Below are 72089 nucleotides of genomic sequence, written 5' to 3' on the forward strand. Positions count from 1 at the left end.
TTGCAAGGCGAAAACGTATTCACGGCGCAATCGAGAAGGTAGTTATAAATATGTGATACATAAAAAATATCAAATAAATTCCCTTATATGTATTAAATACTAATGTATTTTTACATGTTTAGTAATTTACTTTTATATTTAATAACATTATAAATATTAATCATATAGGCTCTTTCTTCTCAGTTGCTTGGTAGAAAATTTGAAAAGTTTCATGCACATACATAATATATATGTATAGTTTGTGTATGTCTGTGTAGACCACAATCTTCTTGCCCCCCCCCCAAAAAAAAAAATCAATCTTCAATAATTTCGCGCCCTGGTAGGGTATGTAGCTGCCTGGCAAAATCCTCATTCCGTAAATTCACGAACTGCATGAAATCAGAAAAATACATATATTCCCCCCTCGTTTTCAGAAAACCTGTTTCACAACCCACCCCTGTCCTTTCTGTGGTGAAGGACACTCCAGTGGGACAATGAATCTCCCCCCCCCCCACCTATTTACTGCGAGCAGCAAAAGAAGACGGCCGCGCCATCTACTGGCCACCGATGGAAATGCAATTTCAAAGCGCAGCGAGGTTTAAATGTGGGGTAATCTTCTATACCCTAACTATTCTATGGTAATATGAATATGTTATCGGATGCTTGCATAAAATTTACACTAACAAACTGCTTTGGTAGACACGACCGTAATATTTTAAACGTTGACTAAATCTTGAAACAAATAATTTTGCAGTCATAAGCAACAACGTATCTTAACGTTAACCAATGTATGTAATTCAGGGCAAATTATTTATTTCTAAAAAAAGATTGTTGACAAAAGATAAAACATGACTTATGTTAGATGCCTATTCCGTACACATGAAATCTTTACATCATGAACTATTTCTTTTATTTATTTATGACTATAAAACCTTTGTTACTTAACTTGTATCTTTTCGCAGGGACCGAATCACATGGAATTTCCCTAAACATTTCTCATTTTCAGCAACACCTTGAAGAAATGTGAACGTTACTCTTACCTTTTTCATCATAATTTCCTTTGAAATTGAGCACACAACACGCATACACCATCCCTCTTGCACATTTAAGCATATTTACACGTCATGTACACTCGATTACAGTTCTTAAATTTGCATAACAATTCCATATTCACTAAAAAGTCCAACATTGATTCCGAAGAAGCAAATCAAACATGGCGGCTATCTCGCCTCCAGTTGATGACGCTTAGTTACGTGACCGGAGCAAGCCATTAGGCTTTCAAATAGAGAAGGTAATGCTTGAACCCGGTAGTATCAAAGAATGCCGTGTCTCCTGACGTCATGTGTTTCCGCTATTTCTGGAATGTTACCTTGTGTTGTAAATTGTCGCTTGACCGAGAGATTTTACCTTTTTTTACATAGTCTCCCTTGAATCGTTCCACTATATGTACGAATCGAAATCTAACCCTTCATGTTCAATTGTATGTTGGATTATATTGTAGGTGGTGTTATCGTATATTAGAGTGCTCTTTTGATAATTAACTTATAAATACAGCGCCTTGAATAACGTAGTGTGGAAAACGACCAATGAAACTGGTTCCCGAGTCGGATGGCAATGCGATCAGCATAGCTGCTAATTTTCTTATGAAATTAATGCAACTTAATTAGTTTTTGGAATGTATTTTGTAGATTTGTTTGTCTTAAAAGGCGGTACGTGAAGTGATGGAGACAGTTATATTTGTGGAGTGATTTGCAGTCACGAAATGACATTAATTTGGAAAGAAAAGTGAAATAAAATTAATAAATAAATAGCATGTGTAACACAAGACGAAACATCGCAATGTGATTCCGGACGTCAGCAGATGTCACCTAGAGCACCGTTCCATCTGAGGACTCAGCCAACCTCCGTTGTCCGAATTGGATTGTGTACTAGAGTTTATATTTCTATGTTATTAGAATATAAATAGTATCCTGAGAGATATTTCATACCGAGGCGTCAAACCAGAAATGTCGCTTGGAAGCGAGCAGTTGGTAATTAATGCAGCCTTTCGAACTGTAGGGACACAAGCCCTGACTGCACCGTTTCCTTAAGGAGATTTTAGATCAAAGCGACACGCGACAAACGATACGAGGATTTCACACCAAAGCGACACGGATCCTTCTGTCCAAGGCAACTTTCATACAGAAGCGACACGCGACACATGTCACTTCGAAACGAGTCAATCAAGAGGAACATTTCACATCGTAGCGGCATTACGGGCAGCACAGGCTAGCGTTCCGTTCGTGAAATCCTCAAGCGATAAGTGTCGCGTGCTGCTTGTCGGTTTGGTGTGCAATCTCCCTAAAGCAAGACACTCATTGCATCGCGCATGCGCGAACAACAAACCACATCAATACGTTTCCTCAACACTATTGAGGAAAAGAGCCCAATATGAGCGACAAGCAAGCGACAATGCGACACGTGTGGCTTATCGTGTCGTTTAGATCTGTTGTAACATGCGGTCGCCTAGATCTGCTGTTCGCACAATTAGCAGCAAGCGCTTGCTAATACACTGAAGACACCATGTCGCCTTGCCGCTTGTCACTTAGTTGGGTACTCCCACGTGGCGCGTCGCTTCGGTCTGATCACCCTTCCAAGGAGCTTTCAGACCAAACCGAAGTAACATACGGCATATGAACGTGTTGTTTGCTGTTTGGACCTTCATGCGCAATGAATGCTATTTTACAGTCTGGAACGGAAGTGTCTGCGTCGCTAGTCACATCAATGTCAACATTACGTGTCGCTTGTTCTATTAGTCTGAAAGTTTCCTTACACTCATGTCGATGGCACTAAAGAAGTTTTGTGGCTTTCCCCTTGTTGTTTTATGCAATCATCATTATCATCATCGCCGCAATTAGTTTAAAGCGGAAGAAAAGAGACAGTAAATATCAAAAATACAAATGCTTCAGTGTGTATATCTTTAAAACAAATTATGATAATAATAATAATAATGAACCTAATTCATACACAAGAATTTATTTACTAAAAGCATTCAACGTGTATTTTTTCTCCCGTATTATTAATGAAAGTATAACGTTAACAGGATGTGGTCGATTGCCTAGAATGTTCGTTAATATCTTCGTGACCACTGTACCAAATATCAGAGCAATTATCACATTCATAGAAATGCTTCATGTAAAAGAATCAGACGTTGCAGCGAAAACTCCATTTACTTCTATTATAAGCAGACGAATGCCATGCAGCTGTACCGATACCAGCGCCTCTAGCGGTATCATATTCGAGTGGAACCAGCCGGAGAGCCCAGAACAGTGCCGTTCTCCACACTACGTTATTCAAGGCGATATACTATAACCTCATAAAGGCAGCCGTAATTTAACATAAAATATCCTGATCATGTTTCTTCTAGCATTCGGGTGGGATTATGGGGTGAATTGCGATTCTCCCATGAAGTCACCTAGCTGAGCTTACTAACATATGCGATACGAAGGACAGGCGTGCATGTGGCTTCTAGGATTAGGCTCACAGTAATGACGTCCTAGTAAGCTGAAACAGTGTCGGGGTATTTTGCAAAAAAAAATCCATGTTAATTTTTTTTCGCCCATAACTTCCGAACGGATGACAGTAGAGACCTCGGGATTGGTGCGTTGTACTCGGTACAATATCCTTTTTAGCCCCATAAGAAAATTAACATTTGTTGTCATAGAACCAATTCCCCCCCCCCCCCCCGAAAACTGACCAAGTTCGCAATAAAAATAAAATGAAACTTAAACTATAGTTTTTGCTCATATCTTCCGAACGGGTGGACGTGGAAACAGGATTTGAAATGTTTTTTCCAAGTTTTGGTGTTCTTTGTCCTTTCTGACTTGAAACAAGTTTCAGATTTCCAAAATGGCGAAAGGAAGTGGGTCTACAGCCTAAGCGGTAAGACTTAGCCAAAATCTGTTTGCGTATTTATAATGTACACCTATATGTGGGTAAAAGTCTCAATACAACCTATGCTCGAAAATCCAAAATGACGACAGGAAGTGGTTGTATCTCGGAAACCGATGGTCGTAGAGAGTTCGGGTTTTCTATATTAGTATTGCCTTGGTGTCCAAGTTTGGTATTTCTTAGTTCAAAAAGGAGGGCTTTGGTCCAAATGTCGAAATTATGGACAATGCAGTTTGACTCAAGGTTTCCATGATAGCCTACTTCCTGAACCCGAACACATTCCTAGGCATGGCTATTTTTAATGCGCGCGAGTTGATATACCACGACAATTAGTTGCCAATGTTGTAAATTGGGATTTTCGCCAAATGGTATATCCGAGAAACTAGCCACATCACAGTAAGGTGTCATCCATTTAGGTTAGATTAGGTCGAAATAGAGTACGATGTTAGTTTAGATTAGGGTGTGAAAGATTAACATGAGTCGGTAACACTGCGAGCCTCACCGAGTCCCTTTTCGAAACAGCGTAAAAGGCTACAATAAGCTGGCAATACTGTACATCGTAAAAGGCTATGATTGGCTACACTGTAAATTATACATCTTAAAAAGCTACAAGTTACCAACACTGCGAGAACCTCTGAGCCCCATTTTCGGCTTGTGAATCGGGACACTCCCCTACTACTGCGAGCAAAGAACTTGACCACGCGTTACGCTGTACTGATAAATGTAAATCAAATATTGGCCCTCACTTTCAACGGTCATAATGGTAGCGCCACAATTGCAATTTTCCAAAGATTGTTTTAAGTCAAGATTATACACAGATAGACTAATCTGGACTGGGCCTACAGTTTATGTCAGATAAGAACCACCACGTGCGTCCAGCAGTGAACCAACCTGTGTCCTCTTCATTACAACAGCAGTAAACCCTAAATTGTAACTTGAATCACGAATAGAACTAATGTCCTATTAAATACCACATTCTCAGCTGCCAACACTGTTGTTCATTGTTGATAAAACTATAATGTCGTCTATCGTTTCCGATTATTAAAAAAAATATGTGCATGTATCTGAGAGCAAGCTCTTAACGTATGTTGTTAATATTCAGTGTGCTTAACAGTTGGTGTTTTTCCCAAGAAGAATATGAGTAAAAAGATACATTAAAGAAAACAGTTTTACGTACTCCTGATTTATATTCTTACTACAACATCATAATATTTTAAACTCTACATTACTTTAACTACTGGTTATAATATTATATAACTCTAATTTTGCACAAACTGTGACATATTTAATCTACAACAACTCAGTGAAATAACATTGCTCTTTAATTTCAGAAACCTTATATACAATGGTGGCATTACCTAAAGGTAATTGTAAGGAAAGTCTTGCTTCTGCAGTCTTGTGATGTTCTAAAGTAATCTAACATCGGCGCTTTCATCTTCAACAACTTTCACAGGGTGTAAATCCTTCCTTCCGAACTCTCTATGTTTCTTGAAACCATTATTCTACACAAAGTCCTCATAGGGTAGAATGAGCTCAGCAACCTTTCATATTTTTTCGTCCGTCATTGCAGATTAGATGTTTTCTGTATTTTCCTGACTTAGGTGTTGTGTAGAAGGTACAAGGAATGGAGACAATTGCAAATATACAGAATGCTGAGGGACCTAAAGTCTGGAGAAGTTTCCGACGGAATCAATTATTTCCTCCAACATTTTATGTGTCGAATAAATGCAAGTCCTCCTCGGGAGTGGTTGCATGGGAGCAATGCAATGTTCTCAAGACATTGACTCGACCATAGATACATAGCGATAATTGGTTTGGCCAACTTTCATCCTTGTTTTGTTGTAGGAATGATTCCATCTCACCTGTCTTGTCAATGGAAGCCTGCAAAGTCAATGGAGAACATGCCGAAGAATCCTTTCTTTCCTACGCGGACGTTATTAACCAACAATAGTAGAAGCAACCACAAGCACACAAATTATATTTGAATTGAATAAGAATTTTGAACTAGGAGAATCGGCAGACAGTAGGAGCAATGCTCATACGCTCTAAGCTGCTGTATGATATTATTGTTGTCTGGAGAAAATGGCTCTCAATCGTGTGCGCACTCTCGATAACCACCCTGTCCTTGTTACCTGCTGTTGTGTTTCCTGCCCTACGCTGTAAAGAGGAATAACTTTCTTTGAGCATAGAATGGCACTTGTTCCATATTGATTTAAATTCAACATTTTCTCTCTCCCTGCCAGTGACATTGGGTGACATTTACATATGAACGTGAGCCATGGAATGAACTTTTACTACTACTACTACTTCAAATAATAATAATAATAATAATAATTATTATTATTATTATATTCTTTAGAAGAAGGGGAAATGGGCGACGAAGGATAGTTATGCACTTTGCAAAGATAAATCGTGCCCTCAGTGAGTGGCAACACTGCTCTCTACTTGTTTATCAATAAAACTATCAACTAATGCCAAGGGTAGCGTGATAGACGTTTCATTATTTGTATTTATCTCCAGATGCCATACCATGTGGTTGATACAAGCGAATGAGCTTCTTCGCTTCTGTGTTAGATAATTTTTTTAATATTGTTTGTTATTTAGCGTCGCTTTTCTTCCACTTTTGGCTAATCTCCACTATAAGGATGAGAGATGATGTGATGAAATTGATGAAGGGACACTCACTAAGAACACTCATTCCCCGAGATTTGAACCCGGGACCCCTGGGGTCTTAGCCCGCTTAGCTAACCATTCCAGCGCGGATGTCGGCGTGTGCGTATTAGAGATGAAACACCCGATGAAGGTATCCATCAAAGGCCGAATTGTATTGAACGTATACGCATCAAAATGGAATCACATTGTATTTGAGACTAAATTGCTGAAGACCATGGGCGTAGTTCTGTAGGAGCTAGGGGGGCTAAGCCACCCCACAACCTGACATTAGGCTCCTAAAAGTGAATGCGGAATATGCACAAAAATAGTAAGGAAAGAGGAACTGCTCAAAAGAAAGAAAATAAATTTCATCATGAAACTTTAAAGTGTTGCTCTTGTGGTGTGACAGTCACACTTAAGGAAAGAAGTTACCTTATGTTTTGATGCAGGCAGTATACAACACAAGGTAGGTGCAGGGTGCGATTTATTATCTGTAAAAGTTGAAGTTCATCTGCATTTTATGGAAAATAATGTAGGATAAGATTTCAATGAAAATATATCATCGTTATTTCTATTGATATTCCAGCTTGGAGCGGATGGTAAACAATTATGCTGCTTTCAAACTATAGCGGCTTGGCATACAGTGTTAATGTAAATGGAGTCTTTCAGCAATGACTTCCTACAATTGAGTTTTCATGAACATGAAAAAGGGCCGTCATTGTAGAAACGCGACCTTGTAATCAAGGGGTCTCTGGTTCGAAACCTGGTGGAGGCACATTGCACAGTGGTTCGGATCCCACTTTAAATTGTAGGTCCAGTCCCGATTAGCCTTACTGTGTATAAAGTGGACTTAAAACACCAACTCAAACCACACCAACTTTAAACTGTAGGTCCAGTCCCGATTAGCTTTACTGTGCATAAAGTTGACTTAAAACACCAAATCAACCAATACATCTCCTTTCAGAGTGGGCCTTGTACGATGCTGTAGTCGGCCAACATCCGAAAATACAGTTCTGCTTCGCGTACACCAGAGTGTAATTTCATATAATATTGTGACTAATTTTACTTTAAAACCACAGATTAAAGCGATAATAGTGTCCAGAAAAAGAACCTCAAAGTAGTCTTCACACAAAGTATTTTAATCCATTGCCAAACATTTCAGTTAAGAATGATACGTATTATGCTTTTCCATTGACCGTATTTTCGATTCATAGTGAATTTGCTAAAAGGACCATGTCAAGAAATCTAAATATGTCAGTTTTACTAGTAAATGCATTTAAAATGCACGAAAAAACAGGGGAGGAGAAAAATAAACCTCAAAAATAAGTAAAATATGCAACAAAAACTGTTAAGAATACTGACAAATAAACTAAAAGCCGAAAAAGGAAAAAAATGCAAAAGATATGTAAAATAGAAAGTGTTTTCAGGCTCTAACTGAAGGGAAACGGACATGATATCAGTTTTGGCATTGTTTTTAAGGGTGAGAAAAGAAGTTGATTTTTCCTCAACTTCCGGACCCTAATTACTAATTATGACCATTGAAAAAGTTGGAGGGAAGGAGTCGGTTTACTTAAATTTTTCTTGCTGAGGGATCGTATCGTCCCATATCTCCACTTTCTAATACAGAAAAAAATCAAGTTCATATTTCGAAAATGACTTGCAGTTTTCCACACGAAAATATGTTTTCATAGTTTGAAGTTCGTTAGTATTATCTTTCAAGGTTTCCATTGTTTTATTTTCACACATATTTTATATTTCATACGTTGAATATCCCTTTCCTCCTTCTTTTCATACAGTCTTTGGAAAAAAGCTGAAGTTTCTTGGCAACCGGGTTCTAGTTCAAATTACTCCTTTTCGCTCTCCTGTTCCTACCTTAAACAAATAACATAATACTTCAAAACACGGAATTTTTACATAATTTACAAAATATGACAAAGCACCAATAGACATGTTCATCATTTTTCCCTTTCATCGTTTCTCGATTTTTTCTGAATTCCTTTTCTCATGAAAATTGCCATGAATTGTGAATTGGTTTCTTCAAACTGGTAGTTAATCATAACATGACCTACCTGGAGGAAAGGTAGCGTAGCTTGCTTGATTCTCACGAGAGAGGTCGTAGGTTCGATTCTTCACCTGGGCAGGATTTTTATCAGGAGTTTATCGTTGGATGTATAGTTTATCCACCATGCTAAGAAGTTAACATAGGTCTCTGTATTTCACGAGGTGAAAGGAAATACCTAGGTAGTAAGATAAAGTTGTTTCGATGATAGGAGGAAGTCACATGCCACGTGGAATGCGCAGAATCAAGTTACGTAGAGCTAAGTCTGTAATGGTGGTTTCGAATATTGCAAAGTTAGTGGGGACAGTTTGTTATATCTGATACTCGTACTTTCTGTTCAAAGAAGACAAACATTTCAGATACAAAGGCAGTGACGAATTAACGATCATTATGAGGTTTTGAATTTTTTGTTTGTCACTCACTATATAAATACTTATTAGTAGTTTCTTATCGAATAGGCCTCCGTCGCAATAACCATTTACTTATGTTAATTGGCGATGTACTATTATTTTTAGACGCATGGTAAGATGATGGTGAGGGGATTTACAACAGTCATTACGAAGGAACGGACATGAAATTACCAATCTCAGCAATTTGAACTCATTAAACGCTCTCCTTCGTTACAGTAATGCACTACATCACTACTTAACATAACTTTATGCGTTTGTTTTAGTATAGGGTAAATTAGGGGAATATGGGCAGTCAGATAATATGGGCAGAATTAAGCTTTGCCCGTATTACACAAAACGTAATGCGAATGTGGTGACACCCAAACGTTGGTACGACTAGTGCTTTCATGGCAGAAAGGTGTTGGGAGTGTCGAAAGAGCTCGTCCAAAATCAGCTGTGAAATTGTTGAATAAAAGGTAAACCTACTGTTTGTTTCACTATATTATTGCAGCTGTGTTAATTCTTGTTCTACAACAATAGCATTTAAAGCACATACAAACAATTACACAGAGTAAGTCAAGTGTTGTAATCGTACCTTGAACATGTTGTGAGAGAATGAAACAGTTATCCATCCCCTCTCTCGTCCTTGGGTTGCCCAGTGGTGCCAACTATAAAATGTTGACGTTATGGGGAAAATGAGCAGTTGTGTTTCGGATAAAATGAGCAAATCTGTTTACGCTCTTATAAATTTGTAGAAGCTACTGTTGTATATTTTATGCTATAAACTATGTTACGGTTTATCGTTGTAAAGTCAAACAGTAAGCGTACGAAGTCAAACAGTAAGCGTACGAGACTATTTATCCATATTGTTGGACAAGGATACAATGAAACATACAGTTTAGGTCTGAAACTACATTTTTCATATTGGTTTTCCAGTCGAGTTTGCAATATTTAGCACTATTTTATTTACTGCTATAGCCTGTTTTAATTTGCGTTTTCGTGTTTTACATATGGCTCACACGTACGTACAACCATACGTCAAATTGTCAGGCGTGGGATCCAAATCACATGGAATTGGCAATAAATGCAATCAGGAATGTGACTGTTTACAAGTAAACAGTCACAAGCTACATCATCGTAAGGAGTGTTTTGCCAAACCTTGCAGCGCTACTTAAAAAAGGGAGAAGAGTTTTTCACAAATTCATCTCTGGGAAGGAAACCCGAAATGGGTAAGGAGGCTTAAAAGATGAGTTTGCAGAACATGTTAGTATTTTGCAAGAACGTGGATTCGGTGTAACCAGGCAGCGTCCATTTGAATTCATGAAAAAGCTGAGCGTCGACCACAACTTTAACAAACAAGAAAGGATGGCAGGGTGGGAATGGTTGTACGGGTTCCTCAAAAGACATCCTGGTTTGCCCATTCGTAAAGAAGAAAATCTCTCTATCAATAGACTATTGGGAATAAATCGAACAGACGTGCATGACTTTTTCATCTGTTGCAAAATAAAATGACAAAACTACAACTGCTTCAAAAATCAGACGAATCCGGACTTCAAATTAATATGAGATCATCTAAGGACGTTGCTAAAGGACTACAAACTCCATCGACACAGGTTCCAGCTAGGGCTATGTCGAAGAAAACACCCGTCCCTGCACCTGCATGCAAAGGTGACTATTACGCTGAAAATCACGGAGAAGAGTGGATTGCGTGTCACGAGCTGTGTGTCAATTTGAAGTCAGGTGATCAATTTTACTGCCCGCAATGTCGGTGCAGGTGATAATTTGCATTCAAAGCAAATGTACGTGTTGCCCATTTTACACACATGCATTGCCCATTTTCCACATAGTGTTTGGTGAATATGAGCATTTGTGATGGTTAGTTCAATAATAGTTTTTCATAACAACAATAAAAATTTGTTTCATAATGGTTACTGTGATACACTTGTGAGATCTTGTAGTTGATATATTAGTGCGAAATTTGCATTTTCAATAAACGTTTTGCATGCAATTCCGGTTTTTCCGTTAAGGTGCCCATATTCCCCTAATTTACCCTATCGAAATCAAATAATCAATATTTTAGGTGTCAGTAAAGAATAAACAATACATAACTTAAATAACATTACATTTCGCACCCTGAATACATATATGTGATTTGTGAATTAATCATGATGTGTGTGTTAACACAACATATGAACAATAACTAAAAAAAAGTTTTAACTTTAAAAACTAGAAATCTGCAACTTCTAAGGGGAAATATGCGCAGAAGGGACTTCCCTCAAGTGTGCATCAGATTCATTTTTTTAAAATATTCTAATATCAACGATCTCTGTTCAGCAAAAAAAAAAAGATGAGGAGAGGGTGGGATTTGAATCCGCGACCTTTCACGCTTGACGAAAAATAAGGAAAACAGGGTGTAACCAACTGCTCTCCGTTAACGTCCTGACGTAATACCCTTAAAACATGTTGACGTTTATGAAGACTACCACCTTCCTGTATTCCAAGCACATTTTCTCGACAAGTCGTGAAAAATATTATTTTTTGAGAACTGTTCGATATTATGCAAGCTATTGTAATTAAAATGTCGCATAAACTCAACACAAATTTGATTCTTTCTGCACAAACTTGATGGCGATATCCTCCAGGTGGAGATAAACTGTATTCAGTGTTTCAAACCTCTCAAATTTCAAGTCGAGCAAGCAGAATCGTAAAAATTCCTCAAGGTTCTTTTTCCAATGTATTATTTCTGTTTGATTGTGTATTATAATAGCGGTTTATAGTTTCTAAGTTCATGGAAAGTGCGAAATTGAAAACCTTTCACCGCAGCGTTTTTCGTCTAGTGGAGGGACCAACTCAAAGTTGGCTACTCTCACTTGAAGCCGAAGTGCAATGTTGCTAAGTTTACGGGGCGGTCAAGTAAGATGTTGCGAAGTGTACATTATTTGACCCAATAAGAGCTTCAAGAATTAAAAGGATATTCAAAACAAGCTGTTGAAAACTTCTGCATAAGCATACATAAAAATCCATTGCTTAAAATCTCATAGGACGTAAGAGAGAAATTAATGGAAATAGTCATAGACAATTTGTACAGTAATACTCATGGATTCCACTGTACATTTCTCGGACTACATTGTGTAAGTGATTGCATTAAACGACGTGGATAATTGTGTTGTAGCTTCTTCTTCAAATTCGCCATGCTTCACGACATGCAATTCGTGATACAAACATCTTCAAACGCTTCTCTTGTTAACGCAGTACACTTGGAAGAATGGCGAATTGCGCAGGTAATAAAATACTCACGCCTGAATGTCCTCCGCTCATTGCTAAGGTGGCTCCAACTGTCGGTGAGTGCGAGCAATTAAAAGCTCAGAGCAAGCTAGGTACAGGACGTGGAGGAAAAAGAATTATCTTTTAATTACGCGTGGAACAAAGCAATTTCTTGCAGGAGTTAATCGTGTTCATAATATCCAATTTCTTATTTTACATCTAGTTAAAATACAGTAAATGAATTAAAACCTAAATTATGCAGTGGTTTGCAAATCTAATGAGATCTTCAGACACGTTGCGAAGAAAAGGATCGTTACTTTGCAAAACCGCATCAAGAAATAGTAATTGCTGCGATTGTGTCGGCAAAGCAATAAGAAAATTTCGGTGAGTTTTGAAAGCAGTAAAATGCGAAGATTTTGTTTTGTGTGCAAGGGCAGTGAGGCCTGTAACCAGAGAAATAGTAATTGCTGCGATTGTGTCGGCAAAGCAATAAGAAAATTTCGGTGAGTTTTGAAAGCAGTAAAATGCGAAGATTTTGTTTTGTGTGCAAGGGCAGTGAGGCCTGTAACCAGAGTGAGGGCAGTGAGGCCTGTAACCAGAGTGAGGGCAGTGAGGCCTGTAACCAGAGTGAGGGCATAGGAGAAATATGCCTAGTTATTGTTGAATTAGCTTCTGAACAGGAAATTGCTTTTTATTTCTTCTGCAATGTAATTTTCGCATGTTACCAATTTTAAGATTGCATCCGAGTGCTGTAATTCGTTGCATTAGTCCATGAGCTTGGGTTCAAAATTTCACTTATTGGTACCACCTGAGGTGGCAAGTTCTAGTAATGATTTTTGTAATGCTCCATGTATGAGGGAAATTTTCTGATATGATAACCGAAGGAGATGGTAGCTTAATGGGAGCTATAACAATTTTTTCCCCATACCGTGAAAGGCTTTTCAGACTGAGAAAAACAGCTACTTTTTAGAAAGTACTTAATTCAAAGCATAATAAGCTACAAAATTATTCTACATCACCTTCTTTTAGCAAAAGATGATTGCACATTGTAATGTGGAATGCAATAGTAGCAACTAATCTCCCACAATCATTAGTTTTAGGCTTGGTGGACTATATTAAACAGGTTGGAGTTCGCCTGTTCAGTAAGTAAATAATGATTAAGATGAAAGGTACAAAAAATTTATTATTCATTGTTAACGTCGACAGTATTGTAAGTTCAGAACATTATTATTATAAACCAAAACATGACATGAATTACATATAGAAACAAGACAATACTTCACATATTACGACACAAAACGAACTCAACAGAAAACATAAATCGATCAGATGGCAGCTACCAGTTCCTGGAGGATCCGAAGTCTGGCATCTGAGTCGTCTGTGCGGCGGATGGCTTGGAGTCCTTCCACCAACACGCATAGTGGTTGTAGTAGCTCTGGGTTGAGCAATATATCTAGCAGTCGCCGGAAAATTTCCAGATTGTCGGCTCTCTGAAGTGGAGGTCTCGAAGAGGAGGCTGTTGATTGGCTGGGAGAAGGCGCAGCCATATCTGATTGGTTTTCTGGCTTCCTTGGTTGAGTGACGCTCTGCTTGTCTCGAGGAGGTGGTGGAATGGCGCTCTGCGGTGAAGTCGACGCTGGTTGAATGGGTACCGGCTTTTGTAGAGGCTTCTTCTCCTGGGTTGACTTCTTTGTGTTCGAACCTCGGGAAGCTTCCAATAAACGTTTGCACACAGGACAGCCTTTGTAGCTGGCTGTATGTGCACCATGACAATTCGCGCACTTCGGTGGGATGTCCGGAGTGCTCTGTGGACAATCGGCTATCAAATGTTGTTGGGAGCATTTGACACATCGTGGGAGTAGTCGACAAAACCGCTGTCCGTGGCCGTAGCGTTGGCAGCGGTGGCATTGAAGTAGTTTTTGTGGTCGAAGTTTTTCTACAATGACTTTAAAGCAATTAATAGAGTCGAGTTGAAAAATTCCCGATGAAGGCAGAGCCGTCTCGGAGTAGAGTTCTGCACGTCGTATAGTAACGACGACTAAGGATTGTCTGTTGTCCCGTGTTTTGCGACCGGGACTCGACGAAGCTTCCATGGAAGATGGAGATTGTCTCGAAAGACGTCTGACGTTCTCCACATGACAACCTAAATCATTCAGGCAGTCGAAGATTTCTTCTTCCGTGAACTCCGGGGGAATGTGTCGAATCACCACCTTTCGGTAGTTTTTAGCTGCTGATCCTGCTGCAGCGTATTTGTTTTTCCATCAGGTCCATGCAAATAGAGCCAGACCTTCTTGAAGTCGGATGCTGTGGCACATATAACCTTAAGTTGGTCATATAGCATGACGAAAGTAGGACACGTATCTACAACACGTCGGATATTGTCAGCGACATAAGCGCACCGTCGTGTTCGAATGAAGATAGGTCGGACATATTTGTCCGTACAAAATGGGATCTCGTCGCATCGTTGAAAACCATACGGCGTTGACGAACATATGATACTGGTGATGCTTGCAGTATCATTTCCTGACGTACTCTCCCGGCGACGACGCTTCGCCCCTGGATCGGGCGTCGAGGAGATCGACGTGCTAGACATCCTGTCTCAGCAGGTCCCAGGCTGGGAGTGGGATTTGAGTTTGAGAGCCTTCGCTCTCTTTCTTGATGGTCACCCATCCGAGTGTTGTCTAAGCTTGACGCTGCTTGACTTTTGCTTCGTGACGGTCACCCATCCAAGTGTTGTCCCAGCGTAGCGCTGCTTTACATTTTGAGATTGCAAGATGGCGGCTTGGTTTGTGATGGTCACCCATCCAGTTACTGTCTCGGCGTGACGCTGCTTGACTTTCAATGTCACCGACTAAGTGTTGTTTCTCACTGTAGACGGGGCATTTTGTGGGTTCTTCTGGCCGGTTGGACATGTCCCAGCAGTTGTATGGTTGGGTTGTGGTGATGTTGCTGCTTGTCCCAGAATTTGATCTTCTCGCGCATCATCCGGTTTACTAGTAGCCTCTCGAACACTTTTGAGATATGGCTAAGGAGACTGATTGGCCTGTAAATGGCTGGGAATAAGGCATTTTTTCCACTTTTGAGGATGGGACAGATTATTGCCATCTTCCATTGCTGAGGGAAGTATGCATTTATTAGCATTGCATTGAAAATGCGCGTCATGTATATTAACATCTTCCTAGTGCCTTTCCTCAAGTCTTCTGGTTGAATTTTGTCAATTCCTGGGGCACGGTGAGGGTTAATATGTGATATGATCTGCGAAACTTGTCGTGGGTTGAATTTCGCGAATGCAACTTTTCTTTTATACCGTCTAAGTCGAGACCAAGGCTGAGAGGGACAGTGTAAAGTTCCAGCGTCTGGGTCGGAACACTTCCTTCATCAACTTGTTCGTCGTCTTCTTGCATAAGTTCGGTTTGGTTTCGTTTGCATCCAGTTTCCCGCTGAGGACAGCATGCATCAGGTCCTGTTTCCACTCTGCAGGCAGGAAGAAGATTAAGGCAAGGAAGATGTATATTACGAAGATTATCCGCGTGGACAACAAAGGAGGAGAACGAAGCCCATGGCGAGGATGATGTAGGTTGGGAACATGACGGACATTCTTTTGATCATGGCGGTGAATACGAAGCCGAAGTACCGTTGACAGGGGAACCGGCCTAAGAGAAAGAACATCTCGACCCAGGCTAGGAGGATCGCACAACCCGAGATATGGGCTGCCCAACCCTTCGTGTCGTTTATGAAGTCCTGGTTGATGGCGACGATGGACAGCACCACGCAGGCTAGACACATCCAAGATTCAATTTCGCTCACGACGATGTTGAAGAAGACTGCGAGAAGCAAGATGAAGTACGCGATAATAAAGATGCAGCCGAACACGACGATGACTTTACATCTGTACGCAAAGTTCTTCAGTGGCTGATGCTTTTCCATCGTTATTTCCCGCTTCCTGTTCGTGGTGATCCTGTCGCCTTTGAACTGGTAATGGAGGAACGTCGTAAACGACAGCAGGTAGATTGTGTATATTAATAAGAATAATATAAATAAGCACCTGAGTCGTTTCCACTTGAGATGCACGAATGCGCTCACCAGAGGATGCCCGAAGACGTTCATCGCCTCTTCGTCACCTCGGCATCTCACAATGGACTGCAACACGGCCATCTGGTTATGCTGACTTGAAGGCGCAATCACATCGAAATTCACAGCGATGTATGAGTTTCTGATGTCTTCACCTTCACGTAGAAAACCCGGCTGCATGCTTGCATCGAACACTTCCTTAAGATACCTGCTTGCAGAAACTCGCGGCACTGCAGCAAGCGTCATACGCTCTAAGCTTATTGTCTGGAGAAAATGGCTCTCAAGCGTGTGCGCACTCTCGAGAACCAGCCTGGCCTTGTGACCTGCTGTTGTGTTTCCTGGCCCACGCTGTAAAGAGGAATAACTTTCTTTGAGCATAGAATGGCACTTGTTCCATATTGATTTAAATTCAACATTTTCTCTCTCCCTGCCAGTGACATTGGGTGACATTTACATATGAACGTGAGCCATGGAATGAACTTTTACTACTACTACTACTTCAAATAATAATAATAATAATAATTATTATTATTATTATTATTATATTCTTTAGAAGAAGGGGAAATGGGTGACGAAGGATAGTTATGCACTTTGCAAAGATAAATCGTGCCCTCAGTGAGTGGCAACACTGCTCTCTAGTTGTTTATCAATAAAACTATCAACTAATGCCAAGGGTAGCGAGATAGACGTTTCATTATTTGTATTTATCTCCAGATGCCATACCATGTGGTTGATACAAGCGAATGAGCTTCTTCGCTTCTGTGTTGGATATTTTTTTTAATATTCATTGTTATTTAGCCTCGCTAGCGATATGAGCAGTTTTGTGATCGAGTGGCCTCCATCTCTGATGACGTCATATCGGGAAAATGCACCAGATTGCGGATGTCAACCCAAGTCAAAAATACTTCTTAAGACACCTACTAAGCATTAGTGAAATAAGAAATCTATGTACTCAAACGTTCCTACAGAACGATAGCCAGGTCCTTTCTGTGTTATGGATGAGACAAAATCCTAGAATCTAGCAGCTAATTCTAGAATCCTTTCATAGGAGAACGTAGGACCTCTGTGTTCCTGGCCACATCAAACGTTGGATCTGTACCAAGAGCTATTCGATTTCTTGCAGCTTCATCGTTAGACTTAATTTCTTCCGGAGGCCAACAGCATTTTCAAATTTTCTTATATCATTTCGTACTATTTTTTAACAAGCAATGAATAAGGCTGTTTTGAACTCATTGGAAAAATAGTACTCTTCACTGTGTCTGTATTAAGTAGGACTGTCAATCGAACAAAAATAAGAGAAGTGTCTAAATTGCAGGTCGGAAGTACGTCGAAACAATATATGTAATTAAAATCTACATTTGGAAACACTACAACGTGGTACAATGCAGGCCCAATGGCCTATTTACACCACCGCCACCAGGGATCCCTACTTCGAATCCAGGCCTGGGCATGGATGTTTGTGAATGTCCAGTCATCAATTTCACCATATCATCACTCATCCTCATCCTCGCAAATTAGCCACAAGCCACAAGCTAAGTAACAGGGGCGTATCCACAAATACAATTTGGGGGGTCCAGCCAGGGGTGACCATCCTCCAAGGCCGATGGCGTGTCCCCCTCTATAAAAATAATAATATGATGATTGTTATCTCCTTTATTCCTATTATTATTATTATTATTATTAATGTGTTTTGTTATTCTTTGAATCGTAATTTCAGAATTTAAAGACTGTTGACGATTTTCAGAAGCACTATGAAATATTTCACTGAACTCTTCATTTGAAATTTCACGAAGTCTCTGTAGCAATTCCGTGACGTCTCTTGGGTTAAGAAAGAGCAGAGGCTCAATTGTGATGAGGGCTCTAAATACTTTGACAACTGTACAGTGAAACTGAAAAACCTTCCTCAGATAAGAAAGTCCCCTTTCAAGTGCGGCTAGAAGATCACTTGCTTGGGATGGTTCACTCAGGCAGCTACACTAACTGACAACGTTGAAGACATTTAACAAAAGCTTGAAGTGAATCGTGTTTTTCTAGAAATCGAGTTCCACAGACTAAGAATAGTTTGTTCTTACTGTCTGGTACATAATGCAATATATTTGTGTTTAGTAATTCACCTCTGCATGTATTATTTCTAAATAAAAAAAACACAAACTTCACTTACTGTAGCAAAACAGTTTCTCACTATAGTAAGATTTTCACCTGATATATCACTACCCAGTATATAAAACTAAAAAAAAAAAAAACTTTTACTGGATGTTATTTTCGGAATCCGCAAACAGTGCACACAGAGAATTTTCTATACCTGCCACATCAAGTGTCTCATCGGAAAGTATGCTGAATATACCATATTATTTTCAAATTGAAGAAGGTATTTTTTTTTTGGGGGGGGGGGGGGGTCCGGACCACCTGGACCCACCCCCTGGATACGCCCTTGCGAAGTAAAATGAAACAAATCCGTCAATCCATCATTGAATCTCTCAACTCGGATTGGCTTTGTGCTTTGTTCGCGATTGTCCCGAATGTTTCAACGTTGGAAACTTAGAAGTGTAGAAATCCCCCTAATGTTGGGACTGGCCGAAACTACCCTGTGTGTGTTTATGTGTGGAGGAGAGTTGAGTGTGTGTGTTGATTGATTTATTTGCTTTATTTTACTTCTCTTTTGTGCCACTTTTGGCTAATTTGCAAGGATGAGTGATGATATGATGAAATTGATGAACACCTATCCCCAGACTAGAATTCGAAGCCAGAACACCTGGCGTCGTAGAGCGATGTGCTAACCGCTCCACCACGGGGGCCGGCTTATGTATGTATATATGTATTTATGTATATGTATGTATACACAAACACACACCTACATCTTCTCAACTTCTGAGAACGCAGCCTCTTTAATTCCAATCGAAAAGCGAGCACATGGTTACCACTGTAGCAGGCACTCATAATCGTGCCAAGAGGAGCGGGAGTTTCAGTGCGTTGAGGATTGAGGATGTACTTAGAGTTACTGACTACAGGAAAAGTGTATCTGGCACTTACACCTCATTTCCTTCCCCTTCATACCCGAGCATCGCTGGGCTGAAGGTGGTGTAGTAGCACCCTGCCGACGCTTGGTAATAAGCTTCTGAAGCCAACTGGAAAGCAAAACATAAGTTCTTAAGCAAGTATTCACAATTATACACAATTATTATATATATATGTAATTAAAATAGTAGAATATAATACATTTTGAGGTAACTTCTAAGCGTAAGCGCATCGTGACGAAGAGATTAAATGACAAACTGATATAATGCTGATGTGACAAATACAATGAATCATTCATGCTTGACCAGTATTCGAACCTGGAACCTCTGGTTTCGCAGCTCGGGTGGATGCTCACGTAATAGAACCGATTCTCTGAGTGACACATTCTGTCAATATTTTTATACGAGATTGGTTATTTCTTGCCTTGTTCCGTTCGCAATTTCCAGTTCGAAGTGTTTCGGTTCGATTTGTGGTCGGAGTTCTCTGGTTCGTAAAATGCAACGAGTAATCTATATAATCTGTCTCGAGGAACGAGGCTTGTTCAGTGTTCAACTTGTGGTCTGCTAAAGTACTACATGCTTTCCCATCGGTAGATCCTCTGGACCTGTCTCCATGAGGCTCTGACGTTTCTAGGTTAGAGGCCAGGCCTGGGCTTTCTTTGTAAACGTTCCTTCATCAAATCATCGCTCATCCTCATCGTCGCGATTAGCAAAGAGCGGAAGAAAGGGAACGATGCTAAGAACAGCGTAGTTCCTACCATTACCGCTAACTAACATGGGCTAAAGCGGCAACTATATTTTCCATATCGTGATATCACCAACACGATGTACATTGCCAAAATATCGTGACGATATATTGTCTAGTTGATATCGCCTGGACGATAGTTTCTCAATATCGCGATATATTGTCTGGACGATATATCGCCCAACGCTAGTTAAAGAGGAAACTCTCCAACCCATTTCTACATTCCAAAATATACTTGCCTTATTTGTACTTCAGAGCAGCCAATCTGGCTAACTCTTTTCGTATGGGCGTGGTAATTTAACTTACTACGGATACTCCTAATGATGTTCCCTTGGTTACCGCAAAGAGGGGCAAGCAGAGTCGTCAATGCCTAGAGAACAATTGAACCTCTCTCCCGGGAATCTCTGGAGCAAGTGAACGAAAACAAGTCTCTGCGCAAGTAGTGACTCGAGAGGGCTCCACCAATGAGCGCCTAAGGGGGAAGGGCGGGGGAAACAAGGCTGCAGCTACTGCTCGCTTTCTCCCCTTCTCAACCATTATGCGTGGCGTTGCTCCGCAGATTCCCGGGGCAGAAAATAAGAAAATGAACAAATGCATGGCTAAATAATGTTATCTTTTAGAAAGGCACAGTCTTACCCGGGTACACAGACTGTTGTCAAGTTCCTCCACGTTGGGAATAGAGGGTACGGCATTCAAAATGCACGTCACTGGCACCTGACGGACGTTCAATGGGCGCATTAGAGCTATCCTTCGGTCTTGTTCTTCTATGCTTTCGATCATCCTCAAGAGATACAATCGTGTACATTGTTCAATCGTCTGAAGCGTTGCCCTCGAACTGCTGACAGCGTTGATCAAGTTGGTCTGAACTGCTCCGTAGAGACGGAATGCGTGTCTAACGATTAATACTTTGTTTTGGCTTGTCAGTTGCTTGTTGCGGTTAATGAGCAGCAGATCGTGTTCTAGCCCATCCAGGAACTCACTCACCTTTGTAAGATAATCGCACACCTGAGCCTGTCGTAATGAAAATTAAAAGTAGTGGGAGTTATTTATTTATTTATTTATACATTTATTTATTTATGCTGCGCACAACAGGCAACTGCCCTTTTACAGTGTACGCGTACAATAAATTATTTGCATTTGGTGTTTAATATATACATAAACAAATTACACATTTTCAAACATAGAAAAGTACCAGGGACGTAGTTAGGGGGGGGCACGCGGGGGCACTGGCCCCGGCAAATGTCCACGTGGCCCCGGGAAACTGTTCTGCATTTGCTGAAAATTTAACTTTGATGACAAATATTGCAAAATAATTCTTCAGTAAATTTTGCTTGCAGTTTTTAACATTTCTTCAATTTTCAGTAGCACGAACCCAAGCAAGGCATTTCTTTCCTATTTCCCTGTTTCTTGCTTGTTGAACACAAACAGATGTATTGGGAGGGAATGCAGTTAATGGTTTTGTAGTCCGCCCCGGTCAGGGAAGTCTGAGACCTATTGAAAATGCACTTTTCCTCCCTGCTGCACACCAGATCCAGGATTCCCCCAATACCCGCAATTTCTCTTCATCTGGCCCTGCACTGGCAAACAGGAAAATTTAGCTACGGGTGGCTAGAACTTTCTGGGTTAATTATTTTATGGTTCAGAAAAGATATCCCCATGCGCTTCAACGTCCAAGAACAGAATTCTATTGCTTGTCCCTTTTTCGGCGTGGGAATGAATGACATAGCGGTTCTTCTCACATGCTTGGTTTGGTTTGAGTTGGTGTTTTAAGTCCACTTTATGCACAGTAAGGCTAATCGGGACTGGACCTACGGTTTAAAGTGGGATCCGAACCACTGTGCAATGTGCCTCCACCGGGTATCGAACCCGGGACCCCTTGACTACAAGGCGACGACGCTACCACTGCGCCATCGGGGAGGCCCTCTTCTCACATGCAGTCAACCCCAAGACTACTAGTCTTGAGTCAACCCTCCTGCTAATGACCTGCCCTGCAAAGGAGGGGAAAAGCCACTTTATGAAAATTCGGAGAAACATCGAAGCGGTCGGTTCATCTGTTGATTTGGTGGACAGTTGATATCTGTCAGTTTGAAGTAGGAATTGTTTTGTTGCCCGATCTGTGGTAGACTTCTGTAAACGCGAGAAGATAGCATCACGAAGAGTTTGCGATCTCGTTTTCCTACATCCCGAGTAAAATGTCGAATGAGAAGCTGCCAGATTGTCTTCGTCTGGAAACAATGGATCAGAATCGACTGATCGACCAAATATCCAACATATTGGCATTCTAAAAGAGAGTCTGACTATCACACAAGATCCTGTGTTCGACTCCCAGGGTGTTTGATATCATGCATAATGAAGAATAAACCACGTTCCAATTAAGGAAGGAAACTAGGTATGTAGCAATTGTCTGTATTACAGCCATCTGCATGCTCTATAAGTATTATGTTACAAAATTTGTATATCTTTCTGACTTTCTGTGATTTTTCTTCATTTAGCCGTCACCTGCAAATGCGGAAGCTGTTGCTGCTTAGGTGGCAAGGTTGGCTAGACATACAAATATAATTAATTCCTAGTCATGCAGCGAATAATACTTATAATACCGTGCGTTCATTTCGATCTGCAGCCGAGAGATCGGGAGAAGCGTGGCGGGCGGCGCTGACGGAGATGCCGACATTTGCGGCCTGTTATGCCCGCTTATTTTTATAGACATATGCAGACATTTATATAAATATTGCAAAACGATCACTAACCTGTGTTATAACACGCAAAAGTTCTTCTGTAATTCATCCAAGTTCTGCTCTTATATACACAAATACATACGCTATAGAAACGATGTTAAGAGCCACAGATAATAAAGCATTTTAATCATAGTTTTGACCAGTAACGTCCTGCTTAAGTTTATATCCTTGAAAGAGTTTTGTGGCCATGGGAATCGTTTGGAGGTTTCGAATGTGCAACATTGTATCAGGATTACACTGCAGACGAAACCGATAAAAGTGAATGGTTTTTCGTGAGCTTCCTTGCAATCCGAAATATCCGAGCTCGAGTTTTTTGTTCCTTCGCGACTAGATGAAGACAGAGTTGTAAATATAGTGGCGAGCAATGTAAACCAAGAGCGTGTTAATTTCGTACTGTGCGCAAGAGTGTTATTCTTGGTTACTTGCAGTTACTTGTTTGTGTTATTGTAGTGTGTATGTGTGACGTGTCAGTGAGACGATTGGAATGCCAGCCGCAAGATTCACGTTAGAACAAAGATTTTTTTATGTATGACACGTACCTACGTGAAAACAAACTCGTGTCGAGACGTGTGTAGGTAATTTGTACAGAAATTCCCATGCGTTTCAACTCCACACAGAGATACGGTTAGACATCTTGTCCTTAAATTACGAGAAACTGTATCGTTAAATTTTAAAACACCTAAGCAAAAACGACGGATTCTAACCGAAGCAAAACTCGATGATATTGGTGCAGCGTTAGAACGTTCTCCAAACAAACCTCTACGCCGTGTTTCACAAGAGGTGGGCGTGTCAAAATCATCGGCACATACAGTCACTAAGCTACTAAAATTAAAACCATACTCTTATAACACAGGTTAGTGCTCGTTTTGCAATATTTATATAAATGTCTGCATATGTCCATAAAAATAAGCGGGCATTTCAGGCCGCAAATGTCGGCATCTCCGTCAGTGCAGCCCGCCACGCTTCTCCCGATCTCTCGGCTGCAGATCGAAATGGACGCACGGTATAATCATGAGTTATGGAGAAGCAAATAACTTATGAAGCATTTTCTGTTTCTATTTGTTGTGTAGTGGTTAACAAGGTGGATTACGATGCCAGGAGTCCTGGTTCGAATCCCGGACTGGGCGTTTGTGTTCTTTATGATGGTCCTCTCATCAAATTCACATCACTCATTTTCATCTTCATCTTCACGATTAGCCAAAAAGTGTCAGAAATGCGAAGTAAAATAAACCAAAGCAATAATTTATATATTTCTATATTACGCCACTTTTCTACCTCTTGGCTTAAATGCGACGATGATGATGAATGATGTGCCGAAGGAATGGCAATGGGACAGACATGATACGACCATACCTGTCCAATGTCCGAACCTTGGACCTCTGGTTTCGTAGCGTGTTATACTCACGTCAGTGGAATTCTTAGGATGAAAAACTGTAAAAGTAGGGTGAAAAGAAGCAAAGTTGTACGATGCATAAGAAGCCATGTTTAGTTCTAAAACCTTCCAATTATCGAGTTCGTGTTTTAAGTCCACTGTATGCACAGTAAGGCTAATCGGGGACCCGACCCACTATATGCCTCCACCTGGTTTCGAACCCGGACACCTTGATTACAAGGCGGCGACGCTACCACTGCGTCATCGAGGAGGCCGAGAAAAACTTGCAATTAGTCTGTAAAATTAATATTGAGGGACAAGGCCTGTGAAGAGTTCTTTCTTTCGGTTGCACGTGGTCATCACATCGAGTCCCATAGTTTCGAGAGCAGAATTTGCTTCCATATCGCTTTCAAGTACTTCCCAAATTGTCCTCACGATGTTGGAACAGCGCAGAAATTTTGGAACTAGTACAAGCAGGCACATAGCCAGGGAAGGGTCTCGGGGGCTGCAGCCCTTTCCCGAAATCCTACAAATTTTAATAATGTGTAGTAGTAATTAAATTTACTTCATTAACAGGATTAAACATCTTGTATATGGTAAGTTGCAATATACCAAGAAATTCATCTTCAGCGCATTTACTCCTCCCCCCAACTTTTTTGTCTTAGATGGCGGCTGCCGATAAGGGATATGCACCTTCCGAAATCAAATTCTGGCTACCGGCCTGACCACCAGGGATCGAACCTTGAACCTTTCGATTCATTGATTAATTGAACTGGTGTTTTAAGTCCACTTTATACACAGTAAGGCTAATCGGGAGTGGACCTACAGTTTAAAGTGAGATCCGAACAACTATGTGCCTTCATCGGGAATCGAACCCGGGCAGGTTCTTGAACCTGCCGAACCGAAGACGAGAGCGTAATCATTTGAGCGTGTGGGAACTTTGTTTTTTTCAGTGCCATCATATATTCAGTTTTCCACACACAAATAAGATTGATTTTAAGAAATTAGATCTTGCCATAGAAGATTCGGGTCCTCCCTCTAGAATCGTGCTTAACGCTGTCGTCTTGAACTAAGGGATACCGGATTCGATTCCGGTATGAACTGTATACATGAGATGCCTAGCTTGAACTCATTACGCACACATTTCATATTTGCACTGTTGGCAATACTTGTAAACCTGGTTCCAGCAATTTATATCTAAAACCACGGATAAGGGTTTTATCTATTTCTCAATTTTTTCCCAGCAAATTTACAAATCTAAAGACTAATGACATTGTTCTTGGTGTATCAGCCATTAAGCTAATGAGATCATTCTGCATTTAGTTTCCCGAATAATGGCTGTGGATTTCGCGAGAGTATATCCGTAGAGTTGGGGGCTACAGAAGAAAATGATGTTCCTTTCCAATTTATTCATTGATTGAGTTGGTGTTTAATTTCACTTTAAACTCAGTAAGGCTAATTGTGTAAAATTTGATTCATGTTTGATACAAGATAATGTATAAGGATGAAATGTGTAAGTTTTATATGTACTTTTCAGGGACGTAGCTAGGTTGATCACACATACATATATAATGTATGTATACAGTATAGGCCTATATAGTGTATAAATAGTTTGTTAGAAAAAATCTTACGTTTGGGCCCCCCAAACTGATCAACCTAGCTACGTCCCTGAAAAGTACATATAAAAGTTACACATTTCATCCTTATACATTATCTTGTATCAAACATGAATCAAATTTTACACAATTACATTCATAAACCTATGTAGATGTACGTACAGTATATGTATACATAAATGTAAAGAAAGTAAAGAAGAAAAAATAAAAAATAACAAGATATTAAGGAAGAATGTTGTCCATTAAATTGCATTTGAAGTGAGGAAATTTTGAAAATAGTTCAGGCGTATACCCTTCTCTAACCAGTCATTATACAAGCTACATATTCGTCGCAGGGGAGCTAATTCTGCGGATTTTGTACGGGTGCGGGAAATTTGCAAAGAGTTGATTTCTTGATCGCAATTTTAAATGGGGTACATAAAAAGCTATTTTTGAAAGCAGAGAGGAAGAATCCAACTTGTCGTTAAGAAGAATGAAAAGAAAAAGGAGCTGATGTATCGTTCTTCTCTTTGCAAGGGAGACAATGTCTAATCTAATATGTAATTCGTTATAATGTGTCAGGTGTACGGCAGCCATATACTATTTTGGACGTTCTCTTACACACACATTTATGTATAATATATACATATGTTCGTATATGTATGTATATACCGTGTATACTGGGTTAAGAACCTGTGCTATCGCACCATATCATAGTGTTCGAATGGACAAAAATTTGCTGGTGGGGGTGTTTTTGTTATATTAACTCATTTGGGGTGGCGGGTTGAAGTGATGTGACTTTGTGATTACAAATATATACCTCATAAATAAAATATGGAAATGTACACTGTCAGTAAGGAAAGAATTTCATTCCTGTTTGCATAAATAACAGGCCCATATTGTGAAATATTATGTAGGCCTATATACGAGAATGAAAATAAATTTTAAACCTACCTATTTTCACGATTTTAAGTTCGGGTACTCCTTGTTGGCGCAGTGACAACGTTGTTGCCTTGAAACTAAGGGGTCCCGGGTTCGATACATGGTGGTTTAGATACCACTTTAACTGTAGGTCCGACCCCCATTAGCGTATCTGTTCATAAAGTGGACATACAAGAAAAATCCACAACGATTTGGAGCTTATCGTCATTCGTAATAGACAGCTTGTTAATTATGTCCCTCATTTCAGTTCACTACACAACACAACACAGCACAAAACATATCATTCACAAAAATACAATCCACTCACTACTGTATTCACACGCTGCCTCTAAATAAATTCCACGCACCAAGACCACTGGACGCGATCTAGACTAGAACTGGTCCTTGTCATTTCAGTAATTTTTAAATGCACTCATAAACCATTCAAGCTCAGCCAACAATTTTCTACTCCCCACTGTATCTCTAGTTGTTTGAAGGTCAACCACCTCCTTTTCAACTCCTCTGCAAGCGGTCAATGATGTTCTTGTCCCTGCCACATGACAAACTTTCCCCTTGCCTGCGATAATTTGGCTTCAAAATTCCCAATTCCTGAGAAAATTACATGCTGGGAAAATTTGGTTTGCAACATTGACCCAGACTGTTGAGGAAGTTCAGTGGGTTTTCTCCTGCAATATGAAACCCTGTTCTCTCTCCTGTAACAGTTGGCTCCACAATTCCCCGATCCTGGGGAAATTACATGCTGGGAAAAATTGGTTTGCACCATTGATCGGAACGCTGTCAAGCTTGCCCGTCACCCCAATGGAATTGCCTTGCCCTCCGGCGCTGCGCCAACCGTCTCGCGAATTCAAAGAAAGCTGGTAATGTTTCCAACTCCTCTAAGAAATCAGGTTCATCTTCTTATTGAAATGAACAATTTTATGCACATTTTCTGATAGATATTTTTTCTGTATTCTGTTCACTGAGTCTGGGCTTCACAGATAGCATATATATATATATATATATATATATATATATCCTGTACCTATGCAACCCAACACAGCAAACGCTTGCTCTGACATAACTACCAGGAGCGCGTGGCAGGGTTGCCACTAGCATTCCTCGTTAAGAGAGACGACTTGAAAACAACAACTTGAGAGTCTTGCCTGAGCAAAATCCAAAATATTAATGATACTTGAGATTTTGTAAGAAGCATTGACAGTATTTATAAACTGACCAAGAAAAATAATTGGCACACTGAAATTCAAGATTACTCATTCTGAAATATCTCCATGATTGATTGATTGATTTGGTTTATTTTAATTCGCTTTTCTGCCACCTTTGGCTAATCGCGAAGATGAAGGTGATATGAGGAAATAACAAATGATACCAATGTCTAAACCAGGATTTAAACCCGACGACACCTGGCGCCGTAGCGAGCTGTGCTATCCACGTCACCACGGAGCGTTTCGTGAATCATGCAATATCAACAACTGCAAGGGACACGTAAGGTAGGGGAAATCCACGAACGAAAAAATGTAAATAATACGCAAATGTGCAATACGAATGCCCTTTACAGTTCGGCGCTTGGTATAAGTATGCATTTCTTGGCTTTGGTCTTTAATAAGCACTACTTTTAATGTGTGAATTTAAAACGACGCTTTTCATTAAATTGAAAGACGGACCCCTGTGGCGGAGTGGTTATAAGAACGCGCTACGTTGCCAGGGGTCATGGATTCGAATCCCGGCTTGGGTATGAATGTTTGTGAGTATCCATTTATCAATTTCATCATATCATCACTCATCCCCATCTTCGCAAATTAGCCAAAAGTGGCAGAAAAGCAAAGTAAAATAAAGCAAATCAATCAATCAATCATTAAATTAAAAGAGCCTTGAAATTACTTCCTTATGAGACGAACACGATTAGCAATAACGCTAGCACAGATAGGAATAATTTTCAAATAAATTGTAATAACATTACAGTCTGCGTGTTCGAAACGAGGCAGCAAACACATCATGTTTACATTTGTTCGTTCGTGGATTTCCCCTACCTTACGTGTCCCTTGCAATTGTTGATATTGCATGATACACGAAACAATCAGTGCTAACGTGGTTAGCTCAGCTCGCTACGGCGCCAGGTGTCCCGGGTTTCAATCCTGGTCTAGACATTGGTGTAATTTGTTATTTCATCATATCATCTTCATCATCGCAATTAGTCAAAGGTGGCAGAAAAGCGAATTAAAATAAACCAAATCAATCAATTAGTCATGCAAATATTTTAGAATGAGTAATCTTGAATTTCAGTCTGCCCATTACTTTTCTTGGTCAGTTTTTAAATACTGTCAATGCTTCTTACAACATCTCAAGTATCATTAAAGTTTTGGATTTTGCTCAGGCAAGACTCCCAAGTTGTTGTTTTCAAGTAGTCTCCCTTAGCGAGGAACGCTAGTGGCAACCCTGCCACGCGCCCCTGGTAGTTATGTCAGAGCAAGCGTTTGCTGTGTTGGGTTGCATACGTACAGGATAGATTTTAAGCGCTTATAGCGCAGAAACTAAGCGCTTTCGTGGTAAACTTTATAGGGAAAAGTTACTTGTTTTTATGATATCTACCAGCACCCAAGCGTTGTTGAAAGAGTTTTGCGACACCCTGTATAATGTGTATATATATATAAATAATAAATAAATAAATAAATATATCGTGCATTCCATGTCAAAGCGCCACTGAATCTCAATTGTTCAAATTAAATGCAATGCTGTAACTTTATCCTATCTTGTGAGTGAACAATCTAGAATCTTCATTTGCATAAAAGTTTCAAGTATTATAGATAATTAGGTTAAAAGGTATTTCACATTGTTCGTTAATTTTAACTTTTGTTTTCTATTGTCTCTCCTTTAACTGTCATATCTTCCCCTCAACTCCAATAGAATATTCGAAGGTCATCTTCTCACCTTGTCTTAAATAATCTATTTTTCATTTGACAATTCACGAAAATTAAGAAAGTTTGTTATTAAGTAAAGAGGCATTGCTTGGTCTGCCCCACCCGTGACACGAAATTGTTCACGTTCAGCTATGAATCTGGGAAAGTATTTTAAGAGTCGTTACGATTCATCGAAAGTTTTAAGTTTCATATTTCATTGCACACAAACTGTAAGGAAAATGTTGCTTAACTGTCAGTTTAATATAAAAAAGTAGTCCGCGTGTCCCACTCGTGACAATTAAATGCCGTACATACTATATTCATAAAAACAGTACACACACACAGACCCTCTGATTAAGGGGGCTAAAGCATTGAAGAAAGTTCAAACTGAGTAAAGCCCCTATCACACGGAACTGGATTTCTAGTTGGAATGCCCTAGTTGGCGATGAACTGACTTTCTGGGTAGTAATCATGGCCGCCTGGCTGACTGCTTGACTGGTTTTGAGGAATAGGACATGTTCTAATTGCTACTAACTTCTTCGACTAGATTCTGTGGAACAGCCAATCAGAGCAAAGTTTGGCCATGTGAAGATAATCTGTGAGTTTGCAAAGAAGCCTTTTTTGTCTGTGGTTTCCGAGTGCATACAACACGAAAGGCATGTTTACAATTGAAAAAGCTAAAATATTCTTCCATACGTGTATAGTAAACCTTGTAAAGTATGTACTTTATCAGCGCCGTTCTTCTCTACCTAAAACCATTTAATACGAAGCGATATTCCTTTCGGTTGTATAGTTATCGTATTTTAAAAGTGTGAAGTGATACGTTGTTTACATCTCGCTCGGCCGCCATTATGGGAACGAAAGACTATCTACAAGTACGGTATAACAAGTACCGTGTGAGGCGAAAACTAGCAAATGGGTAGCCAGTCCAGCGTCAACTAGAGCATTCCAACTAGAAATCCAGTTCCGTGTGATAGGGGCTTAAGTAAACCCTTATTTCATCTCACTGTTTTATTCCATTGATGGGTATGAAACGGGAGTGTGTGCATAGTGTGTTTTCAGATCCGCCGAAAATCACTGTATTAGAAGAATTTAAATTTCCGTGGTGTCAATGATCTGTGCCCCCCCCCCCCCCATTATGGCCTCTTAATGCTAAGCCGTGTCTACAAAAAAGTAAACTGTCCTTGCTCCCCTTCCCCACTTTTGCCACCCAATCGCAGCTACTGATTTTCAATGTGGGGGCTATTTATTCTGTAGACACACAAAGGTAACACAACGAACGAATAAAGTGTGTGAGGGCATGAACTAGAGAAGATGAAGTTGGATTATTCGTTTTGCAACTTCCTCCCCCCGTAGTTGCTCGAAACTCTCGTCGACTCGAACATAGTTATTTTTATAAAGAGCATAATATTGTTTAACAACGGCGATAAGATTCCATTACACTAAATTTCTAACTGAGAGTATTGCTCCAACTGCACCCTCTTACTACCCCACGCCTATGACAGACAGACTTAATTGATTGATTGACGGACGGACAGACAGACAAATACACAACCACGCGTACATACACGGGCATCTTAACATAAGCATATTTCAGTAGTCTCGTCAAAGAAAACACTTTAGATGGATTGGATTTTCAAGTACCATTCATAAAAATACACAATTCAATAATTTGAAGGAAACTGACTACTTACACATATACCAAATGGCCCATCTCTCCCGTGGCGACGTGGTCCAACTCTGTCGAATGTCCGAGAGAGATGGATCAGGCAGCCATGATGGCACAGCTACGACACAGGACAACGATTGACTGATATCATTTTCACTTTGTATGAGACGCTGGTTCAAAAATAATATCAGATAACGTGCAAAATACCATTCCATGTATATAGTGAAAAACTTTGATCCACCTGATTTCAATTTAGACGGTACATCGGCTAAGACAGTTGCTCAATGAACTCAAAAACAATAAAGTGGGTCAATAATCTCCGCCACATCAGTCAACATCGCCACCGGTGCATTCTAGCAGTTAGTTTCAGAAATAACGACCTCGTCCATCTCACGCTCTGGTCCATCTCTCCCGGAATTACCCTATATATGAATGTGTGCGTGCGTGCTTTCGCGCACACATATAACGGGAGGCGTGTGTATAGGATGTCGCTAAACAACACCGATAAACTATTATAGGACGTAGAAAACATGATCACCAATAACTTTTTGTGACGTTCTGCTTGTTTTCGGCGCATCCAATGATGCAGTAATAACTCTTTTCTCTTGTAATAAAAAGGTTCTGGGTTTGATCCCCTGTGGAGGCACATTGCAGAATGCACGGTACTTATTATATTTTAAACTGCTGGTCCAGTCCCGTTAGTGAGGCGAGATTTGTCGCCTAATTTATTCTCCCAAAACTGAAGATCAATCTTGACTTGCAAACAATCGATGCTTGCTCATCATGTAAGTTTCCGTTGAGAGCAACTAATGGCTTTGATCTGTGAAAATTACAACTGGTAATAAATGAAATTTATAAACGCGATATGAACTCTTCTGATACCAAAGGAAAATGTTTATTAAGAAGTGAAACTTGGTAACTAGGAAAAGAAATGAAATTGTGTTGTCTTGTTTGTGGCAACACTGATACGTTCAAATTTAGGCAGTGGTCTCACTCATAGCACACAAACCAGACACTTACGTGTTCTGACGCAATGGCGGAATGCCTTCGTTGTTAGGTTAGGCTTACTACGTTCAGTTCTCTTAGCATAAATACACTGCTTGTATTATTTATTCTAAGGGAACACAACAAGCTTAACCTAACAACGAAAGCATTGTCGGAAGAAGAAGGGCTTGCCCGAGAAGGTGTCTGATTTGCGTGCGATGAGTGAGATTCTCTATAGTTGGCAAACAAGTGCAGAAAGTACTTACCACCGATTGGCCCTCCAGCTGCGGGGTTACAATGTTCCTTTGGCTAGGTGGGTGGAGCGCATTCTGGCCGTGGAGTATCCGGTGATACGGAATTTTCACCCGCACTGACGTCACTGGAATGAAAAGAATTTCCCTACAGCTGTGGTTCCTGAGCCCCCAATAAATTATGCTACAATCATATAGTGTAATAATTCGATATATGAACAAATAAAATCAGGTTTATGTTAGTAGTTCACCACTGGCTCTAACAATATCTTGTGGATACTTCAGAAGAACAACATTAAATGAATATGGCAATTGCTAATTAGAACTTTAATTTTGAACACCGAAAAATTTCAATTAATGGTAATTGAAAAATAGCTGACTATTTATTATTAAAGTCGGAAAGTGGTAATTATATAATTTCTTTCATATTAATGGAGTTGTCTGGAAAAGTCTGTTTCAGACGCACCTCTTGCGGCTGAGAAACACTGGCCCATATAGTAATTGCCAATGTTTTCTGAGAAAATATATTAAAAGTTTACTTACGTGGGGTTCCGCCAACTGTTGTCTGTCTCGTGTAATTTCCGTCATTGAGACCTCGACGATGACCTGGAGACGTTTTCAAAAAGAACGACGAGGATTCCATTTGTGTTTGCTTTAGCTCAAAATATAATCAACTGTGAACAGAGGAGAGAATCCCAATCAGTAAGTAATACGGAGAGAACGGGTTCATATGTACCAAAAAAGTGTTAATTTACGTGTAAATCCGTTCCCTGGTAAAGGAAACTTGATACTCAAACTTAATTGATTCGTCGAGTCTGTTAAGTCCAATGCGTGCCCAGAGAAGCTAATCGGGAATGGACCTACAGTCTAAAGTGGGATCCGAACCACCATGTGCTTCCACCGAGTATCGAACCCGGAAACCCTTGACGCTACCATTACACCATCGGGTGGACGAACTTGGAAGTGTAAGGTACAGTTACGAATAGCCGTCTTTGATAATTTGTCTCACTTATAAGTAAGTCACACACGATCTATTGATAGTTTCGTTCATTACGATTGATATGAAGTCAAATATCTAGTCTGTGGTGTAGTCGGATGGGGGTCTGACTGCCACGCGGGAGACCCGGGTTCGATTCCTGTAGTGGGTGATCTAAGGATTTTTTCCGACTTTCCACTTGCATGAAGCGGCTTCGGGGCTCACCCAGTCTGAAGTCGATGGGTACCGAGGAAGGCAACCCTGAGGGGTAAAAGCGGCAGGAGCGTGGTGCTGATCACATCACCTCCAAAATGGCCCAGCTCGAGAATGTGTGAGACACAAAATGCAAGGGGAACTTTTCCTATCTATTTAGTTAAATATAGCATCCAGAAACGACCACACATACAGTGGCGTGCCTAGGATTTTCGAAAGGGAGTGGTTTGTACACTTTTTCTGGTAGTCATTCCTCATTTCGCCATCTTTCCCTACCTTTGACGTTCTTTCTTTCTAGGAATACTGGGCCAAATGGGGGGTTATAACCCCCAACAATCCCTCTGGGACAAGTCACTACACACATAACTCTTAATTGAGTTAGTTCAAAGTTTATTGCTAGTTTTCCGACATCGAACTCAAGACTTTTTTATTCGCCTTATGTAACTTTTAACTTACAATGACAACAGTTCTAGAAATCCATAAATGTGTCAATTGGACTATTTCATTCACGGAACGCTACAAAACACGTGGGTTGTAAATAAAGTAGTGGCAACACTGTCAGGAAAAGGTGATAACACCGTACATGTGCTATCAGGCAGTGAGTAATGTCAGTTTTGGCTCCTGTCGATGTGTGGTGTGCCAAAAGTGGTATTCATTTCAACCACCTACATACACAACAGCACGCGCTGCACCGAACACTTTTGACACTCCACAGGGGTGCCCATCCCCCCAAGGCCAATAGCGCAATCCCCCCCCCCAAATCTTTTCATGTGCCCCCTCAAATCACATAATGCGTCCCACCGGGCCCCGAAGCATGTCATTCGTCCTCTCAAACTATGTTATAATCATCTGTATAAAGTATTTATTTACGACAGCGTGTCTACTGATAGTAACTATTTTTTTAGTTTTACTGAACACTATAATTTATCTGTCACTCCTCTCTAAACAGGGATGTCCATCACCCCAAGATCAAGAATGCAATACCCCCCCCCCACCCTAATTCATTCATCAAAATTCCCCACAATATTTTGGATGAATACATAAAAGTTGATGTTTATTTGAATGCAATAACATGTTGAACTGTCCATATTTTATTATTGGTTCACTTTTCGAAATAACGGAAAGCTAGCACATTGATTGTTTAAATGTAACAAATAAAATTATATAAATATACATTTAAACAGTGTTTGCGAATTGGAGAATAAGATTTATAAAATCCAAACATTTAACACAAATTGTTACACAACTTAAGATAGAAAATTCAACCTGGGCAAACAAATAACTTGCTGCAGCCCCGCGACTGTTTAACTTTGCAGCAACATTTCACACATGTAGACCCAAACGTGCGCGCAGAATGTAGTTCCGCTGCAATACTGCTGCCTGTGACATGAACAGCTCAACGGTTGAGGCAAGATAGACACAGGAGATGCTGAGCGGAGCGCCGTTCTCTCGTGGATTAATACATAAAACTTGCTTCAAACTTAACCTGTCGCGAGGCTTAGATAGAAATTTCTAAGCTCAGGACGAGTATATAATACGGTTCCTCCTTCAAAGAACTCGCTCCCTCTGTTTGAGGTAAATATAATTATTTTGGTAATCCATAGCAATAATTACCTGGATTTTATCTTCAATGCAAATTTCACTTGTTAACGTAACATTGTCCTGTGACAAGAAGTTAGAAATGTGAATTTGAAAATATTTATTTTTGTGTTTTATCGGGTAACGTGCAAGGTGTTAACATGTGAAGTACACTTAGTACAACTATTACAGCTTACAGGAAATCAATAATACAATAATATTGCTAATATAAGTACACCGTCCAAATGATTCCACTGGTTTAAATTAAGCAGTATACCAACACTAACATAAGCATTATATTATAAGAAGTGATGTTATTAATCAATATCGAGAATATCGTCAGTGTCTTGTAATGTAGCGATAGTATAAAACTTCACATTCACCCGAGCAAAGCGTCAAACACAAATTCGCCTAAGATATTATTGCGAGCGAAGCGATCAAGAAAATTTTTACATGCATTTCTTTGTAGGCTTTCAAGAATATTTATTTAATGGGGTGTCAGTACTTTCTTTGGATCCCGCGATATTACTCTTTTCGAACGTTCGGCGCCGAAAACGTGTGTTTGTCTGTGATATAATATTCGAACCCCCCCCACTATATAATTCCCTTGACAATCCAAGACTTAACTCTATATCTAGAGCTTCATATCTCCCCCCTTAAATTTAATACTCAATCCTCCCACCAACATTTCCATGATAATTTTAGATTTACTGTTTATATTGAAGAGTGGATATTGCCTCCTCCAAAACAAATAATTCTCAGTCCCCACACCAGAAATTGCGCAACAGTGTCATGTGCCAGTTCCGACGACACAATGAGAGATGCAAGGAAGAAATGATTCCCGAGAGCGACGATAGATGGCAGCGCGCCATATAAAGAGAAGCAGAGTTAATTGTAGAAACTAGGAGCAAACGAATTAAGAAATGTATCCTTTTTGATCCCAGTGATCAAAATTTTGATTTAATACCTCTGACGAGGAGAAAGTCGTCAATTTTTTTTGGTTGTCCATCCCTCGGTGGCGCTGTGTCCAATTAGACGCCCCGAAGCACTTACGGCTACGCTCATTTCTTAGACGCACTGGGCCATAGGCAGCGCTTGCTGTTAGCGATCCTGGGCTATTCCCCTTTTGGTCGTTACATAGGAGGTGACGCTACTGTCAGTTTAGACGCCCCTAATCCTCCTATTAAGTATAGCTTGTGGTGCTGTATAATGCCAAAGAAGCGGGAAAAGCGAGCAGGAAAGAGAGTAAAGGAATATACAGGGCTATTCTAAATGATCTTCCCGATTTCAAAGTTTAATATCTCACGTTTATTTAGTCACAATGACATGCAAATTATTTTAAATGAAAGAAAAACTCAAAAAGTTTTTTTTTTTTTTTACATACATTCGTGTTATGTTCCACGTCACATGTGCTCAATATGAGTGCCTTTTGTAATTCGGCACACATCAATCCGATAGTCAAATTCTTGCCACACTCTTCCCAACATCTCAGAGTCAATGGACGCAACTGCTTCTTGGATGCGTACTCTAAGTTCAGGTAAGTTGTTAGGTAGGGGAGGCTCATACACTTAGTTTTTAACATAACCCCACAAAAAGTTGCACGTGGTGATATCTGGCAAACGGGGGAGGGGGTGGGGGGCAAGGAAGCAGAACCTGATCCTAACGAATAGCTCGTCCTATCCATTGATTTGGGAACCTTCTGTTGAGTTCCCTCCTGACATCCCGGTGCCAATGTGGGGGCAATGTTCAATTATCTGCTTGCACGAACCGTTGATTTTTGGGGCTTCTGACGAAAGTCGCACGCACCCGTTAAACTGTTTCATCACTAACTCTTGGCCGGCCTGTTGATTTCCTCTTGCAGATACACCAACTTTCTTTAAATTGTCTATACCACTTCCGATTTGAGTGACCGCTTGGTGGATCTAACCCAAACTTAATCCTAAAACTTCGTTGGACACAAATAACTGACTGTTGTACATGAAATTCCAGGACACAAAATGCTCTCCTGTCATCGTTTCCAGCCATCTTGATTTACTGTCGCCCTAGCGGCAGAATGCATAACTAAACATCAGCTTTGCCAGACACTAAAACCTTTTGAGTTTTTCTTTCATTTCAAATAATTTGCATGTCATTGTGACTAAATAAACATGAGATATTAAACTTTGAAATCGGGAAGATCATTTAGAATAGCCCTGTATATTGGAACGAAGAAGACAAGAATTTCTTATTGGAAGAATAATTCATCTATATTGAAGAAGACGAAGAAGACGATTTTCTCTCAATGATACATATATATATATAAGAAGAATATAACCTATGTATTTTTGAATCAACATATATATATATATATATATATATATATATATATATATATATATATATATATAGTTTATGTACATACAAGCTTCGCCATATATATTTTTCTCTGTATTTTGTGCAGTTTTCAGAATATAGATCCGCATTTAACTATATCCCTTTGGCTATAAAACGCTTTCTTATTTGGAATTCTCAAATAAAGAACCTATTCCCTGAGATTAAGATATCTCTATAGCAGCGGTAAATAACATTTAAGTACCATACTCGAAGGAGGGTAGCACGTTGTACCCATAACGTGGGGTCTTACCCTAAAATACACGAAGAGGTGCAGCAACAGTCTAAGACAAGAGTACTACAAAAGAATTGGATGCCCGCTCAATTTAATGCACAATTGCTCCTATACTCTGTCCCGGAAATCCCCGGAGCAAGGTTGCGCATAGCGTCAGAGAAGGGGAGGAAATCGAGTGGGCAGAGCGAAGGCTGGTAACTGCAGTCGATCCCCTCCCCCCACCCCCTTCCATGGAATCCCAATACTCTCACGTGTTCATTGGTGGAGCCGTCTCAGGCCACTACTTGCGCAGAGACTTTTCTCGCTCGCTTGCTCCAGGGTATAACTGAAATACCCGCCATAATCGAAGACTTAACGCTGATATTGAAGCGTTGGATGTATTGTCCCCCCCCCCCCCCCAACATTTAATTCTCAATCCCCTCAAGAATCCAAGTGTCAATTTAGGGCCTAATATGTAAGATTTGGTTATTGCCCCCCCCCTTCAAGAAACATATTACCCGTTACAATTCCCTTGGAAGTCTACAAATTGATATCTATACATATGTATAGCAGCAATGGTTAATTGACGTGAACAATGTAGCATTGGACACAAGTTTGAATTACCATTGACATTTCAATTATAAAAATATCCCCCCCCCCCAAGCTCCAAAGTTCAGTGGACACAGCATGCGTCCAGAAACCCACCTGTGGGCACCCCTACCCCTATATACTTTATTTTCTTCATCTAATGGATTCACTATGGTGGATTTAAGGTGTAAACGTTTAACATATATTTTAGAAAAATATATAGATGTTGAAGGTAAAGAAAATCTCCCCAAAAATCTCGATGACGTAGTCTGCGCCATAATACCCCCCTGTGGGCACCTGTGACACTCCACACATCAGCATGGCTCCAAACTGACATTGCTCACTACCTGATAGCACATGCACGGTGTCATTAATACTTTATTTGCAACCCACGTAGCAACACTGAATATCGTTTAGAACAGTAAACGTGTTTGCAAGAGAATACTTTTGTATTAGTTTTTGTTTCTCTTGTACTTTTGTTCTAATCGTCATAATGAAGATGAGTGACGATGACGATTAAAATAGATGGACGAAGAAACACTCGTAAAAGATAACTATGCACAGGCCAAAACTCGAACACAGAACCTTTTGGTGCAGAGATTGTTGGCCTAGTCTCTTTGAGAAGTGACCCTCCCCCTTCTTGAGGCTTTATAGACTAAAGTTATTTCTGGTCTCCTGGTGGACTTCGGTTATCCACGGCGAGATATTGATAGTAGCCAGACGAGGCTTGGCAGTGTCTCGTCTCGTCTCGTGTCTAAGGAAGTTTCTGTCGTTCTCGTCTCGTCTCGGTCTCTCGAAGGGCAAATCGCAGTCTCGTCTTAAGTCTCCAGTTAAATAGTATAAGCAACACATACATTGCGACACCACACATGCTGTCAAGGCCTATAGAGGTCACGAAGGCATTAACTTTTCTTCTTAAAGTTAATGTGTTTCTCGCTCTGTTTCTGCATTGAGGACCCCGGAACAAACTTACGTTTTATCTTGAATGTATGCAACCATGCTGAAGAGTTTCACAGTTGCCACAGTGGCTAAGCAATTACCATAAACAAAACAACTTACAAGATCCGCTTTCTTTTGTCTCAAAGAGTTGCATGGCAAAGTAAATTTGGATTTTGTAAATATCTTGGATATCATACCAAAGTCTCCAATTAAAACCAGAAAGTCTCTCCTAGTCTGGATTGTACAGTCACGGTTTCGTCTCCAAAACTGTCGACCTCTGAATCGTTCTCGGTCAATGGCCTCTGTATGATTCCAAACTTATTGATTGATTCATTGTTTTGGTTGATTTTACTTCGCTTTTCTGCCACTTTTGGCAGAAGATGAGAGTGAGGGATAGTATGATGAAATTGATGAAGGGACGGATAGTATGATGAAATTGATGAAGGGACACTCACAAAGAACACCTATGCCCAGAACAGGAAGCCATTCTCCCACGGAGACCCTTGATTGATACATGTATTAATTGCTATTACTCTGATGATTAAGTCCGTCACTCACCCATAGCGACTAACAAGAATGCAGGCACTCAAAGAGGATATCTTTATATTCAATTGCATTCTTGCAAATACGTAGTTTGGTTCCCAAGAACTTCTCCAGAGATTTAAACACTCCGTTCGTCCATGAAAACTATCAAGTTTGCCATGTGACTCGCATCCCAGCTATTTACCACAGGATGGACCCTCCAAAGAAATTCCATTTGCAATTTCTGAGGCACTGATAGTTGTCGTGTCAACTGAGGGAGACATTTGCAACTAGGAATTTCATCTTTTGCTGTGAAGACAATTCCGTGAGCTATCTTTCCCCTTCCTTGTGTCGTCTTAGCTACTGAGACAAACGGAGAGACGGGAGTGGAAACCGACAACTCCTTACGAAATTACTAAACCTCTTGAACCTGTTTAGCTTCCCAGATAACGTAGTGGAAACGTCGTCATCTAGTAATCAAGTGGTTCCGGGTTCGATATTCATAGCGGTTCCTATCCCACCAAAAATTGTAGGTCCACACTCGATTGTCTTATCTGTGCATAAAACTCAAGAACTAAAAGTGTGAAACCAAATTAAGTAAAGAGGGCTTCCGCAATCCGCAAGAGCTTGGAGTGAGCTCCTCCTTCCATAACATCCCTCAGCAATCGCAACAACTTCACAAACAAATTTAAGTGTATAGTGTTAGCAAGCAATAACACTTACTTCTTTTCTGTTTCCGTGCAGCTTTATCTGCTTCTCCTTTCGCTTCGGGTCCTTGCTTTCCTCAGTAGCAAAACCTTACTTGGGATTTTTTTCTGATGCCTTCTTATTCCTTTAGCTTCTTTCTTGAGTCTGCTCGCAGCTAATCCAAGTGTATCTGCCTGTTACTTTGCCTTATGCTTTCCTTGTCTTCCTCCGTGAGCTTCTTTTCAAAAGGGCTACAGGAATAACATTGATATTAACAACTACTCCATTTTACCTCTTTACTTTTCCTCCCATGCAATCCATCCATATGTAAATATTAGTAGTGATTTTGATTATAATTTAATTTATCTTACCTAGAGCACAAATTTATCTGTTCCTCTTGAGTAGGTTTCTTGAATTTATTTCACATTTGTATTGGCTTTTCTTTTCAACGTCTTTCTACACATACGCTTCTTAGCCATGATTAGTCATTGCTCTTCAAGCAATGGAACGCACACAAGGCAATACAACTTATACAAAACACCCTACTCAAGAGCCACAAATTTGCATCAAGAGGGATACATGATTTAGAGAAGGGAATTCACCCTCATTCTCTCTTCATATACCACCCTTGTTATGATCTATCTACACGACAGCGCAATATTTGCCTTTACAGAACCACTCCTTTTGGCATTTGCCAGGCCGAGACCGGCAATGTGTCACGAACTCATAGCATTACATTTTAGATACTATTTAATATTTTTATTGAGAACTACATTTATTATATAATAATATATATCTCGTGGAAAAAATTGAACGTCTACTTACTACTATATATTCGCCACCCTGGAAACCTTTTCGTTCTTTCTTGCGTAATTAGCATTGTTGTCAAGCATTGCTGATACAGTAGGGTGAAGTTATCTAAAATTTGGATTCAACCCAGAATTAAATACTAAAGAAATATTTTTAGTAGGAATGTTCATAGTGGCGGCGGTGACTCAGTCGGTAACGCGTCTGACTACCATGCTATAGGTCCCGGGTTCGATCTCCGGCCGGTTCAAATCCGGGAACATTTCCGGCCCCGGCTTCCACCCAGCATCGAATGACAAAGGTACCTGGGGGAAACCCTGGGGGGGTAAAGGCGGTCAGGGGCGTGATGTTGATCACATCAGCCTCACTCACGAACGGATCAAGGAAGTGTTGGGCGTTACCCCACATATAGCTTTACGTTTTTATGTTCCTCCATGTTTCAACAACTGAAATCCAAAATGCCAAATGATGGAAGCTTGCCCAAATCTATCTACATACGAAGGCCTGCCAATAAGTATGCGCACTTGCAGTAGCCTAATTGTCTTTGTGGTGGCGACGCTGCTTTCAGCGTGGACATGTGCATGGAGTGGTCATTTGTCATTGATTTAGTGTATCTTTCACCTTCAAAATCAGGTTTTCTTTTCTTGGTGTTTTTTCAGGGTAAAAATGGCCGCGCCACCCTACATTTCTACCAAAGAAGAACATCGACCAGTAAAATTTTGCTCCGACCCGGAATTAATTACTACAGAAAATACACTTTATAGGAATGTTCAACAATGTTAGAACAATTCAAATCCAAAATGCCAAATGACGCAAGCTTGTGGAAGTCATTCTATATACGAGTGTCGGTCAATAATTATCTGCACATTTGATGTATTTTTTTACTCTGATTTTTGTGCGTGCATGTAACTGGAGTGTGCATTTATCACTCCTTATTTGTATATAAGAAAAAAAAGCGATCAGTAACCTCTCTTTTGTGGTCTGAAGGTGTATTAGGGACAGAAATCTACCGAAGGCTTGCATACATAGAGGACTAATGAGCAGATGACTTGCTATTTCGTCGATAGTTGCTCTTTGGTCAGAATCATGGCAGTACTGGATGTGAATTGCCATTCTGCTGCTCCTTCTTGCTTAACACTTGTCCGACCGTTTTTGAACTTCTCATCCTATCCCACACACTTGTGATGCAAGCCTTCTGTGGATTTCGGTTCCTTGCAATCTCATCTCTGCTAGCTGAAGTAATCTTGTCTACAACTTTTCAACATCCTCTGTGTGTTATGTCACAGATCACATTTGTTCTCTTTGGAATTTATTGTTCTCTCATTAGGTCAAAGCTTGATCGTTCATGCGTTGTGCGATCCTATGCTCTTCCTTCTCAACTTCGCATCCTCAACGATGTTTGTCGTGCTGCTATTCGTCTCTGATCAGGTACATTTCCTACCGATCCAATCGTCTACTTGTTTATGGAAGTATCGGAGCCCCCTGTTATCTCTCCAAAGACTACTTATTCTTCATCATTGTCACTATCTGCGCTCGATGACATTCCATCCATCTTACCACAGTCTCTGGCGAGAGAAGGATTCTGTGTATCGCCTACGTCCCCGTGCCACAAGGTCACTCTGTGATCGTGCTTAAGAGATCATCAGAACTTGGTGCTGATATCGATCTGCTTGGCGTCCATCCACTTTTGCAGTCTCTTCCCAATAACCTGTCCCTAACTGCTCTCCTAAAGACAGAGACACCTATGGGTTTTACAGCTTCGATCACAATACCCCAATTTTATTGGCTGTTATATGGATGGGTACTTATCGGTTGAATCAGTGGGTTGTGCCTTGTTGTCAACTCCGCACAGTTACAGCGTTGCCTTACATTCTGCTTGTTCCATCCACATGGCAGAACTCTGTGCAATACTAAAGGTGTTGTACTTTGCTGAATTTCACACTTTGCAGAGAGTCCTCGTTTATTCGGATTCCTTCAGTGTGCTCCAGAGTCTGGAACCACTCTCTTCCCTACACCCGATAGTGCAGTGAATTTTTCGACGGTGGGCGTCCATCTCTGTCAGTGTGTCCATTAAAGGCAACGAAGCGGCTGCTGCCAAAGTCTGGTCATGCAGAGAGCGAAGTGCTATCCACCTAGCATCGGCCAGAGACCTTCAGAGTGCGTCTCGTTCTTTCCTGTTTGAGATTTGGCATGATTCGATGACGGGAAACAAGCTCCACACTGTCAAGCCCATCGTGGGTGCATGTTGTTAATCATTCCGTCCCTCCCGCAGAAAAAGGATAGTACTAAGTCGGCTTCTCGTTGTACACGGCCATCTCACCCATTGTCATTTGCTACAAGAGCTGAACTCTCCGCTCTGCTCTGTATTTAATGTCATTTTGCATCCTTATGGAATGAGCAGGTTTTAATGTCCTCAAACTATTCATCTACTCGACATCTTATCATCCACGTTGGGAGGAGATGACACTGTTTATCCAATTATTTTAGATCTTTGAGTAGCGCAGATCTTTTACACTGTCTTTAGGTAATATTTTTGTAACTCCTTACCTCTAATATTACGATATTCTCATGATCAGAGGGCTGCATATCGGTCAGAATCGCTTACTAGGCCCGCCTGGCTGGTCGGGCGGGCGAGTAAAACTATATACCTGAGTTTTGACCCGTCAAGCATCGAAAGCCCACGGGTAACTGGAAGGCCTTGCAAGACGAAGCTCGCTTATCTTCAGCGAAAGCTCATTCCGGTTTTGTACCGTCTCCAGATACATGAGTCACGCAGTCACCGTTGCCAACTTTCAGATTCTAAACTGTTCTAGGAGCACTTAAAATGTTCATCACTTCTATCAATTTGAAATTGCAGACATTTATTCCTTGCTAGAAAACATTTGTATCACTCACACCGAGTGGCGGCGAATGGGTTCCAAAACTAAGGGGCCAAGGTGCAAAAGTGGGGGGGGGGGGGCAAGGACAGTTTAATTTCCATTGATACATGAGGTTAACGTGGTGCAAAAGTTTCAAAAAGTCGGGGGGGGGGGAGGCAACTGCACTCTCTCGGCCCCGCCCCTAATTGCCGCCACTGCTGACACCTGTAAAGGAGTACGAACCAAGTTTTGTAAAAAAGTGCCATCGTAAATATTTTGGACTTTGTGTTACTGGTGGTTGTTCTACATTATATAGCGCAGTGGTAGTGTCGTCGCCTTATAATCAAGGGGTACCGGGTTCGATACCCGGTGGAGGCACATGGTGGTTCGGATCCCACTTTAAACTGTAGGTCCAGTCCCGATTAGTCTTATTGTGCATAAATTGACCAAATAAATGAATCAATCAATCAAACAGATTTTCTCTCTGGTGTAATTTTGCCAATTATGATATCTACAAATTTCTTGTGTACATTATTCTGTAATTTTATTTAAAGTGATTTCAATAAGTGATTTTTTTAAAAATAGAATTCCCCAATTTCAATTTTGATTTAAATCAAACCACCTTGCTTAACAGAAAGCTGGCTTCTGGGCAGCGAATGATACTTTTACATTAGATCTTGTGCTTTCTCGTTCAAGAGTGAGATTACTGAGTCCGATAAATTTGGGCTGAATCATGCCATTCGACACTACCTTCCAGAAGTTTTTCCTAAGTTTCAATTTTGAGAAAGTTCATTTTTCGTGGTTGTTACTTGAAGAGTAGGAAAAAAAACAGAAGGCGGTACAGGATACAGAGAACACTGGAAGCTAGTGTACAGCTATCAAGGAGAAGAAACATTGCCAAAGCACTTGATTTCAGATTTAAGCACATTCCTGAAACGTAAAACTTTATCAGGATATTCTGAAGATAAATCATCTTCGTGCCCGTTACAGAGGGCAATAGCTGCATCTGTAGGAAAGAAGGAAGAACTACTAATATTATCCATACCCTTCCTCAGTTTAAAACACCGGGAGCATTTAAATGCCCCATACTTTGCTCCGTGGCAGTTTGAGGTGCTTTATCATTAACATATTAAAATCGTGTAGGCTATGCAAGGTCTCGAGACAGAAGAAAAGCCAAGACAAAGCGCTTTCTATTCAAGAAAATAATAATTGGATAAAATTGTCCAAGCAATTATTGCGTTAATGTTTCACATGAGAAATGAGAATTGTTTTGACTTTTTTGGGACCCCTTAGGCTTAGAGCTCCCGCCCGCCTCTGATTTGACGTATTCATTCAAATTATAACGTTAAACTAGAATATAAAGCCAGATAAAAAATGTTTTAATTTTATTGCCCAAAAAAATTAGCCTTTTCTATCTTTCTCACTTCCATTTATTACGTTTTTCGTATCAACCTCATAGGACGCGAGGCCCAGGGTGGTCGCCCACTTCGCTCACCCTTTGCTACGCCAATGGTTATACAACTTCAAGGCACCTGCGCCTAGCAGAAATTCAAATATTTCCATGCGTAGTGAAATATAATGGCCGTTGGCAACACTGACAGTAGTGCTCGCCGTCTACCTGCAAGAACTACATCGAGTCTCACGGGTCTTCTTAAGACCCGGGTAATAGAAAAGCCTGGCAGGCATCGATGCCTGTGCACAACTGTGACGTGAAGCTCGCTTGCGCGATTTCGAACACCTGGGCTTGACGTGCGTGTTGCATATTATTGTAGGCGCGCCTCCTTGCAGACGGGTTTTTTCCGGGTCTTGTGCAGGTCTCTACTCATGATTCTTTTCTAACTTTCATAGACATAGGCGTAAATTTGGACTTAACTTTGAGGAACAATCAAATTTGGAACTCAATTTTTGGGGGGATGGGGAGGGCGGATATCCTGATGAAAAATGGATTTTTCTGTATTCAGTAATTTACAAACAAATAAATTTAAAAAAGTTTTCAACCCCATTAAAATATCATCAAGGACTATTTTAATAAATAATGGCTGAATTTGCACAAAATGTTTGTTACTTTGCTCTTCAGTTCCATGAGGTTATGTGCCCTTCCTTCTACGTTTGTGCATTCTCAGTAATTGAGCTCGAACCTGATTGATTTTCATTTGAACCCGACTGAGCTACCGCGGCTGTATTTTTAATTAAAGTAGCATATAATAGTACAACAATTTCCTAAGTTTAATTTTGTGAATAAATAGAAAAAAATATATTCTGTTTTTTGTGTCCTAAAAAATACATTGCGCTACGTTGTCAAAATTTTCCACAAGAGGAGCTTTGTATCTCTCAAGCCTCGTTTCCATTACCACAAATTTGCCGCGCAACATGACGCGGGGCATGCGACACGGCATGTGCCAAGCATTTGTTGAAATGGAAACTGTTTGCAACATGCTGCGGCCCAAGTGCAAGGGACAAAATTGCCCCGAACGATTTTGACGCACAACATGCGCCGCGTCATGCGCCGCGGACAATGTAAACTGCCTGCAGCAAGCTATGGGGCGGCAGGGGCGGCAGGAGTCGGCCCTGGGAGCCAAACATCTATATGAAAAAAAAATGTTGAAGAGAATGCCATGGTGCCCCGTGAAATTATTGCACCCTATTAAAACAATTTCTTTCTATGAAACTTAATATGAAATATTAATGATGACACTGTAATCCAAGAAGCCATTGATCAATCAGGGGATTCCTATTTGATTGTCAGGTGTCAAAAAGATGTATTTCAACTATAATATAATACAATTCACACAATATTTTGCAAAATGGTTAACGTAACGTAAGGCAAACATTGTCTGTAGTGATGCAAGAGTCTCCCCTTTGAAAGAAATAGAGTCCGTAATGGACTAAGGGACCCATGTTTTAGCAAGTACAAAAAAAAAATGTATTAGCTACAAATTTTTACACAATTCATCAAAATGTAGGTAATATGTAACTATTATTATTTAATTAATTCTATATTGCTTGCATAACACAACACAATGGTGTTCTTGGATTCTCGTTAGATTCCTTTGTGCGTAAAAATCTTGCATACTGGAAAGTAGAGGAAATCATTATGAAGCATCATTTATAAAGGGCTCCCTTAATCAGTTCTGTAGAGAGACCCAAAGTTGTTGGTGCATATTAATCATCTATTAACATTATCAACCTGTAAATATCAAGTAGATACAGTCCCTATTAGCCTACCTAGGTGTTTATGTTAAACTTCATATTCTTTGGCAATCTGGAAAGGTCATTATCGAAATATTGCTATTTGATGTTGCTCGAAGTTCTTTTGTTCGTTGCAGTTTCAAGATATCATCCCTTTTCTGTTACTTATCTTTTTGGGGGAGGGGGCAAGTGCCTCTGTGATTCCTGTTATATCTGCCAATGCGACACAATAAATTAAAAATTTGCCCCCTCTAGGATTGACTTCGACCCCCCTACAAAGAATTCCTGGCTACGGGCCTGACTATAACAATGATAATATACAAGTATCTGAGTTGTATCAGTTCATTCTCTGCCCAGGGATGTTGGACTTGATCTCACTACGTCACAATTACCGGAATTCCATAGATGAGAAAGACTTGCCCCGCAGGCGTTCAAAGTCCCTACCCCCACCCTCTTGTCTGCAAGGACAGTTTGGATTTGAAAAACAACATTCCATTCACTGATCTTCTTGGAAACCGTGATGGAAATCTGCACCGCGAACAGGAGTATTTAGACTTAGAGTAGCTTGAAGTCAGCTTGGAAATGGAAATATGTACACTGAATAGAACGTAGAAGCTTTTAAAAGGGGGAAATATATTGACGAGGCATAAATTTCGTGGTTATGAAGACAGAACAATCAAAGTACAATAGTACTGTGAATATGTCAGTCAATTTCAAAAATTATTTTTCATTGATTCGTGAATCGCTGTTTGTATCGTGTCGTGGTTAAATAAACTTTCCTTTGTCAAACAGACTAGTGCCCACGCTGTCGTTTTGACAGTGGCGCAACTACAGGGGAGCAGGGAGGCATTGCCCCCCAAAGCTTCGACGGAAGTCAATTCTAAGGGGGCAAACGTTGACGGCCAAGGGCATTTTCAGGGGGCACATAGGAGCAATTGCCCCCCCCCCCCCTGATTTCAAATTTTGTGCAAATAAAAATACATTTCGTAAAATTTTCTTGCACGCTTCGCTCCCACTGTCTGGTTTTCTCAATCTCGTCAAGTTCAGAGCCGTAGTTAGGGGGCGGCGGGAGTCGGCCATGGACGCTGAGCGATCTAAATTTAAAAAAAGCTATAGAAGAGAGAATGCCATGGCGCCCCGTGAAATTATTTGCGTCATATTAAATAAATATTCTTTTCAGTTTGGAAAAATTGGATCTAAAAATTTTCATATACACTTTGCTCGCAATACGATTGTTTTCTGTAATGTAATATATTTAGGCAATATACATCTGTTGTACATATATGTATTGAATAAATTTTGAATTTGTACACAATTTAGTGGCAGCATGTTGCATATGTATTTTCTTATTTTATGTCGCTCCATGTTGCATATGTGTTCAACATATGATGTACATGAAAGTTATACATGTCATGTGTACGAAAAGAATTATAATCAGAATGCATTTATCGTGCATTTTCTACCAATCAAAAATACAGTTTGTGTGATTGTTTTCCATTATTAGCTAATGTGAAATTGAACGTGTTGAAAAGATATTTCAAATCGTTTGACCAAACAAATACTTTAGCACCGACTTCTACCCCCTTTTTGCGTAATTTAACAGGATAATAAATTTTTGATGCTGCTGCTGCTGCTACTACTACTACTACTACTAATAATAATAATAATAATATCATTTTTTACTACTACTACTACTACTACTACTACTACTATTGGTACTTTTACCCTGGTACTTGCCCCCCCCCCCGACAAAAATTCGTTGTTGCACCTCTGTGTTTTGGAATCCAAGGATTCCACTTCTAGCTGGTGTACAATTTAGTACTTCTCCCATTGTAATTGTAGGTGCAGTAGATATTAGCTTATTTGAGCATAAAGTTTACGTCTAACAAACTACATCCCTTGATAACGAATATAAAATATTACTACCTTGTTGATGGGCAATGTACATTGCTTCTTTTTCTTCTTATTTTGAACCGGCCCCTGATGCGGAGTGGTTAGCACATCGCGTTACGACGCAAGGGGTCCCGGGTTCGACTGTCGGCTTGTGCATGGATGTTTGTGAGTCACCATTCATTAATTTCATCATATCATCTCATCACGCATCCCATCTTCGCAATTAGCCAAAATTGGCACAAAAGCGGAGTACAATAAAGCAAATCAATCAAATCGTATTTTGGTTTCTTCACGTTCCAATTATACTTCTCTAGAATAGCAACGATAAAGATACATGAATAAGGAATAGGCGAGGGAACACAAAGAAAAACCAATATCTGGGCACATGAAACTTTTCATTTCATTTTCTCTCCCCAAAAAACTATTTCACTTCATTTTTTTTTCGGAAGAAATCCGTCATAATACACGGTCAGTGTTTCGATTAATAAATAATCACATAATAATCACATGCGTTTAACAGAGTGGGTTATGGCAAAGATACTACGAATATCATATGCTACTGCTGCCTACACCCAATGTAATTCGTCTCGATTTTAAGAGAACACAACGTTGCAATTACCAAACATTTAGTTTAGTTTCTTTCTGTCAAGAAAATTTGTTGATTTAACCTCTACCAGGTAAATGGAAATCTGATCGTCATGATATGAATGCTGTTCTTTTAACGAATGTGGTTACAGTAACGTCATTGTCAATAGGGGAAACAGTCGAGTACTCGCTTGCCCCTACCTGTTTGCATATGAGGCATCGATACTGAATGGGAATTATTAAATTATTTCTTTCCCAGTCTCAATTCCTTTGCCTCTGTCTACATATCTAGCTATACATAATGTGAACACTGAGAAATATTTGACGGTATATATTTCACAAGACCTGGGTAGTATGAGGTGATAGCAACAACAAGTAAATTAAAAAAACGAGGAACATAGATAAGAAGAGGAATAAAAAGGACTGATGTGGGGTGAGAGGGCAATATGTTAAGAGAAACAAGTATGTTGTAAAAGAATGCATGCAAATACACACACACACACACACACACACACCTGTTTTCCCACCCTCCATTAAGAGAAAGCTCGACTTTTCACGCCAAAGCGAGGAAGTTTTAAAAGTGCTCTGATTGGATGAGATTTTTACAAGTAATAGAGCTACTCCCGAGGATACCGGGAATCTGGGTGTGGCTGCTATACACTCCACGGAAGTTGAGATATTGACAAAGAATGTGCGGACAAGCACAGCACCCCCAAGAGAGGAACGTGCAAACTTAAGAGTATTGCGAGGAATCGTTATTCATTTGTTCTTTCTTAGGTCACACACTGTGTTGACGAAACGTTATGTAAGAGGAATCTACAAGCACCAAACCCCGAAGCGAGGAACCAACTAAACACAATAGTGTTCGTAAAACGTGAATAGAGAGGAACTACATGATGATTGGCGGTTGATTCGAAGCGCGCGCTGTTGTTTGACGGTCATAACTCGGCCCCCATTGGCTGTGCTAGCTGTCAGTAATCTGCCGTCCATCACGCGGCAACCGAAGCACCGCCCTCCATAGCAAAACATATGGGAATAAATGTTGCAACAATGTGCGAGAGCATCTCCGCGCCAAAAGGGGTGGAACAAGATGGTTTCGGATGGGTTAGTAACGGTGCAAGGGTACGTTCTTTCCGCAACGTCTGACTGGACAAACGTATCTACAGTTTCTCAGACATGAGTTGCTGCATTTACTTGATGATGTACATCTAGCCGTCATCCAACGAATGTGGTTTATGTACGATGGTGCTCCACCGCATTTTACACGGAGAGTTCGCCAGTTTCTCGATAACCAGTTTCCGAACAGATGGATTGGTCGCGGGGATCCATTGCATGGTCTGCCCGATCGCCAGATTTAAACCCAATGATTTTTTTCCTTTGGGGACATTTAAAATCCTTGGTGTATTCAACTCCCGTACCCAATGTCGATGTTCTGAGGAAGCGTATCCAACATGGATTTGACCAAATACGGAACACACCAGGAGTTTTCCACCACGTACGGCAAAGTATAGAACGCAGGCTCAGGGGATGTATGGAAGCAGGAGGTGGTCACTTCAGCAATTTTTGTAAATGGTAATATGCTTGGTAAATGTATCATTTTTGTGCCATGAATATTAAATCCTTTGATACATGTAAATGTGTTTGGTCAATGTCTCCTTTTTGTGCCATGAATATTATTTCCTTTCATACCTCCCTAGCGAAGGATTTTCGGATCCATGTTCATATGAACTTTTTATTATGTTTTGATGTCAAGAATAAATCCCTAAAGTTTCTGACACATGTTTTTATACACCCTGTATATGTATATGATCCAAGTAATTGAGTGCACGGAGGTTAGAGGTTAGGTAGGTGTGTTAGAGGAAAGTCATGCGCTTAGTTTCAATAGTATAGGCTTTGCATAAGTGACGTGATTGATTTGAAACATACAGAGTGTCCCAAAATAATGTTTGTACTCTTTGAACGTTAATAGTTATTGGTACACTAATAACAGCAAGTATGAACTTTTTTGCGTGTCGCATACCTTAAAGTTATAGATGTTCATTGGCTGCAATACTATGTCTACAATGCAGTGTCGGCGATTAAGTGGGTCGAGGGGGGCAGTTGCCCCCCACTTTTTGCCACTTCTGCTCCCTATACTATATCTTATATGCCAAGGGAAAGTAAACTGTCCTTGCCCCTCAGTTTTGGCACCTTGCCCCCTCTGTTTTAGAATCCAATCACCGCCACTGCTGCAATCCTATAGAACAGATGGACAAATCAACAAACAGCAGATATGGTTTCCACACGAAGGGAAGCACAGTCAATCGCATGTTTCATGTCATCCAGTAGAGTACAATCGTTCTTCCGTTTCCCAGAGGTAGAAATATACGGTGTTAAATTGGGAGATCTGGGTGTTGCGTATTTGACACTTCTTACATTGCTCACCTCTTCCACTTTGGGTACACAAATGGCTACCTCCTGGTGGACTGTGATGGAACAAAAAACAACAAAAAGCCTACGAACTCTCTCTCACACACACACTCAATGTAGATAGTGCACATTCAAATAAGGTAATTACCGCAATAAGGCCCACCTAAAAAATTTTGCCTTTGAAACTGTCAATTTAGAAGAATCGACAATTATTGTTACAGGACATGAAACTTTATTATGTTGGTTACAGACTATCAATATATAGCAGTCGTACAATTATTAAAGATACAATATAAAATGTGATGAAAAAATGTTTGGAATGGGCCTTATTTTGTACCCTATTTCACAATAAGGCCCGCGTGGCAACACTCAAAGTTCGATGGTATATTGTTACAAAACTATGCTTCAAAGCACCAAAAAGCAATAAGATCACATTCATCAGATTATTAACCACTTACGAAATAAAAGTCTAAGCTTACAATTCAGTTTCAGTCCATCTAGCAGCAAGGGCAAGTGAAAATGTCCACGTCCTGAGGCAGTATCCCAGCACACTCCTCCTGACACCATGTCCCGCATACCACACAAGCTCTTGGGCCTTGTTGTGTAACATGGCACGAAACGCCGTTTCGTAATATTGCAGATCAGTACAATAAAAGTACAACGGGAAACACTTTGTTGTTGTAATGGACACGGTTAATGTTACATGCAGACCAAGTATTATCCTACTGTCTACACTACATGAACATATATAAGACGAAATATGTGGTTTGAAAGTTATATCTCACTTTTTTGCAACAGCAACAAAACTTCGGATTGCTCCAGTTCCGCGACGACTCATACTACGCGGGAATTATGGGTAATGTTCTTCCTTGAGTACTTTCAGCTCTCATACAATGTTGCCATCTGGCAGTCGCTCTTCATAGTTTCAGGGAAACAGTCAGTGGGCTTTATTGTGGTCCGGGCATTATTGCTGTAACTTACCTTACAAAAAGTTCAGTCAAGTTATCTTTAATACTTTCTCTGTTATTAATATTCAAAGAGTGTAAACACCATTCTGGGACACTCTGTATATTACTAACGATTGTTGTCATCCAGGTGCACACAATTGGTACGGATGGGAAGACAAACTGAAAAGGATTATGTTGGTCAACCTTCCAGTCACAGAGTATGCACTGTTTGCCACCAGGAGCGGCATTACACAAAATGGCTTCCAATATATTCTCGCATCATCAGTTGCTCTCCTTATTTGGTTGTCTGCAGTTATTCTTCCTGCTTCCATGTTTACGATATTCCATTTTTTACTACTGCATATCCACCAGCATATTTGCTGTAGCCTATTGTTTCTTTCATGTTCTGTATCCCATTTAATTATCTCCTACTTTCTCCAGAGCTGTTTATGCCATGCGAAATATCGTCACCATATTCAACTCTATCTTTTATTTAATGAATTTCTCTCTGATTTTTTTTTCGAATTTATTTCATTATTCCCTTCCCTCACCCTTAAGCCTTAAGTTTCTCAATGTGAGGCTTGTCCATAATTTGGCCTGTTTTTACATCTTAGAGCGAGGGTTTATTTCACCCCCAGTAAGACATGATCAGAATTTATTCCAGCTCCAGAAAATACCTTCGCATTCTTAGTCAATTTTGAAATCTCTCCTGTAACAATGTGAAATCTATCTGAACTGTTCTTAACGTTCCATTTACTCTTCACTGCTCGAATTGAGATCTCACCACCGACATTCCCGGGTTCAAATCCTGGCGTGGGTGTGACATGGGTGTTCTTTGTGAGCATTATTTGATGAATTTCTTTAGATCATGATCATCGTTGCGATTAGCCAAAAGTGGCATAAAAACAACGCTAAGTATCATAAATACGAAAATCGAAATTGATCAAACATTGCTTACGAGTGTAATCGGTCGAAGCATTTCAAGATGGCGAAAGTTCAACCCACAATTGGCTCTTTTCATTGATGGTACAAATACCTATTTAATTTTATATTAACTCTTTTCGAATATTTAAAAATGTTCCCGTACAAAAAATGATTTTATAGTTACAAAAAGTAATTTTGCCTTGATTTATAAATGAATGTAAATCTAGAACAGTGTGATTGTGATTAATTTGTAAGTCAAAGTTAAGCCAGCTCGTGGCTATTTTTCTGTTATTTGGAGCTGCATGGGAGTGGTCAATGCATCCCACGCGGTTCAATCTGGCAGTAAAAGTATATTATTTATGACAGGGAACATCAAAATGTAGATACTTTTTGAAGTTACTAAGTGCCAATAGGATGAGAATTTCATGTAATGTTAGTCTTTTGGGAGTGAACTATTTAGGAAACTATCATGTACAAATATAAAATTGTGTACTAAACTATCCTAATTAGTCGACTCGTTCTAAATTCTTAAAGAATGACCTCGGAACATCGACATATTGTTGATTGTCATCTATACACTAAATGCAAATCCAACTTGCTACAACCTGAAATCACGTGAATTGATTTGATTGTTCCTGGAGCATAGCCTTATACGCATAGGACAGTAGAGCAGCTAGCATTTTTATTTAAAGCGAGGGAGGGGACCCCATACCTGAACACAGTGGCGGTGATTGGGTTCCAAAACCGGGGGGGTCAAGGTGCCAAAACTGGGGGGCAAAGACAGTATATTTTCCATTGTAGATAAGGTTTAGCATAGTGCGGGGGCAAAAGCGCCGAAAAGCGGTTGGCAATTGTCCCCTTTGCCCCCTAACTTCCGCCACTGGTTGAACAGCAATCCTACAGATCAATTTTTACAAACGTCAAGCACAGATGAACTCTTTCTCTCTTTCCACACAGGTTGTTCGCCCATACATTGTAAGATTTTAAAACTCTTACTTTTCATGGCAGGAGGTAAATATGACCATAGCAAAGAGTTTGGTTCAGCCTGCGATGCCGTAGACCCTGGTTCGATTCCTTAGACAGGTGACCTCAGGTTGGATATATTTTCGTTAGTGTCCCTGCAATAGAGGAAGGCTCTGGCTCTCGTTAATGGACACGTGAAGGTCTATGTTAAAACTACTAAACCATGACAAGTCGAGAATGCAGGACCGACATAAAAATTCGAAATACAAACTGAACAATGGATGAACAATTCACTGTACCAGAGATTGGTAGCGAAGTGCCAAGAAACATTAATGAAATTATCGTATCACATGAGTGTTGGTCACAAAGCTACATTGTCGGTACAAAAACAAAAAGGGCCACACAAAGCGCCCTATGAACCCTCAAAGTAGTTCCCCAGAACGTCCACAACACGCTGTCAACGACGTGGGAGGCGTCGAATACCATCCACCTCATCAGGTGTGAGTCGGGACATCGGCGATAGCAATGCCCTCTCGAGTCAGAAACCATGTCGGTGGCCTCTTTACTCTGCGCATGAGGTCGAAATCGTACGTGGACACGTCCGGTGAGTACGGTGGGTGCTCTGCTACCTGCCATCCCCAAAGGTCGAGAAGCTCCAGTATGCACGCTGTTTTATGCGTCGTCGCGAGGAATGATGGCATATTCCAAAGGACCAGGATGTTGTTCCTAATTGCTTCCACCAACTCCCTGTGGCATTCTCGTGCAGTTCGCCCGCGCAGAACGGCTCTTTCCACATAAGAACGCTGTTCACGCCAAGTATCTTCCATCTTGTTTTTGTACCGCCAATGCAATCTTGTGACTAATATACGCAGGTATAACAATGCTTCTTTAAAATATTGTTTGGCACCTCGCTACTAACCCCTGGCACACACGACCTGTATTGTTCAGTTTCATACAGTGTTCTTCCATTTGAATATTTAGAATTTTTGTGCCGATCCTGCATTCTCGAGGGAAAAAAAATGTTGCCATACATATTACACGAAGTTCGCATTTCTAGGATACCTCTAACTCGACAATACACTGCTTAACGGTGTTAATGTTTTATGAATTGTTAAATGAACTGTTTCCACTTCACTGAATTGGTGGAAGAGGATATAGTTAGGCGATTTAACCTTAACAGTAATTGAACAGAACATTAACGGAAAAGATCCAACCTGAAATTATTCACTCAAGGGATTGAACCTGGGTCTCCCAATTATTAATCTGAACTCCCTTTTCATTGCAGAAATGACCCATACAATCTCGGGACGATGATCTGACCGACGGCTACAAGTTGAAGGCCGTGGTACAGTGTCTCTCAAAAGTTTTAGGACAACGACATTTTAAACTAGGCAACCCAATTTACACAAAGCGTTGGTGGGTTGCGTGTAGAGTTAGGCTCAATTTCAGGGTTGCCACATGCACAATAGATATTTATAAAATACGCGAAAGAAATAAAAACAAAGACGTGAGAGAAAACGAAAGGTGACAAAAGAGAGGAAAAAGAGAGAGCGAAAGGAGAAGAGGAAAAGTAGAGGAGAGAAGAAAGAGAGGATAGACGAGGAGAGGAGATGTAGTGAGGAAAATAGAAAAAGATTCTAGGAGAGATGAGGAAAATGGAGCAAAGATGAGAGAAGAGGAGACGAGAAGAGGGGAGTGGAGAGTAAAGTAAAGGAGAGAAAAAGAGAAGAACGAAAAGAAGAGGAGAAGAGTGCAGTGGAGTCGGAAATCTAAGACAGGAGAGGAGATACAAGGTGGAGATGAGTGGGATGGAGATAAGATGCGAGAAAAGTAGGGAAGGCGATATGAGATAAAAGCAGAGCGAGCAGAAGGATGGGAGAGGAGAAGGAGAAGAGAAGAACAGAAGGGACTGAAGAGAAGAGGTAGTTGCAGAAAATATCGTCTCAGCGTCAAGAATTGATGCATTGGTCAAATTATCGACATGAAACATTCAATAACATTTTGAAATGTATTAGATCGGTTCGAAATGCCTTTTGGCTTAGTTCAGAGCAAAGTAAAATCTTCCATGTAAGATCTTTGATTTTACCTGCGATTATACCACTAAAAACATGAATGTAATTTGAATATTTATAAGAATTATCCAATTTTTGTCCACTTCTCGGTTCGTTGAAATGGAGACTTTGCAATTTAATATTTCCCCTCCCCCCATCGTTAATTCCAAACTGAATCATTCCATTTCACACGGCGTGGACAATGAACACAATGGGATAGGTCTAAAACTTACGAAAATTTTTTGCCACCGGAAGGGTTTGAACCTACGACCATCAGATTGACAGTACTGGACGGTAAACACTACCCTACAAGCTTTCGCTCCTAGAAGTAAGTAGAAGGAGCTGACCAATGTGAAATGTAGATCCAACTCTCCTCCTACATGTAATGTGCAAACAATACTTGTTTGTAACAAAGAAAACGAAGGTACTACGACTCGGCGAAAACATTTAATGGAGAATTGCACATGATGAAAACCAGTGGTCAGAAGTAGCGAGCTACTTGTAGCGTCGCTACTGTAGCTAGCTACAAAATTTGTAGCGGTAGCTGTAGCGACGCTACATTTTGAAAATTGTAGTTGTAGCGGTAGCGAAGCTACAAAATTCCTGTAGTTGTAGCGAAAATTTCGCTACAGCTACATTTTTTCTCAGCATTTTGAGATGAAATTTGAATGGCAACAGCGTCAGAAAAAATCGACAATAACCCTTAATTTTGCAGGAGGTTCATAAAGACAGTCTATTGCATGGAGATACAGATTATCTAGATTGTAGATTATAGATATCTGCGTAATTTATTTAATTAGTATCTGAAGAATTCAGATATCCAGATAACTAACTGACATATATGAATATATTCCTACTAACAGCTACGTTTTTGTAGCTGCATCGTTATTTTGGGGAGAAACATGCCTCGTTTGCTGCACCACTGGAGAAAAGTGCCTCGTTTGCGTCACCCCCGGAACAAATCCTGTGGATATTCATGGTGTAAGAGACACTAAAATGTCATTAATTGCTGTGTAAGACACAACTTGCAGTGCTAAAACGAGCGATGGATTTTCCACTGCACTGACAAGGGAATAGTGCCAGCAATAAATGGCTAAGTACGTTAACAGCATTGATCATCGTCAGTATATAGGATCTCACCAGCAAGAAATTATTGTTACATGAATGATAGAGTTTCTGGAATTACAATTATTTTCGCGATAGTATTTGTTCACAAATTTTAAAATTACAATACGTTTAGACACTCAGGTTTACACGACAGTTTCCTCAATAATTTTATCATATTGCAAAACGTATTGACTTTCCTGCAGAAACGACAATTTTCTTTAGTTAATATACATAGTTTTCAAATTTATGTATTTCTCCTACTCTTGCGTCACTTTTCTGTAACTTTTGCTAATCATAACATCATCATCATCCTTTGCCGTTTCCTGTCTCTGGCTGGGTCGGCATAGAAGTCAAACCTCTCCATTTTTTCCTGGTCTTTCACCACTCCTCTCTTTCCAAGGTGTTCCAATCTTGTCCTCTTCTCCTAACACTCTCAGCTATCTGCTCTTTCCACCGACATCTTGGTCTCCCCCTTGGCCTTAATCCCACTCCTTGTGCATTGTAAGCCCTTACTGGTAGTTTTTCTGCATCCATCCTCTTCATGTGTCTGAACCATCTCATATGTGCCTGATCTATTCTGTCCTGAAGCTTCACTAAACCCACTGTCTGTCGGATCTCCTCATTTCTTATTCTATCCCTTCTAGTCTTCCTCAAAAGACTCCTTAAAAATTTAATCTCCACTGAATGCATCTTTCCTTTGTCTCTCTATGTCATTGTCCAAGTCTCTGCTCCATACGTAATTATTGGCACATAGTATGTGTTATATATTACCTTCTTGCATTTCATAGGTACATCCCTGTTCCATATTAATCTTCGAATGCTTTGATATAGTCCACCACCCATTTGTCTTCTTCTGTTTACCTCCTCATCTATTCTTCAACTTTTCTCAATCATGACAATGAGGATGAATGGTTTATTTAATTATTCTCTTATCTATAGTCTCTTTCTGCCACTTTCGGCTAATTGTGAGAACGAGGAAGAATGATGAGTGAAGAACAGTGTGGGGAATGGAGGAACAGGAGAATCCCATCCTCCCAACTTGGCGTCTTTCCTAGTTTTTGTTTTGAGTCCATTTTATGCATAGATAAGCTGATCGAGATTGGATCCTAACCACTATGTGCCTCCGCTGGGTATCGAACCTGGGGCCCCTTTTGTAGTCAAAGGGCTCCAGGTACTTTTCATTCAAAATGCTGACTTCATATCAGTCTATAAAAAGTGAAATATTTATTCTCAAGAAAAATATGTTGATGTGAACATAAATACATAATCCTACCAAATTTTATTTGTGTATAGTTGTAATAATTAATTTGGGTAACACCCTAATTGCAATATTCATATATCAAATTTGAATTGATATGCCACTTGCATAGGTAAAAACTATAGTAAAAATAAGTAACTGAAGTAACACTGCTATCAAAATTATCGAAAGACTGGAATCATGATAACAAATAACAGAATCTATTTACCAGTAGTAGGGGATTTTTTTAATACCCATAAGGTTGTTTTCATTTTTTTTATGCAGAAGTAGCGAGTAGCGAACAGGAGTAGCGTAGCGAGCTACTTTTTGGTAAATGTAGCTGTAGCTGTAGCGAAGCTACATTTTGGAAGAGTAGCTGTAGCTGTAGCGAAGCTACTTTTAAAATGTAGCGTTCTGATCACTGATGAAAACTTTTCAATCGATATTTGCGGAAGTATCCTTGCATTGAACTCGTGTGGGAAAGGGGTAAAATTAGTATGTCCTGAATTGCCACAAATATATATAGTTATTTCATTAATATTTGTCAATGTCTTTGAAGCAATACACAATTATCGTTAGAGTATCAAAATTCACGATCTTATACATGAAAATATCCCTTTTAATGTGTGTCAAATCATTTATTTGTTTATTTTTATAAATTCCATATGCAGAACAATGTAGCCACTATACACTGCTATTACAAATAATGTTACCATGCTCTTGTTTATAATAAAAGGAGAATTAAAAAAAAAAAGAACACCTAGTGCGGAGGATAGAACCTGGGACCGCTGGCAGCCCAATCGAGAACTGTAACCACTACACCACGCCCTTACCTTCGATTGGAACAACAATTTTTAAGTATTCTGTCCCTCCAATATTGTAAATGTCGTTGGGTATACATGTAGTTGACCTTTTACTTTAATTTTGAATTGCTTTCTTGTAGTATAGCAGATATCTTCGAGAAATAATTTTCGAAGTTAGGAAGAGAAACTAGAATATTGGTAGTTGCGAAAATGCGAAAATTTCCACCCCGTGGAATCTACAAAATGAAATGTGTAAATAAATCAGGGAAACGTAATTGATTGACAGAAGATTGGCATGGGGAATAACACTGTAATTCGGCAAGGAAATTACGAAGGATGCACAAGTCTATTCACTTTATTTTTCGAGAGATTGCCATGAAAGTAAAGTTTTGAATTGTACTTTATAAATAAAACTTTTTTCTCTTTCGAAAAGTCATGAAGCGTATTACCCAATGCATTCATGTATTATGTATGTGTGAAATTTGGAACAGGTGCAAGTCGATTAAGAGAGAAGATGAAAATAGTTTGAGAATGAATTAATGTCAAATGTAACCAGAAAAAGAAAATGGAAATGCTAATGCTTCATTCAGTACGATGTCCTTTTTCAGTGAGGATAGCCTGGTCATGAAATCGTGAATATTATCGAGAAAGAACTGTAACGATTTGTTCGCAATTTTCTCCTGCCAGTTTTTCAAGTATAGGTCAATTTCAATTTCTTTATTTTCAAATAATTTCCGAGAATCCCAGTTACAACATGAGGTGCAGATGATACCGCACTGCTTTGAAGAACCAGTGCGTATACATTAGTTTCGTCTGCGTTTTCCTTGTTATTTTTGCCTATCATAATTAAATGCTTCGTTCTCATCACAGCTTCACCTTCGTTAGAGTTCCTGAAATTCACATCGCATTCCCAATATTTAAAAATATCACGTAATTTAAACGTTTCTCCTCCATAACAGCTATGATAACACGCTGCTGTTTCGTACTACTGCTGAATGTAAACAAAGAGTTATCCTATTTAGAGCGGCCATATTGGAAGCGACACTAGCGCTCAGGTGGTAATTTTAATCGCGAATTGCCAGCCGATGACGGGCTTGAACCCGGTGGGATCGAAGACTGCCGTGTCTGCTGACTTCATGTGTTTCCGCTATGTGTGAAATGTTAGCTTGTGTTGTAAATTGTCGCTTGACCGAGCACTGATGTCTGGCGAAAGATTTTACCTTTATTACAGAAAAAAAACTAAATATGCTGACCAAGGCAGTAATTTATTTTATTAAAAACATAAACTAAACGTAACGTTTCAACCTTCTAGCAAGGTCTTCTTCAGACTCTGTATCAAGTACAAAAGTCTTGTACTTGATACAGCGTCTGAAGAAGACCTTGCTAGAAGGTTGAAACGTTACGTTTAGTTTATGTTTTTAATAAAATAAATTACTGCCTTGGTCAGCATATTTAGTTTTTCATAATCATGGAAACAAGGCTTAATGGTGTTATTTTATTACAGAGTCTCCCTTGAATCGTTCCATATTCCCCTGCTCGTAGAGTATCCACAGGCTTGTGGTTACCCAGAGCCTTGAGAAAGATTGTATGAGATTAATTTATTTGACCCAACAAAAAAAAATATTACATAAAAGTATGAAGTAAGGTACCCGTTGACCGATGGATTATATAATTGATTGTACCTTCACCTGTTGATATGCACAAAAGAAATTATATTTACCTTATTATTAATACCCTAATCCATCAATATTTTTTTTACATCAGTTTTGCAGTATTATTTGTTTAGGATACTGTTAATTGTTCAAACTGCATGTCGTGAGGTGGAAGTCGTTAAGCTTAAAATCATTGTTTAGAGCTTATTTACATAAAGAAATAACGACTTGTGATTTTTCTTTTCTTTTGTTGTTTACACACTGTGAATCGAAGCACTTGTATACTGTTTGCTCGGAGCATTTAAACACTGGTGTTTGTATGCCATCGAGTGGCATAAAATAGCCTTAAGTGTGTCGCCAAGGGTGACGACACGTAACTCCGTTTCGATGCACTGAATGAAACACAGGTGGGGGGGAGGGGTTAGAGCCCTGGCATAGAAGATGTTGGTACTCCTCTGGGCTGCTTCCGGATGGAATGACGTCTGTCCCTTAGCCGAGAGTTGGGGTGATTATAGAAGGAGAGTGTGGGAAATATATTCTTGCGAGTAAATAGACTGTGGGGTAGGGGTGCATTTCACTTTGAGGATTTGAATTTTTGTGTATATCGTCCTGTTTTGTACCTTGTTACATTTGTACTTGGTGCATTTCTCTCTCTCTCTCTCTCTCTCTCTCTCTCTCTCTCTCTCTCTCTCTCTCTCTCTCTCTCTCAAGTTGTACATCATCCCTATCTTGTTTCAACCTGTCTTTCAGAGAGAGAAATGCGATATTTAAACACACGAGAGAAACAGGACATGGCATAGAGTGGGATGAGGCTAAGCAGATAGGAAGGGAGAAGAGAATGCTAGTGAGAAATGGAAAGAGGCCAAGGAAATAGAGAAGAAAGGTGAAGAAGACACAATGAACTGGAATGGGGGACTGATGATGAACAAAGAATGGAGGAAGGTGTTAGAGAGAGTGGAAAGGACAAGAGAGAAAGAGGAGAGAAGAAGGAAGGAAATAGAGCGTGAGATAAAGAGTCCAACCACATTCACTTTCAGGTGAAAGTACAGTTGACAAGGGAAAGCCACCTGCTAGAATGTTCCAGAACAACTTTCTAATAATCTGGAGGGGAGTAATTTTTGTGTATATATATCGTCCTGTTTTGTACCTCGTTACATTTGTACTTGGTGCAGAGTCTGAAGAAGACCTTGCTAGAAGGTTGAAACGTTACGTTTAGTTTATGTTTTATAATAAAATAAATTTCTGCCTTGGTCAGCATATTGAGTTTTTCATATCATGGAAACAAGGCTTAATAGTGTTATATATAGTTATGTAGATTTCTACGACTTAATAGTAGCAGTGGTATTAGTACAGTGGCGTGCGGTGCTAAATCAGGCAGGGGAACAGGTGACCTGCACTTGCCCCTCCCCTCCCATACCTGTCCTAATATAATACAGTAAACCAAGTAAAATTCAACCCTTGTTGAAATGAACCAAATAAACATACGTAACATATGTTAAAAAATTTCAGAAGTGACATACATGAAGCACGTTAAAATTATGAAAATACTAATGTTAAAGCAAATATGATATAATGTAAAGAAAACATTAAAAACAAAATTGTTGATGCGCAACAAAGGAAAAATTCATAAAAGCAATTTATGATTGATCAGAAAAAAAAATGTTTTGTCGAAACCGGTTTCATCTCTCCATTTGTAGATTAAGTTGACATTTTTTTCCTAGAGTTGAGCATTGTAATTCAAAAGTCCTTAATGCAATAATGGCAATCAGATGGCCGAGTTTTTTCATTACGTCCGCTAGATTTGTAGAAATTGTGACAAAATCCGAACTGTTCCAAACTCCCTCTCGGGAACAAACAAGGACAACAAAAATTTGCCACTGGAAGAGTATCCAGTTAATCATTTTACAGAGTTGTAGTAACTTGTTTGAAAAATGCCTTGTGTACGATTTTGTTTTAGTTTCTAATTAGGTTAGGATAGGTGTATGTCTGCTGTCTTTTCTGTAAAGTTCAATGTACTTAGGGTGACCAGACGTCCTCTTTTATCCGGACATGTCCTCCTTTTTAGGTGTCTGTCCGGCGTCCGGGCGGATTTTTTAAAAAACGGTAAATGTCCTCCTTTTTCGGAAAGATTGATTGATCCATTGAGTTGGTGTTTTAAGTCCACTTATGCACAGTAAGGCTAATTGGGACTGGACCTACAGTTTAAAGTTGGATCCGAACCACTATGCGTCTCCACCAGGTATCGAACCCGGGACCCCTTGATTACAATGCGACGACGCTACCACTGCCTCATCGGAGAGGCCCCTTTTTCGGAAAGAGTGCAGCATCGACTATAGCGAATGTGCTGCACAGGCAATGTATCAATACCGACGATCATAATTTGCTATTTTACATGGAGCGCATGATCAAGTTTTTCTGAACGTGTCATCATCATTATATTTCTAACTTGTTGCTTCTCCTTCTGAGGGACCCCCAGATTGCCTGCGGGAACGCAAACAGTCTCTGCAGTTCTGTTTCGAGTCACACATACGCAATACAGAAATGCATAGTGAGAATTTTGATTATTGAGTAATAGTTACTTTTACTAAAGTGTAAATTCAACATTAAAAGCATGAAAATATTAACGTTTTAAGGATGGAAGAATCAAACATGAGGCAGAGTGTCAAGTAGGCGTACGCAGGGCTGCAATTGTGTTCTGGTGGGACGGAAACCGTATACAATATACAGGGTGATTCTAAAGGTATAATACAAACGAAAACCACAGATACCTCCCATGAAATAGAGACGAAAGTTCCCCTTCCACTTTGCCGAGAGATGCCTCCGTGAGAAGCTAGACAACGCCGAAAACGTATGAAAATGAACTTCACACCTCTGTACAGCCAGTACCAGTGAAGATAGAAAGGCGGAACAAACAAAGTCAAAAGGAACACCAAAGTCGCCCATCCGAAAAACACTAGGCGGCAGCTGCGCAACGCATGCGCATGGGGTTCCACAAAGGAAATAGGAGTGTCCCGCAAGACAAGTGAAGGGAAAGGGTAGCGATCGACAACGGTAGGTACAAAAGAAGCAATGAAGCATGAAGTAACAATTGCACAGCGAGAAACAAACACATGCAGCGCGTGGGGAGTCCCCAAACACAGTGGGGAGACACCGCAGCAAGAACAAAGCACGGTGCAACAAAAGAGAAAGAGGACCGGGCGGGGAATGGTACCTGTCAAGGAGACAACAAATGCGGGACGAGGGATTCCCCGTAGCAGCACCGAGGGGATGTCACACAGAGGTCGTGCGCCAGCAGGACAAACACAGCAACTACGGCCACAGGAGGTTTATTGCCACGCAAAGGTGCACTTACAGATAGGAATAGTACGTAGTACGTAGTCGTATACCGGACTGACTTTGTTACAAAAGTTGCTCAAATTGACGACCACCACATTCAATTCAGGGATTGCAGCGTCGCAGGAAATTCTGGCGAACCCTATCAAAAATCCCTGGCATGGTATGTACACACCTCGGCCGATGCTGCAAGTATCCGCGATACCAATGTTTCCTTGTCAGGCACCGGGGTCTCGTAGACGAGTGTTTTCACATGGCCCCACAAGAAGAAATCCATTGGTGTGAGGTCAGGCGAACGGGCGGGCCAGGGGACGGGGCCCTCTCTGCCGATCCAGCGCTGTGGGTAGGTACGGTGCAAAAGGGTTCCCAATGTGCCATCAAAATGTGCAGGCGCTCCATCCAATTGAAACCACATACGATGTCGCACGTTGAGGGGTACATCTTCTAGCAGCTCTGGAAGGACTGATGCAAGAAAGGTGCGATAGAGGCGGCCATTTAAACGTGGTGGCAGCAGGTATGGACCGATAATCTGTTCATCGATGATACCTGCCCAGATATTCACTGCAAACTGGGTCTGATGGTGCACCTCGACTGCTGCATGTGGATTTTCATAATCCCACACATGGCTGTTTCGGCAATTGAAGATGCCCTCACGGTGAATGTTGCCTCGTCCGTGAAAAGCACATGGCCCAAAAAACGGGGATCGTCGGTACAAAACTGCAACAGTCGTTGACAGAATTCCACACGTCGTGGGTAATCCCCAGCCTCCAACGCGTGGACTCGCTGTGGATGATAGGGATACAGCAGATCATCATGAAGGACACGCCACACTGTCGACTGTGAAACTCCCACTGCACGTGCAATGCTACGGGTGCTAGTGGACGGTGTGTCGTCCACGCGAGCAAGTACGTCCTCCTCGACCGCCGCGGTGCGCACATGTCTTGGGTGACCGACATGATGGCCTGCACGTAACACACCCGATTCACCAAGGGTAAGGTGCACGTTCGAAAACAACCTGCTGTCGGGTTGTCGCCTCTCCGGATACCGTCTGCGATAAAGGCGTGCAGCTGCTCGGCCATTGCCATCTGCAAGGCCGTAGACAAAATGCATGTCCCTCAGTTCTACAAATGTGTAGCGTTCCATGGTACGGTGAGGATAGTGCCAATTATGGAATACTGTACTGCAGTGCACAGGTGGCACACACACACACACTGGTCACAACGGCTTCGAAACAACGTACTCAATTGTCGTACGTCAAGCACACCACCACCGCACCGGCTCTTTCACTGACACGCTCCCTGACGCTGCACTTCCAATCAGCCCACACGTCCGCACGGCGCTGTGGTACAATCAGCTGACGTTCCTGAGCCACCCGTGCCTGTGCTCTTCACTACCTGACCACTGCCGTCAGGTGGGGCCATGTACTCTGGGGCCTTGTCATCGTGGAACACATGTAGCGTCCTTCATTCTTGCCCCATTCACCCACAACACGTACTTCGTCCGTCTTGCTCGAGCCGACGGGGAGCACTACGTACGATAGTGTGGTGTTTGTGTACACCAATGTGGGGTGACCCAGCAGTTTTGAGTTGAGTTGAGTTGATGTTTTAAGTCCACTTTATGCACAGTAAGGCTAATCGGGACTGGACCTACAGTTTAAAGTGGAATCCGAACCACTATGTGCCTCCACCGGGTATCGAACCCGGGACCCCTTGATTACAAGGCGACGACGCTACCACTGCGCCATCGGGGAGGCCCGACCCAGCAGTTGAACAGACGTGCATACCCCCACGTAGCTTCATTACACGATTGTCCCACGCAATTTATCTGTCCAGCCTTGCTCTGCCCGGTCTCACACCCACGCGGCAGTGTGCGGCTGCGGTGGTGTGAGGCCACGCTTGGTTTCGGAGCGGAAGGCTGCGGCCGAGGAGGGACTCGAGTTGTTCGTCTGGGGTTGCGCTCGGAAGCAAGCAGCCGCGTCAGGTCTGGGAACGGTGGACCTGGTGATCGGGATGGAAACATTCCGACATCGTCCATTAGTGTCGTCCACCGTACGGAGTGGTGGGGTCCGTACGACACTCCAGCAGCCTTTCGCCCGCTCCCACCCAGCGATGTGCCTCCGGCTTCATTTCTAAGAGGCTGATTGGGCCCCATCACGACGTTTGTTACAACGTCAGTACGGTGTACGTGGTCCTATCTGTACGTGCACTTTTCATTAGCAATAACCTCCTGTGCCCGTAGTTGCTGTGTTTGTCTTGCTGGCGCACGACCTCTGTGTGACGTCCCCTCGGTGCTGCTACGGGGAATCCCTCGTCCCGCATTTGTTGTCTCCTTGGCAGGTACCATTCCCCGTCCGGTCCTCTTTCTCTTTTGTTGCACCGTGCTTTGTTCTTGCTGCGGTGTCTCCCCACTGTGTTTTGGGGACTCCCCTTGCGCTGCACCGCCAGCGCAGCCATTTCTGCCCCGAACCATGTACGCGTCTGTTGCCTGTCGAGTGTCACGGACCACTTTGCTTGCATTCTCGGTGTGTTTTTACATCCTACGTCGTCCTCCCGTGGTTCTGCAACCCCGCACTACTTTTCTCGACTGCACTGCTTCAGTCATGGTGTTTGTTTCCCGCTGTGCAATTGTTACTTCATGCTTCATAGCTTCTTTTGTACCTACCGTTGTCTATCGCTACCCTCCCCCCTTCACTTGTCTTGCGGGACACTCCTATTTCCTTTGTGGAACCCCATGCGCATGCGTTGCGCAGCTGCCGCCTAGTGTTTTTCGGATGGGCGACTTTGGTGTTCCTTTTGACTTTGTTTGTTCCGCCTTTCTATCTTCACTGGTACTGGCTGTACAGAGGTGTGAAGTTCATTTTCACACGTTTTCGGCGTTGTCTAGCTCCTCACGGAGGCATCTCTCGGCAAAGTGGAAGAGGAACTTTCGTCTCTATTTCATGGGAGGTATCTGTGGTTTTCGTTTGTACTATACCTTTAGAATCAGCCTGTATATCATAATTGCAGTTTTTAACTTTCGTTTTAAAAGTTGTGCAAATGCAAAATTTGTAATCGGGGCTCATTTTCAAAGGTGTTTGCATTTACGTCTTTGGTTTTTCACAAGTCCATTGCTGTTTTCATTTGAAAACTTTGATCTTCTCAATATTTGTGGAGGGGCTGCAGTCTCATCAGCCCCTCCCCATCTGTGTCAGTGGCTGTCACATTTGCCTGTTCATGAAAGAGTGCCAGAAATGTTCGCATCATTAAAATGTTTCTTGTTCAAACCTAAACTTCCTAAAATTTTAATTCCGTTTCTTTCGGAAATAGGTTAAGCGAAGCTTACTTGTTTCATTTGCATTCACATATGGGGATATTTCATTCCAGAATCCAAAGGATTTGAAAAGGATCACATTTGTGTGCTTAAAATTATAGATACTCTTAGTTATGATTGTTAGATGTTAGAGCATTTATTAGAAGATTGCTTTCTGTGTTTAAAGGTAAGAGGAAATTATTGAAAGTGCTGAAAAAGATGAATTTGTTAAAGAGGTAGAACAATATATGTTGCTTGTGAGTCTTGTTGATGAATTTGAATGATTTAAGTGAAGGAATAAAAAAAATCGGAAATACAGTGATGTTAAAAAATGTATGGAAATCTATAGTTTAAATTAAGGAATTTATATTGATGATGTTAAAGTTTTTAATGATTTTTCATCTTAAAGCAGTTTGTTGGTGGTAATTCTGAATTAGAAAATGCAAATGAGAAATAGACTAAATATTTCCATTCAAGTAAGTCTGCCGAATGTTATTCAGAACTACTCAAAATATAGCAACATATTTATTTTCTGTGCCGCGACAACTTAATACAAATGTTGAGAGAATTTTCTCACAAATATCAACAAATTGTTGGAGAAAGTCAGATCTCGTACCCGTGCGGTACGAAAAACTTACTTACCTGAGGGTGCTCAAAAGCCCATACTTTGTTTTATCACTAAAATTCAAGAATCCGTCACTGCTTGTCTTGTTGTTTATATAAATACAGATGCCGGCGGAGTGGTTAACATATCACACTACCCGCATCCATTCATCACTCATCTCCATCTTCGCAAATTAGCCAAAAGTGGCACAAAAAGCAAAGTAAAATAAAGAAAATCAACCAAAATCAATCAAGATAAGTAGAGTTATTTAATAATTGTAATAATTACAAAAACTAACATCATAAATGAGAAAAATAACCACTTGTTGTATGATTGTCACACACACATTTTATACACTGAACCTCACAAAAACAATATTATTTATCCATCAAAGTTTTTTTTTCGTGTTTATGTAGTTGCTGTTATTTATAAATAATTATTACTATAAAATACCATTGTTACTAACCATTTGTACACTGCCATTATCAATGGCACGAATAACATGCATCCAATAAAAGGGGGGTTGCCTGATAGCCCAACCAAGTGAATTTTCCGTTTACGTTGCATTTTATGTCTTTATGAACAAATGTAATACCGAAATATTTTGAACACTCTAGGGAACATTGTAATTTATCTTTAATTTTTTTTCTAAAAATATTCAGTTGAAAAATCTAAGATGTAGACAGCTCCCCCCCCCCCCTTTTAGATAAGCTAAGGTTAAGGGTAGGTGTCCTCTTTTTTTGGGCTTTGTCCTCCTTTTTAGCCATGCTCTGTCCTCTTTTTTGAATGTATGTGTCTGGTCACCCTTAAAAGCTTTCGTCTTCAGCCGGTCGATCATACAACATTCGCAACATTCGCTTTCTTGTCCTGCGCTGCGCTTGTCTTGCTGGTGGAACAGGTGGATGCAAGCTGTTCCCTCGGAAGCTATTTCGCAGCGTTTAGCCAAGGTATTTAGCAGACGCTTAGACTCTAGAAGATTTTTCCAGTTCGTTATGACTGGCTGACTCAATTTTGCAATGAGATTAGGAAACTATAGACTTATTACACTCCAAACTATCGCTACGACGCAATCAAGCTTTAGCACATAGCAAAAACTCGAAGGAAAACGAATTCGCTATGTCTCTCGCAGGGAACAGCTTGAGAGTTCAGCTTCCGCGGTGGGAAGTGGCTCCATGAGGATCGTTTACCTTCGCGCGTGGTCGGAAATACTCGGCGTCAGAGCAGATGGTGGGACGACGAGGGTAGGTGAAGTTACAGCGCCTTGAATAACGTAGTGTGGAAAACGTGCACGGTTCTGCTACAGCACCTAGAATGTAGTGAAGTAAACAAACTTCCAGTCAGGGTGAAAGTTTTTCTTCGGCGTGTTGATTACGGAAGAAAGAAGTGTTCTTATTATGTTATTATAGATAATTTAAATAGCTAAAAAGGGCGATAAGTAGAAGGGAACAGCCTGTACCCTCTGTTCCATGGAGGGACCGCCACTGTATTAGTAGTAAGAGCAGCTGCATTAGTAGTATTATTAGTAATTAAACTAATTAATCAATCATAAGTTCCATTAATTAATTAAAGTGTAATAAAACGCTGGTAATGTGAATTTGGAGAAAGTTTGAGAAATAACCCCCCCCCATTTGATGAAATCCTGCGTACGCTACTGGCTTATCATAAAACATACTTTCCTCCATTGTGATTGTTTCAAATAGCATATACTACTTCCAGTAGCGTACGCAGGATTTTATAAAATGGGCGGGGGGGGGTATTTCTAAAACTTTCTACAAATTCACATTACCATTGTTTTATTATACTTTAATTAATTAATGATACTCATAATTAATTAATTAATAATACTTATAATTAATTAGTTTAATTACTACTAATACTAATACTACTACTAATACTAATACTACTAATAATATCACTGCTATTATTAAGTAGTCGAGTTCTACATAAATATATTTATCAAAGCAATAGAACAAAATTACTTTCTAGTCATTCGAATGTTAACAAATTCTAGGAGCATTTCATGTTTCTTTGTTACGAAATAATTGTCTAGTCAACTGTTATTTGTATATGATTTGATTTGATTGATTTAGTTTATTTTACTTCGCGTTTTGTGCCTCTTGGCTAATTTGCGAAGATGGGGATGAGTGATGAAATGATGAAATTCATGAATGGACATTCACAAACGACCAAGCCCGAGCGGGATTCTAACCCGAGACCCTTGTCATCGCAGCGGGATGTGCTAACCACTCGGCCACATGGTCCGGCTTGTATATGATACGAGGGTCAGGTCACTATTTATATTTTGAGCCTTGGCAACACTGATTGAAGTTAGGCGCGATTTGACGTTTGCACGGAATCGTCTGGCATTATTGACCATAACGTACTTCAAATGTTTTATCAATAGCTTGATTTGTGTTGTTTATGTTGCCTTGGAGATTGCGCGACAACAATAAAATGGAATTAACTCGTGAACATTTTCGTGCGATGATTTTTTACGATTTTCGACGTGGATTATCAAGACAAGAGTGCATCGATCAACTTACTTCCACATTTGGCGATGAAGCCCCATCCTTTGGAACTGTGAAACGCTGGTATAACAAATTTAATCGTGGCCACCATTCGCTCACCGACGAGATTCGCGAAGGTCGTCCAAAATCAGTTGTTGTTCAAGAAAACATTGATGCTGTGCAAAACCTAATACTGCAAGATCGTCATGTGACATACTGTGAGATTGAGGCAACCATAGGCATTAGTTCCACCAGCATATATAAAATATTACATGATCATTTAGCTGTGAGAAAGGTATG

At 40.5% G+C, this 72089-nt stretch overlaps 1 protein-coding gene and 1 long non-coding RNA gene across 2 annotated transcripts; both read right to left on the reverse strand.

Moving 5' to 3' along the window:
* Positions 1 to 16570: 16570 nt before the first annotated feature.
* Positions 16571 to 20846, reverse strand: LOC145977717 (uncharacterized). Its single transcript, XR_014440621.1, has 3 exons — positions 20740 to 20846; positions 19375 to 19469; positions 16571 to 16692 (listed from the first exon to the last, which is right to left on the reverse strand). It is a non-coding gene; the product is annotated as an uncharacterized LOC145977717 (long non-coding RNA).
* Positions 20847 to 20879: 33 nt separating this feature from the next.
* LOC146005416 (uncharacterized) lies at positions 20880 to 40780 on the reverse strand. The gene is made up of 5 exons (XM_083144657.1): positions 40669 to 40780; positions 33089 to 33219; positions 32561 to 32673; positions 20940 to 21114; positions 20880 to 20884 (listed from the first exon to the last, which is right to left on the reverse strand). Exons 2-5 carry the CDS (start codon positions 33186 to 33188, stop codon positions 20880 to 20882), a joined length of 393 nt encoding a protein of 130 aa, XP_083000783.1. The 5' UTR covers positions 33189 to 33219; positions 40669 to 40780.
* Between the last annotated feature and the right edge of the window lie 31309 nt (positions 40781 to 72089).

This window comes from Lepisma saccharinum, chromosome 23, assembly GCF_977018435.1.
Source record: "Lepisma saccharinum chromosome 23, izLepSacc3.1, whole genome shotgun sequence".
Classification (NCBI taxonomy): domain Eukaryota; kingdom Metazoa; phylum Arthropoda; class Insecta; order Zygentoma; family Lepismatidae; genus Lepisma; species Lepisma saccharinum.

Excerpts from the sequence above, each read along its gene's own strand:
- LOC146005416 (XM_083144657.1), bottom strand. The coding sequence starts at position 33,188 with ATGGAATCCTCGTCGTTCTTTTTGAAAACGTCTCCAGGTCATCGTCGA. Across the intron at positions 32,674-33,088 it reads AACAGTTGGCGGAACCCCAC|TGACGTCAGTGCGGGTGAAA; the intron begins GTAAGTAAACTT and ends TTTTCATTCCAG. Across the intron at positions 21,115-32,560 it reads AGCTGGAGGGCCAATCGGTG|GCTCAGGTGTGCGATTATCT; the intron begins GTAAGTACTTTC and ends TCATTACGACAG.